The sequence below is a fragment of the Aquarana catesbeiana genome, linkage group LG11 (assembly GCF_042186555.1).
Source record: "Aquarana catesbeiana isolate 2022-GZ linkage group LG11, ASM4218655v1, whole genome shotgun sequence".
In the NCBI taxonomy this organism is placed as follows: Eukaryota; Metazoa; Chordata; class Amphibia; order Anura; family Ranidae; genus Aquarana; species Aquarana catesbeiana.
Genome location: NC_133334.1, coordinates 154,156,724 through 154,228,812, shown reverse-complemented (window position 1 = coordinate 154,228,812; position 72,089 = coordinate 154,156,724).

Genomic DNA, 72,089 nt, shown 5'->3' with positions numbered 1-72,089 from the left:
TGCCATCCAGTTCTGGGCACCAGTCCTCAGGAAGGATGTACTGGAAATGGAGCAAGCACAAAGAAGGGCAACAAAGCTAAAAAAGGGTCTGGAGGATGTCAGTTATGAGGAAAGGTTGCGAGCACTGAACTTATTCTCTCTGGAGAAGAGACTCTTGAGAGGAAATATGATTTAAATTTACAAATACTGTACTGTGACCCCACAATAGGAATAAAACTTTTTTGCGGAAGGGAATTTAACAAGACACATGGCTAGTCATGTAAATTAGAAGAAAAGAGGTTTAACCTTAAACTATGTAGAGGGTTCTTTACTGTAAGAGCAGCAAGGATGTGGAATTCCCTTCTACAGACAGTGGTATCAGCGGGGGAGCATCGATAGTTTCACAAAGCTATTATGCGATAAGCAATAAGCACCTGAACGACCGCAACATACAGGGATATACAATGTAATACTGATATATAGGGGGTCATTTACTATTGCGCCCAAAAATTCTCCTGCAGTACCAAAAAATAACTCTCAAAAAAGGCCAGAAAGGCTTCAACTCTCAGAAAGTCAGCTCTAATGCAAATGGAAAGCAGCGCTATTGCGGCAATAATGCCTGTCAGATCACATATGCTGGAATAGTGAAAGTCAATGGGGCTCGAACCTGGAAAATCCAAAGTTCTCACTGAAGGCTTATATGCAGGTTCTTTGCCATAAAAAGTGTTTGGAGACCCGGGTCCTGCCCCAGGGGATATGTATTATTGCCAAAAAATGTTTTAAAAACGGATATTTTTTCGGGAGCAGTGATTTTAATAATGCTTTGAGTGAAACAATAAAAATTTATTATTCCTTTAAATTTCGTACCTGGGGGGTGTCTATAGTATGCCTGTAAAGGGGCGTATGTTTCCCGTGTTTAGAACAGTCTGACAGCAAAATGACATTTCAAAGGAAAAAAAGTAATTTAAAACTACTCGCGGCTATTAATGAATTGCCTGTCCGACAATACATATAAAAGTTAATTGATAAAAACGGCATGGGAATTCCCCACAGGGGAACCCCGAACCAAAAAAATGGCGTGGGGTCCCCCTCAAAATCTATACCAGACCCTTATCCGAGCACGCAACCTGGCAGGCCGCAGGGAAAGAGGGGGGGACAAGAGAGTGCCCCCCCTTCCTGAACCGTACCAGGCCACATGCCCTCAACATTGGGAGGGTGCTTTGGGGTAGCCCCCCCAAAACACCTTGTCCCCATGTTGATGGAGACAGGGGGCCTCATCCCCACAACCCTTGCCCGGTGGTTGTGGGGGTCTGAGGGTGGGGGGCTTATCAGAATCTGGAAGCCCCCTTCAACAAGGGGACCCCCAGATCCCCAGATACAAAAGTACCCTTACCATTTCACAAAAAAGTGTCAAAAATGTTAAAAATGACAAGAGACAGTTTTTGACAATTCCTTTATTTAAATGCTTCTTCTTTCTTCTATCTTCTATCTTCTTACTTCTATCTTCTATCTTCCTTTCGGTTTCTTCCTCCATCTTCTTCTTCTGGTTCTTCTGGTTCTTCCTCCGGTGTTCTTGTCCGGCATCTTCCTCCGCTTCTCCTCTTCTGACGTTTCTTAAATAACAGGGGGGCCACCCAGTGATCCCGCCCCCTCTGACGCACGGGGACTTGATGGGGACTTCCCTGTGGCCTTCCCCGTTACGTCAAAGGGGACGGGGTCACCTGTTACGTAACCCCACCCCCCTCTGACGTCAAGGGGAATGCCACAGGGAAGTCCCCGTCAAGTCCCCATGCGTCAAAGGGGGCGGGGTCACCGGGAGGCCCCGCCCCCCATTATTTAAGAACCGTCAGAAGAGGAGAAGCGTCACACAGCGGGAGCCTCCCATCATGCCATCATGTATGCGGAGCGGCCCGAGGAGAAGAAGGGAAGAAGACGGCGCGGAGGAAGATGCCAGACGGAAGAACCAGAAGAAGAAGAAGATGGAGGAAGAAACCGAAGGAAGATAGAAGATAGAAGAAAGAAGAAGCATTTAAATAAAGGAATTGTCAAAAACTGTCTCTTGTCATTTTTAACATTTTTGACAGTTTTTTTGTGAAATGGTAGGGGTACTTTTGTACCCCCTTACCATTTCACACAGGGGGGAGGGCAGGGATTTGGGGGTTCCCTTGTTAAAGGGGGCTTCCAGATTCCGATAAGTCCCTCGCCCGCAGACCCCCACAACCACCGGACAAGGGTTGTGGGGATGAGGCCCTTGTCCCCATCAACATGGGGACAAGGTGTTTTGGGGGGCTACCCCAAAGCACCCTCCCAATGTTGAGGGCATGTGGCCTGGTACGGTTCAGGAAGGGGGGTGCTCTCTGGTCCCCCCTCTTTTCCTGTGGCCTGCCAGGTTGCGTGCTCGGATAAGGGTCTGGTATGGATTTTTGGGGGGACCCCACGCCATTTTTTTTTTTAAATTTTGGCCGGGGTTCCCCTTAATATCCATACCAGACCTGAAGGGCCTGGTATGGAAATTAGGGGGACCCCCACGCCATTTTTTTTTTAAATATTGGTTCGGGGTTCCCCTGTGGGGAATTCCCATGCCTTTTTTTTATCAATGAGCTTTTATGTGTATTATCGGATCGGCAATTCATTAATAGCCGCGAGTACTTTTAAATGACTTTTTTTTCTTTTAAATGTCATTTTGCTGTCAGACTGTTCTAAACACGTTAAACATGTGCCCCTTTACAGGCATATTATAGACACCCCGCAGGTATGAAATTTAAAGGAATATTACACTTTTATTGTTTCACTTTAAGCATTATTAAAATCACTGCTCCTGAAAAAACAGCCATTTTAAAAACTTTTTTGCATTGATACATGTCCCCTGGGGCAGGACCCGGGTCCCCAAACACTTTTTATGACAATAACTTGCATATTAACCTTTAAAATTAGCACTTTTGATTATTCATGTTCGTGTCCCATAGACTTTAATGGCGTTCGCACAAATTTTTTGTCTGTTCGCATGTTCTGCTGCGAACCGAACAGGGGGGATGTTCGGCCCATCCCTAGTTATCATTGAGAATCATGGGGTACAACTTGTCAAGCAACTCAGAGGTCCAAAGTTGCCCAACTGTGAAACAAGTCATATATATTTTAATAGAAAGGAGCTCTCATTTATACTTGCATTTACATCAGCAGAACAAATGCAGGAAGTGATGTGTGCACATGGGCCAGAAGCAAATGTGTGGGGATGCCAAACAAATCAATGAACCCCACCCACACCAAATCTAACTACCACATCCACCCCCGCATTGATTAAGCACAAGTACATATCATACCTTTATCCGGAAAATGAGCAGCACCTCCTCTTTGCTAAAGAGGGACCTAGCCATGTCCACCTAGATAGAGATCCTGACCAGCATAGGAACTTCCGGGTGATTACAATGACTTATTTCTGGGTCAGAAGGAAAAACCACACTCTTTTGATCACTGCTGCGAATATTTGATCGCAACCACTATTAGAATTTTATTATTTTTGTTTATTTGCAGATATGCAGATTTGTATTTCTACTTATGATATTTAAAGGCGTTCGATAAGAAATGGTGTCCCTGGGTTAGCAGCAGATGAATGACAAAAACAAAAGGCCCAGTTTAAACCCTGGTTCACACTGACAGAGGGAGGAAATCGTTCAGCTGAAATCACACCCTTTCATTCCTGCATGTCAGTCCCGACTGCAGGGGGAATTTCAGAGACATCTGTGCAGGTTTCTGCACTGATATCAATACAAATTGCACCCCAAGGTTGCACCAATTAAAACAATGCAATTGTCACCACTTTGACATGTCAAATTGCACCAATGTGAACTAAAGCTGACACATACAACACTGCCTATCCACCAGCTGAATTCATTATTGCAATTCTCCACAGCTGATATATATAAAGATTCCACCTTTGTCATTAACTTGCAGGTGTGCAGAAGCCTAGGTTTACATTGGAGCGATTTGTCATGTGATTTGAGAGATCAAATGGCATGACTATTGGCAGCAATGGCACTATTCCAATCAATGCAACATTTTTTTGTGGCACCGCACCAATTTGCTAAAGTAGTTCCTGCACTACTTTTGCCGACTTCAGGTGCGACTTCAATAGACATTTGTGTATGAAGCCACATGGATGTCTATCAAGTCACACCTGAAATCACGCTGACCTAGCTACTTTGAAATTGTGCTACTTCAAGTGAAGTAGCGCGATTTCAAAGTAGCATCAATGTGAACCAGGGCAAAGAGATTGGTTTTTGGTGCACAAATACATATTGAAATAAAATATAAGAGATATTGCACTTTCCCAAAACCACCACCCACAAAAACTAAAGAGAAAGAAAAGTAGAAGAAAAAAAAAAAAAAAAAAAAAAACACCACAACAAAGCTCAATAATGTACTTTTATTTTACCAGCAGAAAAAAAAATGTACATTCATTTACTAGCTTCCAAAAAATTTGGACAGGATATATGGTGCTACATTTAGCAATGGGATTAAGGGCCCTGCTCATAGGAGCTTACAATCTAAAATTTGACAAAACCTTAGAGTGGACACAGCTTTAATTTCAGTGTATAATGGGCAACACATCACATTTTTATCTGCAAGATTATAGAAAAATACTTAACAGTCATTTTTACAAAGCATTCCCACATAATATTACAAAAGACTTATTCAAAACACCCACCACCAGCCCACAATCCAAACATACATACATTGGTGACCATGTTCTGCTGGAAGCTGCATTTCGATGTACACGATTAAACAAGATCAAAAAGAGTAGGTCAGCAGATGCTTCCAAATGATGTTTGCATGATCAGACAAGAACAATACAACATTGACAGCATGGCCACATAAACACACTTTTGATTGAAAAAATGCACAAGAATTTCATCAAATCTCCCAAAATCATTCCTTCTCACCCACAAATCACAGCAAAAAGCCTGACCTTCTCAGGCCAAACAAACCCCCCTACTGCAGGCCTTTATATAAGAGAGGTTGTATTGTTAGCACACCGAGACACCCAATAGAAGTACACACCCACCAGTATCTTTCAATCTCTCTTCATGTATGTCTAAAGTGATTGCACCTGATGAGCAGGAACACATAATACTATTAGCAACTGTGTTAGCTCTTGGCTATGTGCATCAAATTTCCAACTACAGGACAAAGATCAAAGTCTATTTGCATCCACATAAACAAAGCAACAGTTTTCTAAGCATATGTACCCGTGCAGTGTAAACCCTAAAATTCAAAATGTCCAAGTCCCTGGGCATGATTAGTGCTAATAAACATTAACATCAGTCCCTGGCTGCAATGAGCTTCCAATCTAAAGTCCAAAATTAACTTTCTTACATTAGAACCTATTTCGACAGGAGACAAATAAAATGTCATCATGTCTTTGGATTGTGGTGAGACACCCACACAGGGAGAACATATAAACTTTAACACAAGGATTAGCATGTTGGGGAATTGAACCAACATCCCAGGTGCTGCTAGACAGAACTGCTACCTTCGTAGCCACCAGGCAGCCTCACACATGTCCTCTGCATCTCTGTGATGTGAACCAGCCCTAAGTCCATAGCCATGCTCAGTGTCACAAGCAATATACAATATATTGGCCTAAGTATTGGGACGCCTGCCTTTAAACGCACATGAACTGTAATGGCATCCCAGTATTAGTATTGGGTTCAAAACTCATTTGGCCCACCCTTTGCAGCTATAACAGCTTCAACTCTTCTTGTCCACAAGGTTTAAGAGTGTGTCTATGGGAATGTTTGACCATTCTTCCAAGTGCATTTGTGAGGTCAGGCACTGATGTTGGACGAGAAGGCCTGACCTACAGTCTCCTCTCTAATTCATCCCCAAGGTATTCTGTTGTGTTGAGGTCAGGACTTTGTCCAGGCCAGTCAAGTTCCTCCACCCCAAACTCCCTCATCCATGTCTTTATGGACCTTGCTTTGTGCACTGGTCCAAATGATTTGGTGGAGGGGGGATTGTGATGTGGGGTTGTTTTTCAGGGGTTGGGCTTGGCCTCTTAGTTCCAGTTAAGGGAACTCTTAAGGTGTCAGCATACCAAGACATTTTGGACAATTTCATTCTCCCAACTTTGTAGGAACAGTTTGGGGAAAGCCCCTTCCTGTTCCAACATGACTGCACACCAGTGCACAAAGCAAGGTCCATAAAGACATGGATGAACAAGTTTGGGGTGAAGAAACTTGACTGGCCTGCACCCAATAGAACACCCTTTGGCTGAATTAGATTAGAGACTGCAAGCCAGGACTTCTCATCCAACATCAGTGCCTGGCCTCACAAATGCACTTCTGGAAGAATGATCAAACATTCCCATAGGCACACTAAACTTTGTGGACAGCCGTCCCAGAAGCTGTTTTAGCTGCAAAGGGTGGGCCAAATCAAATTTTAACCCTACGGACTAAGACTGGGCTGCCATTAAAGTTCATGTGTGCGTAAAGGCAGGCGTCACAATACTTTTGGCTAAATAGTGTATCTGGAAAAGGCTTACAATGGTGGTGGAACCCTCCTACACATAAATACTACATTTAGACATAGTTATAGGACCTGGGAGATGAGACAACTTCTCTACATGAAGCAACATGGTTGGGATTTGAACCTAGACCCTCAGATATACTAAGCAGAAGTTCTAACCTCTAAGCCACGTAGCTGCCACGTGCAAGAACCTCCTACACATAACTACACATAAATACACATAAAAACACATAAATACTGCATTTCTATGGACATACAAGTGATGGAATTACATTACTCAAGCGTTATTCTTCTTGATTTATTCTGTGATATTTGGTGTTTTTTTGGGGGGTGAGAGTAGAATATTACCCTCAAATTTTTGGGAATTACATTTTCCTTTCTGATGTTGGTACACATATCACATTTTTTGGGCTCAAATTATGAATATTTGGAAATAATAAAAAGCACAAAAAATTGTGATTCATTTCAAATTTGCATCAGCAATTGTATTGTTTGTGGATTATAAAGACACCTGTGTGAGTTTGGGGTAAAGATTGTTGTGAGATTGAGAGTAACAAGTGAAAGTGACACAGAAAAATATATTTTACCAAAACATCAAAACATTCCACATTCTAGTATTCTTACAATCAAAATATTTTAAGTAGAAGCAACAATGTTGCAAAGGAAAATTTATTTCACAGAAAGATACATTTCATCTCAACATTAAAAGGTTTTTTTTTGTGAAAGATAGAATTGTTCTATTAGAATCAATGGCTGAGCCTTCATTTGGACTAAAATAGAGCAGATTTCCATTAAAAAAAAATGCTCTCTAATTAGCTCTCATTTTGGTATTTACTATAGCGCCGGCTAAAAAAGACACTGGAGTTAAAATGAGAATTATTTTCAGGTCTGAGCATGCTCAGTTGTGTTGGCACCTATTTGTCCGAAACGGGGAATTTTTCACTTCTCAGACTTTTAAAGATATTTCAGTGTAGAAATCACTTTTTCACAAAGTTTAAAAGCAGATCATCTTTAAATAATATACCGCATATTTCAGTACCATTTAGGCAATTATATCATGCTCTAAACATTATTTCCATGTCCACTACTCCAGGTTTTAGCAGAGTAAGGGTTTGGGCACTATTTGGTTTCAGGGAACTATAGTAAATTAGATTTTGGGAATGTTTACTCACCAGCGCTATAGTGAATACCGTTTCACGGTAATTAGCTCTAATTAGCGCCGCAGCTCTATAGTAAATAACCCCCAGTATCACACACATAGGTTGGACTTGATGCATTTGTGTCTTTTTTCAACCTCGCCTAGCATGTAACTATGTAACCCCCATGCTTTCTGCCCCCCGGTGCTCTCCACCCCATCAGTGCTCTCCACCCTGCCAGTGATCTTCACCCCCACCAGTTCTCTTTGCCCCCCCAGTGCTCTCTAGATCGCCCCAGTTCTCTCTCTCAGCCCTCTGCTCTCTGCCCCCAAAGTGCTTTCCCCCGTGCTCTCCACCCCCAGTGCTCTTCACCCCCCAGTGCTCCCCCCTGCTCTCTGCCACTCCTCCACTCTCTGCTTCCCCAGTGCTCTCCACCTAACTCCCATGCTCTCTGGCACCCCTGTGCTCTTTCCAAGACCCCCTCACCCCCCACAGCTCTGCTATCTTCCCCTCTCCTTTCTCCTGCTAACTGTTACAGGGGGATCTGAAATGATTGAGAGCAGCGAAGGAACTGGTATCATGGGCAGCTCAGTCTAAAATGCCTGGGCCTATTTTTTTTTCCAGTCCGAGCCTGCATTCCTCATGTCTCAAGTCCCCCAGCCCCCCTATTAATTTCATTCTCTCCAGTTCAAGGACATCCTTCCTGAGGATTTGTGACCACAACTGATTGCATACCCAAGATGTGGTATGCTTAATAAAAAATGTAAATGTCTTAAAAAATAGCATGTCTTTGGAGTATGGGAGGAAACACAAGCAGGCACAGGGAGAACATGAAAACTCCAGGCAGGTAGCGTTGTGGTTGGGATTTGAATCTGTGACCCTTTTGCTGCTAGGTGAAAGTGCTAACCACTACACCACTTGTCTGCTGAGATCACAAAATGGCAATAGACACCACAATCATCGCCTAAATATGCTGGCATTGGGAAGATTAGCTGAAAAATATATAAAATTTATGGGTAGCCTAAAATCTGAGTTCTGGCCACAATTAAAATATATTATCTGCAGTAATATCTTCCCAGCATACCTGAAAGGAATAGTATTATTTGCATTAGTAGCTATGAAATCACAGATGCCTCCTTGAGAGTACTGATCCACTGCAAGTCAGGTGACTGCTTTTCAAGGTAATTGCATCTGCTTTCCGTAAGCCGACTTTCTGACTGAATTTACCTTTGGTGCTGTTATGTGACATGAAGAGCCAGGTAGGAGCTTAGGAGAGCTTTCCTTGACTCAGTGCTGCCTCTGTATATGAGATCTGAGAGGATTGCATGGGGTACTTCAGGCCAAAAGAAACATGGTAATATGTGTCTGGCAGGGGGTGTGGTCCTAAAACACCCCCCCAACAAGACTGTACTCAGGGTGGACCACCCCATTTGTGCAAGCACATGCAAGCACACTGTGTGTATGTACAGTATGCACTTACACAGGGATGCATGCCTAATCTGAGTCTTGGCACCAGACACTGCCTATTTAAGGAACAGGTACAAACAAGGCCATGGATAAATCCATTGAAAAAAGCAAGCTTTACTTACCACCAGCCCGCAGACAACCAAATAACCTGTCTAACAGTATGCACTAAAAGCAGGGGTTTAGTCTGCACACATTTGCAAATGCATGCGTAAGCCACAGAGCCTTGTCAAGGCACCCCAGTATCTGTGGTACCTAACACTAAAATATAAAAGTGTCCCCACAGTGGAGGCACATGCATTCTGATGGATAGGTGAGAGCAGGTGGACTGAAGGGGGGCCACCCCTTCTTAAAGGTACAGGGGCACACTGAACACCCAGCATGTAGCACAATGGCAGCAAAGGTGTCAGTGCGTTGCCTGACCAAAAAACACGCCAGTGATACAAAAAACACCACTAGCTCACACCTATAGCTGACTATCGCAGTAAGAAGCATTGGAAGGCTAACGACTGCTATTTAAGGAACAGAGCTGAGCAAGAAAGTTGCTGAATGGTCTTAAGCTGAACCTGTTCCTAAAATCTGCTTTCCTGTTGCTGACCCAGTCTGCACTTGGACTTGTCTTCTCTCTGTATTTTATTTATACCTTGGCTAGTTCCTTACCACAACCAGTCTCTACTGTTTCCTAGTTCCTAGTTTGGTCTTGACCTAGTTCCTGACCACAGCTTGTCTCTGCTGATTCCCAGTTTGACCTCAGCTATCTTCTGACCACAGCTTGTCTCTGCTGATTCCCAGTTTGGCTTCAGCTAACTCCTGACTATGGCTTACCTCTGCTGATCTTCTGGTGTCACCATAGCTTGCCTCCTAAGCATAACTCTGCCTGCTACCGTACCTGCTGTCTGTCTCATTGGCCACCAACCACTGCTATTCCAGAGCTTGTTTTCAGTCTAACTGGTCCTCTTCTTCCCAGGGACCTTCCTGTCACACTGCACAAGTACCTCACAGCCAAGCTTACCTCCCAAAGGGAGCTTTCATCAACTGGACTCTTGGAACCCATGCCACTCTGTGCACTCTCACTCCCTGTGCTTCACTCCAAGGGTGCCTGGACCGGATCTGGCCTCCAAACAGGTACAATGCTGAGAAAAAATATTTGTCCTCTTCTGATTTTTTTTTGCATATTTGTCACACTTAAATGATTCAGATCATCAAACACATTTTAATATTACACAAAGATAACCTGAGTAAATACAAAATGCAGTTTTTAAATGATAATTTCATTTATGGAGGGGAAAAAGCTGTCTAAACCTGCATGGCCCTATGTGAAAAAGTAATTGGGCAAATATTCTCTGGACTGATGACACAAAAGTTGAACTTTCTGGAAGGTGCGCATTCCATTATATCTGGCATAAAACTAACACAGCATTTCATAAAAAGAACATCATACCAACAGCCAAACATGGTGGTCAGTAGTGTGATGGTCTGGGGGCTGCTTTGCAGTCTCAGGAGATGGACGACTTGCCATGAATGCTGAGCTCTACCAGAAAATCCTGAAGAAGAATTTGCAGCCATCAGTTTGTGACCTCAAGCTTAATCGCACTTGGGTTATGCAGCAGGAAAATGATCCAAAACACACCAGCAAGTCCACCTCTGAATGGCTCAAAAAAACAAAATTAAGTTTCTGGAGTAGCCTAGTCAAAGTCCGGACTTAAATCCGATTGAGATGCTGTGGCATGACCTTAAACAGGTCGTTCATGCCTAAAATCATCCAATGTGGCTGAATTAAAACAATTCTGCAAATATGAGTGGGCCAAAATAGGTTTAGAGGGCAATTCCTTTTTCCTGCACTTCAGCACTGATGTTTCCTTAGATTTGTTTTAGATTATGTCCTAGAAAGTGGAGAACCTTACACCTGGCTTCAGATCACTTGCCCAGCCACATCTGCCTCATCAAGCGCAGTCTCTTTGAAGGCAGTAAACAGGAAACACATTCCGTGGGGTTGCCCAAGAGCCCAAGATATTGCGGAAACCCTGGAAAATATGGGAAAGTTATGGAGCATGCACCTGTATCGGAGCATGTGGAGTAAAGAGGTGCTCTGCTACAGTCACAAACTGGTGAAATAGCCTAACTTACATTCAAAACCCCTCGCATAAAGCAGTGATAGGCAGGGCCCCACTGGCTTACATTACAGAAATATGTACAAATTACTAGTTAAATATTTTCTAGTATAGGACTTCCCCCTATTGTCCTAGCACTTCTCTATGCATTGTAACACAATTAGCCCTTAGCGTACTGAAGAATAATCTTGTTGTTACAAATTTAACACATGAGAACAGTTTAAATGAATAAAATGATGAGTAACGGCATCGCTGCCACAACCAATTTACTGATGCCACTAAACAACAGTTGCAACCTTCAGTACAAATAAATTCCTAGTGATTTTGCCTTGTCATTTGGCCTGGTCTTGGCTGCATGAAGCCAGCTTGCATTTTAATTTGGCCCTGCAGTTACTTACTTCATTATTGATCAAACATAATGCTGAATCAATGTTCATCTTGTTACTTGGGCCATTTCCGTGTAATACAGTGATAGCAATACCCAGACTTGCTCATTTTCATCCCAAAGTGAAATCACTATAAAATCAATGTTTGCCAATGGTATAAGGTAAGATTCACATAATGATATATATGGTGTATCTTTGCTCCTGTATATATTTATACATGGTTTACATACTTCTGTTAAATCTTCAAGGTATTGGTGAATCAACACTATACCTTCAGGGCAAATCTATTCTATTCTGTAAGTTTCTACAGCAGGAAAGCAAAAAAAAAAAAAAAAATATGCTCTGACATTCATTTTATATCCCAGTGCTTTTAATCAATTAACTATAATCTTCTTTAATGCAGTTCAAATCATTAGGCTGATAATGCAATGTACTTTTAATAGTCAAAAATCACTTGCAATTATAAACATATTGATTTGCAAACCACTATAAATGTCTTTCTGTATATTTACATAGAGCTTGTTAAGGAAAAAATCATTACAGTTTCAGCTTAAACTAACACAATTTGTCAGAGTGCAGGCTATGAGTTTACTGTCCTATGAAATCTATAATGTATATGTTATTGTAATGCTCCAATTTTTGTTTTTATATTTTAATGCACTTACTTGGGTTGTATCTGAAACACATCTCAGTGTAAGAAAATCACCAACATGACTCTCTAGAAAATGAACAGTTACATTATACAAGAAGTGCTCAATCTAGACATGGACAATAAGCCTGCCACTATAATTAAGACGTCAGTCTGTCAAAAAGAGTTAAAAGGAGGTACCTAGAGCTGCCTTTCTGCCCTTTTTTGTTATCTTTCTGAGCTCCCAGGGTCCTCCAAACCCAGGAGCATCCCATGCAAAAAAAAAATAAAAAATTTCAGCCCAGAAAATGAGTGTCCTGGCATTTTTTAGTACAATGCCAGACTCTCTACTAGTAGGACAGGTTTAGAGCCTTCCACTGAGACATTTGGCCTCAGGGCTGATTTATATTTTATATATTTATATTGAATTCCCTGGTTTTAGGGGTTCCTTGACACTCTGAAAAAATACAGGCATTTTGTGTGATATGTTTGTATGTGTGATAGTTTGATGTCTTTAACATGACAGGCTTGCAGGACCTTCACAGATGTGATTCATCCAGATGTGTAAATCATGGGAAAATTTCCAGAAGGTTGTACACTCTTGGTACTTCACTCCCTACAAACTCTCTAAGTTTTATCCCACTCATTCAGCCCTCTGCTGGCGGAATTGCGGAGAACATGGCACATTGTACCACATTCTTTGGTCGTGTAGATCTGTACGATCCTTCTGGAACGAAATCTTCTCTATGATATCAGATATATGCAACCAATGGGTAGACCCCAATACCGAATTAGCCATACTACACCTAAATACCCACGAATTTCCATCCAATTTACGAGTAGTGGTTATTCAACTTTTGTTAGCAGCAAAACTTACAATCACAAGACTATGGAATACATCAGACTCACCCTCTCCTACTGATGCCATCCTCACTCTTAATCATCAGTGTGAAATGGAGAAACTGTTGGCAATTACCGACCTTAAGCTCATGCCATTTAGAACTAAATGGGACATTTGGCTATCCAATTCAAAATGCAAAGTCAAAGTATGATAGCTTGTACAGTATGACCTTACTATAACCCAGTCCATGCACTTTCATAATATCTAACATATGGTGACTATCCTGTTCCACCCTCTTTCTCCCCTTCCTCCCCCCCACCTTCTTTCTTTCTTTCTTTCTTTTCTTTCTTTCTTTCTTTCTTTCTTTCTTTCTTTCTTTCTTTCTTTCTTTCTTTCTTTCTTTCTTTCTTTCTTTCTTTCTTTCTTTCTTTCTTTCTTTCTTTCTTTCTTTCTTTCTTTCTTTCTTTCTTTCTTTCTTTCTCTTTCCCTCATCTCTTCCCTATCCCTTTAAGTGCATCTTACCTACCCACATAAGTGCCCTGTATGATTATTTTAGTATGCTCTCTACCTCCATTTCCAACAGGTGTCTCTTGTTATTCACACTCTTAATATACTTTATTTCTTGTTCCTGTATTACCTTAATTTGTTCTTCATAAAAAGTATCACGCAGATGGAGAGGATTGTTGTCTCCCCCTTCGACACAGTTTGTTACCATATGGGGTGTCTGGGGGGGTTGGACAATACCCTTGCCTGATAAGTAGCAATAATATCTTCCTACCGTTCACTTGTTATTACCATGTTCTGTCACTTGTACTTAATTTTTTTTTTTAATTCCTTTATTTATTTATGGCAAAGTTCCTTGAAAAGTAACAAGTCATGTCATTTTCTTATATATGCGTACAATTGGTCAAACATATTCCATGAGTCAAAAGACATAACCAAACTTACAAAAAACTTTGTTGACATTTTGAGCGTTTCTTTGCCAATACAATATCATTTATATAAATGAAAACTTGTACTTAATTAAGTGATTCTTTTTCCATTGTCAATGTATGACAGATACTGTTTTCATCAGGTACATCCCCCTACGTGAGAGCATGCATGGGCCACGTACATGACTGTGGCCGCGGATCCCGCAGACTCGATGTCCGCCGAGGGGCCCGCAATCTTGTCACGGAGTGGCAGAACGGGGAGATGCCTATCAAACAAGTAAACAAGGCATTTCCCTGTTCTGCCTAGTGACATGACAGAGATCTACTGCTCCCTGTCATCGGGAGCAGTGATCGCTGTCATGTCAGTGGTAGCCCACCCCCCCACAGTTATAATCACTCCCTAGGACACACTTAACCCCTTGATCGCCCCCCTAGTGTTTAACTCCTTCCCTGCCAGTGTCATTTACACAGTAATCAGTGCATTTTTATAGCACTGATCGCTGTATAAATTACAATGGTCCCAAAATAGTGTCAAAAGTGTTCGATCTGTCTGCTATAATGTTGCAATCACAATAAAAATCACAGATCGCCGCCATTACTAATAAAAAAAAATTAATAATAAAAATGGCATAAATCTATCCCCTATTTTGTAGACGCTATAACTTTTGCACAAACCAATCAATATACGCTTATTGTGTTTTTTTTTACCAAAAATATGTAGAAGAATACATATCGGCCTAAATTGAGAAAGAAATTTGTTTTTTTATATATTTTTTGGGGATATGTATTGTAGCAAAAAGTAAAAAATATTGCTTTTAATTTCAAAATTGTCGCTCTTCTTTAGTTTATTGCGCAAAAAATAAAAACCGCATAGGTGATCAAATACCACCAAAAGAAAGCTCTATTTGTGGGAAAAAAAGGATGTCAATTTTGTTTGGGTGCAACATTGCACGACCGCGCAATTGTCAGTAAAAGCGGCGCAGTGCCGTATAGCAAAAAGTGCTCTGGTCAGGAAGGGGGTAAATCCTTCTGGGGCTGAAGTGGTTAAAGTAAAAATGTCACTACTTTAGTTGCTGAACACAAATCAAATGAAAACAAGGAAGATAGTAATGTCTGCAAATACCTAAATATATCTTCTAGAGCAGCCTAAGAACCCCAAATCCTGTGTATCCAAAAATAATTTTCAGTAGAAAGTCAGTGCTTTGATCTACCTTTTTCTTCCTCGTGTGTCTCTCTATTGATCTGTGAAGCTACCCATCACACACTAGACCAAAAGAAAGGCATGGGAGGTAGGAGGGGGCTAGTTAAAGTACCAGTTTCCAAAATGAAATCTGTATTTGCTTGATATATCATGCCAGAAGAACATACTTCTAATCTTAAACTAACCACTGCACCAAATCATCCACTGGGGTGGATTTAGTAAAGTGCGGTTGCACTCATTTTTCCCAGAGCTTAGTAAATGTGGCAAAGCTTTGCTGATTCCCATCATCCAATCATGTGCAAGCAATAATGCTTTTTTTTCCTTGCACTTCATTGAGTATTATTATTTAATTGAAGCTTTACCACACTACATTTACTAAGAAAAATTAAGGCAACAGCACTTGCAGAGTGCAACTGTGCTTGCAAAGTGCACAGTCTATTTGCCTTTAGTAAATCAACCCCATTGTGTTTCTCCAGGCCATTAGCACCATGTGCTAAATAGACTGGCTTTGTGAGGTTACAAGATGATCAACCCTTCTCATATGGGCTACTTAAACTGGAGCACCTCTTCAACTTACTGACACCTATAACATAGATACTGGGAAACACAGGTATGCAACCACTATCCACCAATGTAATTTGCACCATGTAATGTCCATTATTATACTAGGGGTCCTCCTTAAGCCTGGTACACACAAAAAAACTGAGGAGTTCAGGAGGAGCTCACTGTAGTAACTATGCAATGTTAGTACAGTGATCTCTCCACTGAGCTATTATGTCCTGACAGGGGAACTGCCCCCCATCAGAACACAGCAGTCAGTGCACGCAGCTATTGTCTGCCAGCGATGATCAGACACTATTCGGATGCTGGTTTTCCAGCATGTCCGTTCCGCAGAAGATGCTCATTCAGCTGGCTTCTCTCAGACAGGTCGATGTACACACGGGCCGATAGTCGGCCAGTATCTGTTAAAATGGTCAATACCAGACAATATTTGGACTGTGTGTACCAGGTTTATGCTGACGGGGGGGAAAGGGAAGCCATCCCAGCCGGGGGAAGACTATAGCAACCGCTTGCAATAATCAGAAGCAAATCCGGCAGGCTGGTTGTACCCAAGTTGATCGATTGATCAACTTGGTACATTCAGACTGCTCCTTAATGGTTCCTTGGACTGGCCGAGATTCAAACCATGTATGGCTAGTCTAAAGGCCCTGTTACACATCTCTCTTGGCACCTCTCTTCCTGTGGCCTTCAATAACACCTGTATGATAAGTGGATTAGCCTACCTACTTCTGATCTGTATTCCTCTGCTTCAACAATAAATAAAGTCAAACTTGAGTTCTTTTGTCATGAACAGCTGAAAGCTATCTGAAAACTAACATGCAGACAACTGGGTAATTACCTTCTTAATTCTAAACCACTCCCTGACATTGATCTAACTGTAAATAGCAATGCCAATCACACAGTGACAGTGAAGCTGATTGTTGCATCCATCCCTTTGAGGAAAGATAGAAGATAGTGTGATAATTAGTGGTGATAAGGAGGAATTCAGTGTGTGAGCAATGACCCTGTTTAGCAATCAGTTCTGCTTAACTATGGAGACAAGCTTGCACTTTATGCTGGCTTTTCCTTGAGGAAGAATTATCACACATCTGCAGAAACAGTACTAGACACCTAAAGCCTGGTACACACGGGCTGATTATCGGCCAGTATTGGCTGGTTCAACAGAAACCAGCCTACATTGGGCCCATGTGTACAGCAACCTGTCTGACAGAAACCAGAAGAACATCTGACTTCTGTAAAACAGATGTGCTAGAAAATATCTGCCGATCGGCACCCAATCAGCGCATGCAGCCAATGGATGCGAGCGCTGACCGGTGTGTTCTGGGGGGGCAGTCTCCCTGTCAGAACACAATAGCTCAGCGGGGAGATTGCTGTACTAACATTACATAGTTAGTACATAGACATCCTTGCGAGCTCCCCAGTATTTTTGCATTCAGCCGGCTGAGCTGAACAAAAAGAAGCTCATAGTGTGGTGTACCAGGCATAAGGAATTCCCCAGCTATAAAGCTGGCCATACACTAAACAATCTGATTGTACAATCTCTGTGCAGTCTACCTTTAGATTTACCAAAGCTATGGAATATGAGGGCAAACCTAAACAATCCATGAAATAGTGTTCAATATATGTTTGGGAGTCAGATGCTGAAAGTAAAAATTTCTCCTTCAAGTGATGTTCCAATATTCTCCTTAGGATTATGACTGTTGCCAGCTGAGCTGCATATCCAATTAATTTTGAGACAGTAAAGTTTGTCTGGAAACTGGCTACAGATGTCTGCTTTAATAATGTTTTCGAAGGGGCCAATCCAAAAAATATTCTGCTTACTATCAAGTCCTCTCTCACTACCTTGCAACCTACAGTAATTTAGGGTAATACAGATACTATGTACAGTATTATCTAATTATCATGAACATACCAAAAAAATGCCGCCAAGTTCAGAGTAGGAAAATCCAGTTAAGTGCTTGGCCTGGCTTATCTTTAGAACCCCCCAGAATCACCAACATCTAGGAAACAATGCTATGCAAATATAAAATAAAAGTTCTGTTCTCACAAATTCCTATGGGCCAATTGATGTGATAAGTGGCCTCATCGGCAAATAGTAATATTATTGTAAGAGTAAACGTAATAGCCTCACTGGCAAAATATTGTCCTAACTGGCAAATATGACTGCTGTAGACAGACTAGATCTCAATATTTTAGAGCTCAAAATGGTGCTCTAGGTCAGTGTTTCTCAACTACAGTTCTCAAGGCGCCCCAACAGGTCATGTTTTCAGGCTCACTATTATTTTGCACAGGTGATTTGATCAGTTTCACTACCTTAGTAATTACCACGGCCATTTCATCCGAGGGAAATCCTGAAAACATGACCTGTTGGGGCGCCTTGAGGACTGGAGTTGAGAAACACTGCTCTAGGTTTAGGGGAATCCAGGTGCTCTTAAGATAATTAGAGTATAGCAATACCTAGTAGTTCCTGCTGTATAGAGCTGGGCCATTTAAAAAGATAAGGTATGTCACAGGTATATTCAAGATAGTAGCACATCTATAATACTAACCCTAGTACAAAAATATAAGAAATGTTGGAACCTCAGACCTCAGGAGGTCAAAAACAAACATAAAGACTAAGTAAAATAAAAAATACATAAATAAAATAAAATAAAAAACTTTATGAGGAGCAATGGTTATAGTGGCAAGAAGCGACAAACTATGAGTTTGCAGATACCATCACTTAAGGCAAATTCTTTGGGGTCTGAGAATCACAGTTCTGATGCATTTATGTGTAGATTCACCTGAAAGAATTTTTTAAACCATAACGCACTGCATGGCCTTTTACCTACGACATGGCCTAGAAGGGCAATCAAGATGTCTTTTGGTTAAGACAACCCCCTCACTATAGCAGAAGGGAAACGGCACATAGTGTAAGTGAATATAGTAGGAAAAGCATGGGAAAAGCTGACAAACTGCATATGGAGAAATTATGGTCAGTTAGGAAACTGTACTTTAATTCTGAATGCTAGTTTTTGGGTAATCTATCCCATTGCTACCTTTTTATTGAGGAATTTTTATCATTCATTTATTTTTGTGGTTAACTTGAGGTCAAGTTTAACTACTGTCCTATCCATAGCAAACATAAAGGGGTAGTAAAGTCTAAACATTTTTTACCTTAATGCATTCATTGCATGAAGGTAGAAAAATTTTAGGTGTCAGCATCGCCCCCTCAGCCCCCTTTACTTACCTTAGACCAGATTCGATCCAGCACCGTGCATGTCTGCAGATCTTTTCTCCCCTCATTTCCGGGTCTCGCTGGCTTCTTCTAGTCGTCACACACATAGGTTGGACTTGATGGACTTTCAACCTCACCTACTATGTAACTATGTAACTATGCTGGGGCACCAAGAGCCATTGGCTCCCAGTGCTGTCAATCAAAGCTAGTGATGAGGGAGCAGGGGGCGGGGCTGAGTCCCGCTGCCTGTGTCAATGGACGCAGCAGAGGGACTCGGGTGCGAGCACACACGAGTGCCCCCATGGGAAGTAACTTCCCATGGGGGCACTGGCCAGAGAGGAGACAGGGGACCCGAAAAGCGGAGGTTCACGGCCGCTCTGTGCGATTCCAGAGTAGGTAAGTAAAGGCGTGTTTGCTATTATTTTTATTTTTTTTAATTGCACCTTTGCAACCCCTTTAAAAAAAGGGCTTTAGGTTTAAGGGGTGGTATTTTTGGTTTTTCATTTATTTTTGGGATATATTGTTATTTTTATTTTATGTTGATATGACCTTGTATAGGTTAAACAGTTTATTTTTAAGTGTTATTGGCTATTTTTGTGAGGTTTTTTTTATTTTCATTTTATGTTTATAGGGCTTCTTTCTAAATTTGGGGTGTTCAAAGCGTAGCATGTTCTTGGAGCTGCCTTTTGTTTGTAGAAAAGAAAGAAAAAACTTCAGCGGGCACATAAACCAACTCATAGTATATCACCCCCATATAACTACAGATAAAATAAAAGGTAGGTATATACCAATTAGTCCAGTTACCCTTCAATAAAAACCTTCATCCTAATGTAAAATTTTACACTGCTGTGTCTTCCCTTCTATTGTCTCTTAATTCTTGTAGTAAAACACCTGCCTGTACTCTTTGTCTCATTTTGGCAATTCTCCCTCATTAAAAATGTTCTGCTGCCCAATTTTACACTGCTGTATCATTTGTGGCCTTTTAATTCTTAGTGAGAGCTTGGTAGAACTTGACCACAGGGACAGCCACAGCAAATTACAATCAGAAAGGATAAATCTGTGAAGCCCCTGGCCTTTTATTATTAAAATTCCTTATGTTTTATACCAACATTGGATTTTGGAGGTGCCCCAGGAAAAACCCACACCAATACAATGTTAAAAATTTGGGGGAAATACACTACCCATTACAAATTTGTGACAATAAAGAAAAGAAATAACTTAAACAGCATCCTCACCATAACTATTTTGGACATGTATGATAAATAGGTTGTTTCTAACATGGGGTAATAAATCCGCTCTATAAATGTAATGTCCACCTTTGTTATAAGCATTGTTCCCCAACATGTTTCACGGGAATCAATGACTGCTTCCTTGCGGACCTAGCTCCCGCTCCTATGCTTGACGTGGCCGTGTAGCGTGGAGAGGGAGATGCTGAGACGCCCGGAACGCCTGGAACACAGTGCCGCTGTACGGAGTGTCGGTCCCAGTGTCTGAGCAGTGAGCAGCCTGCACATTCATCTGAAGCTCTCCCGGGTAAGGTACCAGCAGCGTCTATCCCAGTGAGAGAGGGAGGTGCACAAACCAGGGATACAGCGGCCGCTGGTGACATATGCAGTGCTGCTGTACGGAGTGTCGGTCCCAGTGTGTGAGCGGTGAGCACCCTGCACATTTACCTGAGCTCTCCCGGGTAAGATACCAGCAGCGTCTATCCCAGTGAGAGAGGGAGGCGCACATACCCGGGATAGAGTGGCCGCTAGTGACATATGTGTGATCCGTCGGGGTGGAGGTGCTTGTGCCAGCATGACTAGGAAAAGGGGGACGGAGGAGGCGGCAGTGCAGGATGGAGCAGGTGTTCCCGCACAGCGTGGCCCTAAGGAGAAGCCAAATCAAGTGGCTGCTAAACTGGAGAGCTTTGCACACACACCAAATCAGACACCTAAGAAGAGTGGTCAAGCAGAGGGTGCGCAGCACCAGGTGGGCCATCCTGGGAGGAGAAGTCAAGCCTCAGCAGCGGGGGACGTGATATCCACACCGTCAGACATAGTAGCAAGTGGGGCCCTGGAGGGGGAACCTGGCTGAAGTAAAGAGTCAGAGGAAAGAAGTCATGTGCCAGTACCAGCAGCAGAGAAGGAGCCATCTTTGAAAGATATCCTCCTGGCAGTCAACAACTGTAAGTCATAAATATCTGATTTATCTGACCAGCTTAAAGGCATTAGAGATGAATTACTCACTTTAAAACATGAAGTACAAGTGGTTTGTACTCTCAGACAACTGTCCTTGAGGGAAGACTCAGTCAGTTGGAGGATGATGTGTTTCCATTGAGACAAGAAGTATCACTTATGAGGGACCAACTAAAATTATGTATGCAGAAAATGGACAGTATGGAAAATAAGTTACGTAGAGAGAATTTAAGGGTCCTGGGTCTCCCCGAGGGATGTGAAGGAAATAATCCTATAGAATTTATGGAAGGCTGGCTAAAGGAGAAATTTGGTAAAGATTCGTTTTCAGGCCTTTTTGCGATTGAGCACGCGCACAGAGTTGCCTCAAGGACCCCGTCTTCAGGGGGACATCTAAGACCCCTTATTTTTAAACTCCTGCATTTCAGAGATAAAGTTACTATCCTCCAGAAAGCAAGAGAGACGAAGAATATACAGCATAATGGTGCAAGGATATCAATATATCCAATATATTTGTCTCTGAGCTACAGAGACAAAGAGCTAAGTTTGCAGAGTGTAAACGGAGGCTACAACAGTTTAGAATTAATTATGCATTACTTTATCCTGCATGCCTACGAATATCAGCTCTGGGGGAAGTTAGGTTTTTTTAATGCCCCTACAGAAGTAACAGCATGGCTAGAGAAGAACGAAGGAAGATTACAGCGGGGGAGGGGGGGGAATCTGAGGAGACCAGTAGTTTACAGTGACTTTCTCAATCTAAGGTCTCTATTCCTCTCCAGGACTTATGATGGGTTATATATATGTAAATAGGGGGGCGGGGGGAGTTTATATTTATATATTTATATATTTATATTCACATTGATTATGCTGGGGATAGCTCCCCTCTTATTAGGTTCGGGTAGCTCTGAAATTTCACTTTAGGGGGTTATGACGGTCACAACAGAAGCCATTAGGGTTGGGCCCTAAATTGGGCAAAGGGGTAATGAATAATCGGATGGGGGGGGAGTTGGGGAGTGGGGGGGGGGTGTGGGGAGGGGATTGGAGTGAATGTGTGGTTGTGTGGGTGCACAAGAGGGAAAAGAAGTGGTATGGTTTGATAAGGGAGATTTTGTGTTTGTTCAGACAGGAGTAATAAAGGTCATTATATTTTAGGCACAAGAGAATGTGGGACAGGTTAAAGGATATCCTGAGAGGAGAAAGGGAACAGGGACTGAAGAATGATGGGTACTAAAGGTGGTAGTAGTAAATCCCCAGATTTAATAAAACAAGTTAAAATATGCTCATGGAATGTGCAGGGGGGTAAAAGATAGGTCCAAAAGACAGGCAATTTTTTCTATGGCTGATAAAGGGAGAGTTAAAATACTCTGTCTGCAGGAGACACACCTGGTGAAGGATACAATCAGGGCCCTGGAACATAGGAATTATCAGGTGCAGTATCACTCCACCTATTCTTCCTATTCAAGAGGTGTGAGCATACTGATAAGTTCGGGTTTAGTCTTCTCCTGCAGCCAGAGTAAGGTAGATGAAAATGGACGGTATATTTTTCTCTTGTGTACAATTGAAAGCAGAGTATGTGTATTGACCAATGTTTACATCCCTCCTTCATTTAGTATGGAAATCTTGGATGACTAGATTTATGGCAGATCTCCCAGGGGTGCCGGTTATAGTGGTTGGAGATTTTAATATGACTATGAACAACTGTATAGATAGGTTTCCACCGAAAATCATTAGCGATGGGGCACCTAATGGTCCACTCTTACAATATTGTGAGGAGATAGGGTTGCTGGATATCTGGAGGAGGAGGCATCCTGGGGTGAAACAGTATTTGTGTCACTCCAGGACATATGCCACTTTGTCTAGAATCAACCTTGTGCTGGGAAATGGGGAAGCACTGAATGTAGTGGAGGAGATAGTTTATGAGCCGAGAGGGATTTCGGACCACTCACTAGTGTTTTTTTTGATAAAGGTGGGGATGTGTTATAGTAGAGGTGACTGGAAAAGTAAATCCCTTTTGGCTCGAGATTATCGAGGATACTGGTCTGGTGGAATTTATAAATTTAAATCTAGGAACAGCCCCATTAGGGATAATATGGGATTCCCTGAAGGCTTTTCTTCGGGGAGTTCTAATACAAAAAATTTCCCATGCCAAAAAGCAATTACAGGTTAAAGAGATAAAAGCAAAAGAGAGGGTGAGAAGTGCTGAAGTGCAATATGTGGAGGTGCCAACCCTAGCTAGTTATGAAACCTGGGTAGAGAGGCAAGATATCTATAGGAGAGTGGCCTTAGAGAAAATGGAAAGGAAAAAATCATTTCAGAGACAGAGTTTTTTTGGAGAAGGTGAGCAAGTTGGGAAAACTTTGTCTCTGATTGTTAAGGCAAATGGCCCCTCAGCCACCATACCAGCAATTGAGGGTAAGGAAGGAACAATTAAAAAAGCTACCCCGGAAATACTAGAAGAATTTAAAAATTCTTTTGAAAACTTATATAGTACAGCACAAACAAATGTAGAAGGAGAAATGTGGGATTTTTTGGGGAAATTAAAAATAACCCCCTTATCAAAAGAAGATAGAGAAGTGTTGGAAGCCCCATTGACACTGGAAGAGTTGCAAAGGGTAGTAGTAGACATGGCAAATCAGAAAGCACTGGGTCCTGATGGTCTACCCATAGAAATATTTAAAAAGTATGGGGAAGTTTTACTTCCTAAAATGTTGGAGGTGTTTAACGGAGCTGTGGAGGATAGGAAACTACCTATATCTATGACAGAAGCCATAATAATTGTTTTGCTGAAAGAGGGGAAAAACCCGCTTGATGTGACTTCGTACAGGCCTATATCGCTGTTATGTTCGGATGTGAAGATCTTGGCAAAAGCTTTGGCAACAAGGCTGAATAAAATAATTTCTAAAGTAATACATTCAGACCAAACCGGGTTCATACCGGATAGATCTACAAGCACGAACATAAGGCAAGTGTACCTAAATATGCAATTGCCAATAGAGAATAGTGTCAAGAGAGCCGTCCTTTCATTAGACGCAGCTTAAGCCTTTGATTGTCTGGAGTGGCATTATATGTGGAAAGTATTAGCCGAATTTCAATTTGGCCCTAACTTTGTCCACTGGCTCAGTCTACTACATGACAGTCCAAGGGCCAAGGTTAGGGTTAATGGTGAATGCTCGGAGTGGTTTCAATTGAGGAGGGGAACGAGATAGGGGTGCCCTTTGTCACCCCTGCTCTTTGCCCTGGCAATGGAGCCATTGGCTATCGCTTTGAGATCTGCCCAAGAGATACAGAGTTTTAAAAGAAGGAGGGGTGAGGAGAAAGTCGCTATGTATGCGGATGATATTTTGTTGTTCTTGGGGGATACACAGGCTTCCCTGAAGGTAGCTATGGGTATACTTAAGGAATTCGGTTATTTCTCTGGGCTAACAATTAATTGGGAAAAATCTGTAATTTTGCCAATAGATCCTCTCATAGAGCCACGCCCACAAAAAATATCCCAAATTAAAGTAGTAAGTCAAATGAAATATTTGGGTATTACTATAACAAGAGATCCAGGGCAGTACATAACTGGAAATGTGGTTCCACTTATAAAAAAATTAAAACAGAAAAGCCGGGTGTGGGGTCGTTTGCCATTAAGATGGTTTGCTTGCCACAAATATTATATGTAATACATAACTCTCCAGTGTGAATTCCTAAGCACTAGTTTAAAAAAATGGACAGTTTGTATAGAGAGTTAATTTGGAAAAATGGGGTGGCAAGGATCAGCTTGCAGGCATTGCGGTGGCTGGGGGAGATGGGAGGTATGGGAGTGCCGGATCCAAGGTGCTATTTCCTGGCGTCCCAAATGCAGTATGTGGGAGGCAGTAATAGGAAAAAAAAAGAAGAGAGGGCGCACCGACCTAGCACATTACCACTGATAGCATTTATTAAAACTGTAAAATAGCAAGTTTATACTCACAAACGAGCTTAAAATACAGGCATGGACATAGACTGCTGGTGTGCAGAAACAGACATCAGGATAAAAATGGGACCGGACATCAGGTGGATGCGGCAATGGCTAACGCGTTTCGGGGGCGAGCCCCTTTCCTCAGAGCTTAGGCTCCACCTGATGTCCAGTCCCATTTTTATCCTGATGTCTGTTTCTGCACACCTGCAGTCTATGTCCATGCCTGTATTTCAAGCTCGTTTGTGAGTATATACTTGCTATTTTACAGTTTTAATAAACGCTATCAGTGGTAATGCACTAGGTGGGTGCGCCCTCTCTTCTTTTTTGTTCCTTTTGTAGTTTTTGAATGCCCAACATTCTGAAGAGGGCTGCAAGACGGCAGATACCATTGAAGCATATTGGCCTTATCACACACTGAGCATCTAGACACTTGAGCGCAGGAGAGAGTTTTTCTCTTTTGGTGGAGGCAGCAATAGGCCAGGTGATAGGGGAACAGGGTGTAATTTATTGCTGAAAGATACTAGCCATGACACAATAGTAGAGGCGATGGAGGCAGACTCCTTTGGTAGCAAGTGCCCTACCACTCAGATGATGGTCAAAAGTTGGGTGTCAGTCAAGAATATATACTGGCTTCTCAGAGTTTTTCCCCATTATGGGATAATAAAAACTTAAATGAACTTAAAATAATGGGGATAATAGAAGAATGGGATCTGCAGGGTATTCATTGTCTGGCACAGCTATATAAGGCTGGGAGGTTAAAGTCATTCCAGGAGTTAGTGGAAGAATATGTGATTCCTAATCGATCATTTTACAGGTACATGCAAATCAGGCATGCCTTAGAAGCACAATTCAGTGGGAAGGAACCAGTGTGGTGTGAAATGTCCTCTTTGAGGAAGTTGGTTAATGCTAGCTCTACAAAAGGATTAATTTCTGAATTGTATGGGAGTTTGAATGTGAAGGGTCAGGAAGGAATGGTGGAAAATAAAAATAGGATTAAATGATAGGGCCATAGGACAATGTTGGGCCATTGTCGGATAGTCAGTGGGAGCATGTTCTGGCACTGGGGCCCAGGATCTCCCTCTCTCCTTCACAGATAGTCTCTCATCTGTATTTAATATACAGGTCATATTATACACCACTGAAGTTGTTTAGGTTTGGAAAGAAGCTGGATGCTATATGTCAAAGGTGCAGGGAAGGGAGAGGGGACTTGGTACACATGTTCTGGTGATGCCCCAAGCTGCAGAGGTACTGGAAGGGTATTATGGATAAAATAAACTCTGTGTTTGGGACATCGCTGGGCACAGAGGCCAGGACCTGTCTAATGGGCCTGGTGGAGGAAAAAGGGATATTAAGGGACACACAGACTGCAATAATTAGGTGTTTGTTTCAAGGAAAAAACTCATTGCACGGAAATGGCAGACAAAAGATCCCCGACGGTAGCAGAATGGGTGAAAGAAGTAAGGGAGGTGATTAGTAAGGAGAAGTATATTTATAAGAAGAGGGGTAACTACATAAAAATTTGAAAAAATATGGAAGCTATGGATGACTTCAGAGGATGCTAGAATGGAAGTTGGGTAGGATGTTAGTGGCAGTGTGAGGGTTGGGTGGTGTGTGTGTGTGGGAGCAAGAGGAGTGCGGGGAGGAAGGGAGGGAGGGGGTGAAGTGTGGTGATAAATGGGGGGGAAGGAAAAAAAAGGGGAAAAATTAGAATATTTATGATTATTGATGTTTTGGCCTTGTGTATAAATGGTGAAAATACAATGACTTGATGGATGATGGCATTTTGTTAATGAAGCTTTTTCAATAAAAAGAAGGAAGTAAAAAAAATTACTGCTTCCTCAACAGGAAGGTAGGTGGGCAAACCATTTTTTGTTTTTTTTATTGAAATATAGTCACTCTGCACTGGGCATAATCCCACGTGGCAAGGCCAAGTCCCCCTGGTGAGGCAGCCAAGGCACTGAGATGGTATCCCCCATGTGGAAATTCTGGGAGCTTACAGGGACCCAGAAAATGAGTGGCCCAAACAGCAGGAGGAGTAAAAAGAGAAATACACCATCCATTGTGTCATGGTATTTGTGGGGACCTCCAAATAGCACAAGGAGCGAATACTGTAGTGTTAGCCAACATACAAAGGCTCAAAACAGAAGATTTGCCTTCAAGATGTAAATAAGTGTCCCCCACCAGTGCAGGCTCCCCTGCCACAGCAAATTATTGGCCAATTTATTTCTGTTAGTCAAAGGGGGCCTGCTACTGTTTGATGAAAAAGCATGCGTTGCTGCTAAAGCTACCTAAAAAACAGCCTTTTTTTCAAACTGGAATTAATTTGATTGGATTGCTGGGGCTGTATATCAGCCAAGCTTGTTCCACAGCCAGATATGCGCTGCCAGTGTACACTGTCAGTGAGATTGTCCATTGTACTGTTCTGTAACATAAAATACAGGTTTAGGGTATTTCCCAAATAGATTTGGGTAAACAGTTTTAACCAAGCAAAAGTTTGGCCCGAACATAGCCTGTTCGCCCGTTCAACGAACACCCGATTTAGCAGGGCACTCGGCTGGACGTTTGTCTGTCGAGTGCCCCACAATGCACTGCGAGATGCACAGTGCATTCTGGGGCTCTAATCGGATGAAGCAATGCACCTGACTGCTGGGGCACAGATCACAGTCAGAGCCATCATTAGACAAAGTTGTGATGACTTTGCCAATCATGGCTCAGTGCTCATAGTCCCACTCCACACTATATATAGTTACATAGTTACATAGTAGGTGAGGTTGAAAAAAGACACAAGTCCATCAAGTCCAACCTATGTGTGTGATTATGTGTCAGTATTACATTACATATCCCTGTATATTGCGGTCATTCAGGTGATTATCTAATAGTTTCTTGAAGCTATCAATGCTCCCCGCTGAGACCACCGCCTGTGGAAGGGAATTCCACATCCTTGCCGCTCTTACAGTAAAGAACCCTCTACGTAGTTTAAGGTTAAACCTCTTTTCTTCTAATTGTAATGAGTGGCCACGAGTCTTATTAAACTCTCTTCTGCAAAAAAGTTTTATCCCTATTGTGGGGTCACCAGTACAGTATTTGTAAATTGAAATCATATCCCCTCTCAAGCGTCTCTTCTCCAGAGAGAATAAGTTCAGTGCTCGCAACCTTTCCTCATAACTAAGATCCTCCAGACCCTTTATTAGCTTTGTTGCCCTTCTTTGTACTCGCTCCATTTCCAGTACATCCCTCGTGAGGACTGGTGCCCAGAACTGGACAGCATACTCCAGGTGCGGGCGGACCAGAGTCTTGTAGAGCGGGAGAATTATCCCAAAGGAACCTTTTGCAGTGTGTTGTCGGCATGGAGATAGATAGAGCAGGGCTCAGTTTGCTACTAGCGAATTTGTGTGTTATTGTGACTCTGAGTGTAGAGTGTTAGTGCAGTGTTAGTGTAGTGTGAGTATAGTTTGAGTATAGTGTAGTGTCAGTGCAGTGTGTTAGTGTAGTGCAGTGTTTAACACAGCATTACATAACATTTAGTGCTGTATACAGTGCTGTATACCCCTTTTCTTTTTTTTTTTTTGGTTGCTGTGTTTTATTTGTTTGTTTGTTTTTTTTTGTCCCGTGCCAGCCTCCTTTTTTAAAATTGTCAGCTGCATTTTTTCCGACTGCAACGCTGTTGTTCCCCCTTTTTTATTTGTTTATTTATTTATTTATTTATAGTTTTTACATTTCTGTTAGCAGCAGTCCTCAATTTAAAGTGCACCAAGCACCACTTTTCACTGACTAAAGTGCATCCAATTACACATTTCCCAGTATCTATTAAATTTGGGTAATAAGCCCCCCCATCATGTCTGGGAGGCCAACAAAGAGAGGAAGACATTCCCATGCCACTATGAGGGACCAGCAGCATCTGTGTCTGCAGGCAAAGGTGGATGTGGTCTGTCCTCAGGCAGGGCACGTTTTTCTCTGTTTAGTGATGTTGCCCGTGCTATACAGCCACAGAATTCAGAGGAGGTGGTGGACTGGCTTACTAAACCATCCTTCTCATTCTCTATCACCCAAGCTGACACTAGTTTGTAGTCCACCGCAGCTGCCAGAGCAGCCTATTCTGCCTCCTTGTCCACTCCTGCCATAGCCACATCATCATGCATGGAGGAATCCACTTTACAGGCAGACTAAGGGGACCCCCAGGCACTATATTTAAAGGAATTTTTCATTTTTATTGTTTTTATTGTTTTACTTTAAGCATCATTAAAATCACTGCTCATTTAAATATTATCTTTGAAAAAAAAAATTGCATTGATACATGGGGCAGGGCAGTACCCAGGCCCCCATACCCTTTTTATGGCCAATAACTTGCATATAAACCTTCAAAATGGGCACTTTTGATTTTTCAAGTTCAGATCCCATATACTTTAATAAGTTTCGGAGTTTGGGTCCGAATTTTTGCAATGTTTAAGAGTTCTGGCACGAACCAAACTGGGGGGGGTTTCGGCCCAACTGTATTCCCAAACATTATTTTTCAATGTTGCCCTGAAAGCCTTATAAAAAGATGCTCCCGCACTGTATTCTATTTTTCTAAATGTTTTTTGCACTGTTACATGTCCCATATGGCAATGCCCAGATCCCCATGCATTTTTTGCACAGTAGTTTGCCTACTAGCACAAAAAATGTCCAGTATGTATCAACAGGATTCACACCCCCTTCAACATCAATGGGATATATATGTAGGAAGGCCAGTATGGTGGCCTGAATTTATGTGAGGAGCCCGGGGGGTATTTAACCAGCCCGCTCGCCTGTGGTCTTTGTCGGTTTCCTGTGCGCGGTACATTACATCACTAGGCCGACTCTTCCAACTCGTTGGCGTTCGTGAAATTGCGCGTTCGAAATTTCAGCAGCTTTCGGTTCCCGTTCGCAGTTTCTGAGAGGCTTCCGTTCCCGTTCGTAGTTTTTGTACAAACGTGTCTGGCTCGGCGGTTGCAGGTAGGGTTTCACTGACATTTTATCATATCATGTATCACCATTTGTTAGATACCGTGTCGCTCAAACCCCGATACGGAACTTACGAGTCATTAGTTAAGAAACCCTGCACATAGCCATAGCACTCAGCCACCGATTAGTGCCTCTATCATTTATAATACATTTTTCATTCATTTTATGTACCTCACTCTGATTCGAATCCAGTTGCGTCCGCTTTGCACCTGTTTGTCCAGCTGTGTCTCACTTGTTCTTGTCTCATGTTTTATACCATGCTCCACAGTCTTGTTCGTTATCAGTCACAAATACGGAACACAGATTCATGCCTCTGTCATGGCTTATCATTTCAATCATTTCACTCATTTCACTAATTTCACCGTCATGTACCGCGCTCCGATTCGAATCTAGTCGCATCTGTGATGTGTGCCCCAGTTGTTATTTGGCCTCATTTCAGTACATGCTCCAGAGTCCAGTCGTTGTCAGTCGCAGTTTGCGGCTCAACGATTCGTGCTTCTGTCATGGGAAATCATTTCACTGTCACGTGTCACATTCCGATTCGAATCCAGTCGCATCCATGATGCACCGATTCGTTCTGGCATGCCCCAGTTATTTTTCGACCTCATTTCAGTACATGCTCCAGAGTCCGGTTCGTTGTCAGTCGCAGTTTACGGCTCACCGATTCGTGCCTCTGTCATGGGAAATCATTTCACTGTCACGCATCACGTTCCAATTCGAATTCAGTCGCATCCGTGATGCAACGATTCGTTCCGGCGTGTCCCAGGTATTTCGGCCACATTTCAGTACATGCTCCAGAGTCCGGTCGTTGTCAGTCGCAGTTGCGGCATGACCGATTTGTGCCTCTGTCATGGCACGTGCCTCTACCATGACAAATCATTTCATTCATTTCATCATTTCACTCATTTCACTGTCACGTACTGCGCCACGATTCAAATCCAGTAGCATCCCTGATGCACCGATTCGTCCCGGCGCGCCCCAGTTGTCTTGGCCTCATTTCATTCTTTGCTCCACAGTCCGACTCGTCGTTTGTCGCAGTCGAAAAAAAATGAAAAATAAATAAATAAATAAAAGTTAAAAATAAATAAATAAATAAAATGTTTTCGGCCTCATCTAGCACCTGCACCAGAGCTTGGTTCGCTGTCAGTCGCAATCGATTCGTGCCTCTGTCAGGGCAAACATTTCATTCATTTCACTGTTGCATACCGCACTCCGATTCAAATCCAGTCGCATCCGTGATGCACCGATTTGTTCCGGTGTGCATTAGTGTTTTTCCTTTTGCCTCATTTCAGTACATGCTCCAGAGTCCGGTTCGCTGTCAGTCGCAGCTGCGGCATGACCGATTCGTGCCTCTGTCATGGCGAAACATTTTTCATTCATTTCACTCTAAGGCAAATATTTCATTCATTTCGTTGTCACATGCCGCGCCCTGACTCGAGTCCAGGGCATCCGTCAGGCATCGATTCATCCCGGCAGGCCCCAGTTGGCTTGGCCTCATTGGCGCAGTCACGACACACCGATTCGTGCCTCTATCATGGCATAGACATTTCACTCATTTTATTTAATTTCATGCATCTGTCGCTTAAACACATTACAAGTCACTTTTCAAGTCAGGTAGTCAAACCCTTCACCAGTTGTCATCTGTCATTTCCTCCAGGTCAGTCAAAGTTCAAAAAAAAAAAAAAAGCCACACCCCTTCTTCCTTCGAAGTTCAGTCATGGTCCCAATTCATTTGTTAAAACCTTCGCCTCACTACTATCCCCCCTTATAGACGCACAATCCGATTTATGTTGGTTTCATTTCATATACTTTACAAACCGATTCGTATCAGGATTCATTGTATACAACATACAAAAGATTCGTATCGGTTTAATTTCATACGCGCTACAGTTTCGATTCAAATCTAGTCGCGTCGGTGGCACAGCGATTCATATCGGATCCAGATTCATACTCTCCACAGTCTGATTTTATATTGGATTAATTTTCATACACTCTACAATCGGTTCTTATCAGAATGATTTCATATGACCAGGGCCGTCTTTAGCGCAGGGCAAACGGGGCAGCTGCCCAGGGCCCTGTCATTGCTTAGGGCCCAAAGCAGAGCTGCCCGTTACCTCTGCGCGCTGCCCGCAAATCGGCGCTGAATTATGTGTTGACAGCCGCAGCGGCGCGCACGGCGCCCATACTGCCAGTGCCTTTTTTTTTTCATTTGAGGAGCGGGCCGTTTGTGGGCGGGGCCTTGAGCTCCACTGACGCTCTGGCCCCGCCCCTTGCTATGAGTGCAGACAGTGCTGTGTTAGCACTGACTCGGAGAAGCGGAGGAGGAGTGAGACAGGGCCCTGGGCAGCGCGGAGTGGAGAGTGCCTGGTGAAGTGAAAAAACTAAGGAGCAGTGTGGAGAATTTAGCTGAGCTTTCCACGACCAGGTAAGGTCTTTTCTCCTCCCCTGGCTCATGCTCCCCCTATCCCCATGCCATGTCTTGTGTAATAAAAGAAAGTTAAAAAAAACTTAGCAATTCTGTAGTCCACTGTCCAGGCTGAGTGAGGCCTCAGAGGAGAGCACACAGCATGATTTACAGGAACATGGCATACTGTATTTAGGCTGCTTTCACACTGAAAGCACCCGGGCATTGGTGGTAAAACGCCACTGTTTTTAGTGGCGCTTTACCGTCGTTTTTGCTGCGCTTTTCGGCCTCTAGCGGGGCACTTTAAACCCCTGCTAGCAGCCGAAAAAGGGTTAAAAGCGCCTGCAAAGCACCGCTACGGCGGTGCTTTGCCGGCGGTTCAGCGGCGCTGTCCATTGATTTCAATGGGCAGGGGCGCTTTAGGAGCGGTGAGTTCGCCGCTCCTAATGCGCTCCAAAGAAGCTGCTGGCAGGACTTTTTCTGACGCCCTGCCAGCGCACCGCTCCAGTGTGAAAGCCCTTGGGGCTTTCACACTGGAGTGAATGGAGCCGCTGTTTCAGGGCACTTTGCAGGCACTATTTTTAGCGCTATAGCGCCTGCAAAGCGCCTCAGTGTGAACTGCTTGATGGGCTTATTTTGGGCCTAGCTGGTTCACATGTATGTGTTTTGGTGGCCCACATTTGTGCAGGCACAGTGCCCAATCATTTGAATGGACTGCCATGTCTGCATTTCCTGCAAAAAAAAAGGTGCATGCAGCATTTAATAGGGCTGCACACACCTATGCCCATCAAGCAATGAAATACAGCACTGTCTGTTCATTATACTTTTGCTCCATGTGACTTACCTGCAGTTCCTGCTCTGGCAAACTTGCTGCATTTTTAGATGTTTAGGCCACGCTTTTAAAGACACAGTACGTTTGTGTGCGCAGGAACTGCAGGTAAGTCGCATGGTGCAAAAGCCGAATGAATTTCAAGGCCACTGCATTTTTAAAATGCTGCATGCAACTTTTTTTTCTGCAGGAAACGCAGGCATGGCAACCCATTCAATTGAATAGGCTGCTGTGCCTGCGCAAATGCGGGCCGCCAAAACACATACATGTGAATGTGTGATGTGACAATGGCTGCAATGTAATTGGGGTGCTGTGATGTGTAAAGGGGCACTATGACATGAACAGGCATGTACTGGCCATCGGGACTACCGGGAGTTTCCCGGCGGGCCGATGGCTCAGTGGGCCGGTTCCAGCGGCCGCCTAATTTGCCTTTTGCATCGTTTCCCAGTTGTTCTGCGGTGAGGTCCGCCGCGATGTACCCCAATGTACCCTGATGTGCCCCATGTGCTTTGATGTGCCCCATGTGCTTTGATGTGCCCCAATGTACCCTGATGTGCCCCATGCCCTGATGTGCTTTGTGCCCCGTGCCCTGATGTGCTGTGCCCCAATGTCGTGTGCCCTGATGTACTGTGACCTGTGCCCTGATGTGCTGTGCCCTGATGTGCTGTGCCCTGATGTGCTGTGTCCTGATGTGCCCTGATGTGCTGTGCCCTGATGTGCTGTGTCCTGATGTGCTGTGCCCTGATGTGTCCTGATGTGCTGTGCCCTGATGTGCTGTGTCCTGATGTGCTATACCCTGTACCCTAATGTGCTGTGCCCTGATGTGCTATACCCTGTACCCTGATGTGCTATACCCTGTACCCTGATGTGCTGTGTCCTGATGTGCTATACACTGTACCCTGATGTGCTGTATCCTGATGTGCTATACCCTGTACCCTGATGTGCTGGGCTCTGTACCCTGATGTGCTGTACCCTGTGCCCTGATGTGCTGTGCCCTGATGTGCTGTGCTCTGTACCCTGATGTGCTGTGTCCTGATGTGTTGTACCCTGATGTGCTGTGTCCTGATGTGCTATACCCTGTACCCTGATGTGCAGTGTCCTGATGTGCTATACCCTCTACCCTGATGTGCTGTGCCCTGATGTGCTGTGCTCTGATGTGCTGTGCCCTGATGTGCTGTGTCCTGATGTGCTGTGTCATGATGTGCCCTGATGTGCTGTGCCCTGATGTGCTATACCCTGTACCCTGATGTGCTGTGTTCTGATGTGCTATACCCTGTACCCTGATGTGCTGTGTTCTGATGTGCTATACCCTGTACCCTGATGTGCGGTGTCCTGATGTGCTATACCCTCTACCCTGATGTGCTGGGCTCTGTACCCTGATGTGCTGTACCCTGATGTGCTGTGTCCTGATTTGCCCTGATGTGCTGTGTCCTGATGGGCTATACCCTGTACCCTGATGTGCTGGGCTCTGTACCCTGATGTGCTGTGTCCTGATGTGCTATACCCTGTACCCCGATGTGCTGGGCTCTGTACCCTGATGTGCTGTGTCCTGATGTGCTGTGTCCTGATGTGCTATACCCTGTACCCCGATGTGCTGGGCTCTGTACCCTGATGTGCTGTGTCCTGATGTGCTGTGTCCTGATGTGCTGTGTCCTGATGTGCTATACCTTGTACCCTGATGTGCTGGGCTCTGTACCCTGATGTGCTGTGACCTGATGTGCTATACCCTGTACCCTGATGTGCTGGGCTCTGTACCCTGATGTGCTGTGTCCTGATGTGCTGTGTCCTGATGTGCTATACCCTGTACCCTGATGTGCTGTGTCCTGATGTGCTATACCCTGTACCCTGATGTGCTGGGCTCTGTACCCTGATGTGCTGTGTCCTGATGTGCTGTGTCCTGATGTGCTATACCCTGTACCCTGATGTGCTGTGACCTGATGTGCTATACCCTGTACCCTGATGTGCTGTGTCCTGATGTGCTATACCCTCTACCCTGATGTGCTGGGCTCTGTACCCTGATGTGCTGTACCCTGTGCCCTGATGTGCTGTGACCTGATGTGCTATACCCTGTACCCTGATGTGCTGTGTCCTGATGTGCTGTGTCATGATGTGCTGTGTCATGATGTTCTGTGTCCTGTCCCCTGATGTGTTATGCCCTGGGTCGGTCTGGATGAAGTCCAGGGCCACATTTTTGTCCCAGTCCAGCCCTGGACATGAAGGGGACTCTAATGTAACAGGGGCGCTGTGATGTGTAAAGGGGCACTATAATGTGGAAAGGTCTGCAATGCAATGGGGGCTGTGATATGAGGAGGCTGCAATGTAATGGGCGCTGTGATATGACGAGGCTGTAATGTTTTTTAAAGATAAATCTATGTTTGTGTCTGTTTTTTGAGATGTTGGGGTGAAAAGCAAAATTGAATTGGGGGGCCCAAAAAAAATGTTTGCCCGGGGTCCAAACCATATTAAAGACGGCCCTGCATATGACCGATTCGTATTGGATTCATTTCATACACTGTACAACCGATTCATATCGGACTAAATTTCATACACACAAAAAAAAAAAAAAAAATTTTTTTTACACATTCAAGCACAACGTCTTGCAATCATGGCAAGCAGGCATCGAATCACAACATCTTGCAATCATTGCAAGCACGCATCCAAGCACAACTTCCCGCAATCGTTGCAAGCATGCGTCCAAGCACAGCTTCCCGCAATCGTTGCAAGCACGCGTCCAAGCATAAACTTCTTGCATTTGTTGCAAGCACACGTCGAAACATAACTTCTTGCAATCATTGCAAGCACACATCCAAGCACAACTTCTTCCAATCGTTGCAAGTACGCACCCAAACATAACTTCTTGCAATCGTTGCAAGCGCACATCCAAGCACAACTTCTTGCAATCGTTGCAAGTACGCACCCAAACATAACTTCTTGCAATCGTTGCAAGCACACCCAAGCACAATTTCTTGCAATCATTGCAAACACGCATCCAATCATAAACTTCTTGCAAACATTGCAGGCATGCATTCAAGCATAACTTCTTGCAGTCGTTGCAAGTACACATCCAATTATAACTTCTTGCAATCGTTGCAAGCACACATCCAAGTATAACTCTTGCAATCTTTGCAAGCACATGCAGTAATATGAACTTCTCACAGTCACCACAAACACATTCCCAGCGACATAAACTCCCTTGCAATCATTGCAAGCACACATTTAAGCACAACTCTTACAATCATTACAGACACGCATCAGCATAACTTCTTGCAAACATTGCAAGCATGCATCCAAGCATAACTTCTTACAATCATTGCAAGCATGCATCCAGTCACAACTTCTTGCAATTGTTGCAAGCACACATCTAAGCATAACTTCTTGCAATCGTTGCAAGCACGCATTCAAACATAACTTCTTGCAATCATTGCAAACACGCATCCAAGCATAACTCCTTGCAGTCCGGGCAAGCACATGCAGTAATAAGGATTTCTCACAGTCACTGCAAATACATCTCCATTGACACAAACTCCCTTGCAATCGTTGCAAGCACGTATTTAAGCACAACTCTTGCAATCATTGCAGGCCTCACATCTTAGCATGACTTCTTGCAATCAGTACAAACATATTCCCAGTGGCACACAATCATTCTTCAGTGGCACTTAATCAGCCAGTTGTCTCCAGTGGCATCTTCATACGAGCCACTCGTCATTTTCTGTATCATTTCTCACTTAGGTCAGTTGAGTTCAGGTTCCATCCCGCACCAGGTATCGTATTGCCACACACAGCTGGCTCCTTCTCATAACACTATTAGGCTATACCTAGCCAGCATCCAGCATTTCCTGTCCTTACAGGACCCCAGAGAGCCGTCTGTGTTTACGGCCCATACAGTAGGATCCCTTCTACGTGGCATCCAGAAGCATCAGCCTATAGCTAACGGCAACGCTTGCCCATCACAACTGCCATCTTTAGGGACATGTCACAAACCTCACACATTCTCCAGTCTAGTCATCCAAGCAGCCATCTACCTGGCCCTCTGTGGTTTACTACGGCCTAACAAATTCACTTTTACTGGCACTGGCACTGGCAGCCAGGTACTATGTAGATACCACTTGACTCGCTGATAAAACCATTACGTCCTTCAGCTTGCGGTCTCCAAACTCAACAATCTGGAACCGAGGTCTACAATAACCTCTTCCGAACTAACAACTCCACGCAGGCCAGCCTCCCCCTTGACAAGCTGACCCGCATCAGGCCAGTTCCCCAAGACTTCACCCATACACGGGTGTGTACTAAGAAGCAGCTTCAGCATTTCCTGGGAATGCTCAATTTTGCAATACAGGTCATTTCCCCAGGATTGATCTTCTGTGTCTTCCTCTCCCACACACAGGACCCCTTGCAGATCCTTAATTTAGATGCTGCGGCGGTAGCGGACCTATCAATGCCGGAAGGTTCCGTACTACGTGGATCGGTATATCAATGTTTATACCATCTATTTCGCCCTTATCACCCCAGGTAGTGACAGATGCCACAGCCTCCACAGGCATCGCTGCAATTTTTGGCCACCATTGGTTTACAAGAACATGGCCTCCAGAGACACTCCTAAACCCTGTGTTTACACGGACTTCCTCCCTCTGCAAGCTATACCCGGTCATGGCAGCCGCTCAACTCTAGGGTCATATCTGGACAGGACAGGCCGTGGCTTTCGCCACTGACAACCGGTCCGTGGCGATCTTCTTGATGAAGCCAGGTCTGCATCGCTCTGTTATGTCCTTCCTGCGCAGGCTGGTGCAATTATCTTGGCAACACCAGTTTAATGTCCACTGTACGTTCATTCCAGGCTGCCAAATTCGGGGACATGTTCACTCTCTTTACTAGTTTGCCATTTGGCCTTCTCCCCAGTTTGCTCATACAAGCAGCCATTTACTTGGCCTACTACTGGTTCTGGCGGCCCAGCGAGTCACCTGCAGCAATCCCGCAGACCAAGTTCTGTGTAGTTGGCTGTGTAGTTGACCTCAATCCAATTGAACACTTTTGGAATGAATTAGAGCGGAGACTGCGAACCATGTTCTCTCCTTAACATCAGTGCCTGTCCTCACAAATGCGTTTCTGGAAGAATGGTCAAACATTCCAATAGACACACTCCTAAACCTTGTGGACAGCCTTCCCAGAAGAGCTGAAGCTGTTATAGCACCAAACAGTGGGCCAACTCGATATTGAACCCTACGGACTAAGACCGGGATGCCATTCATGTTGATATGCGTGTAAAGGCAGGTGTCCCAATACTTTTGACAATATAGTGTATATATGCATATATATAGTTACATAGTTACATAGTAGGTGAGGTTGAAAAAAGACACAAATCCAGCAAGTCCAACCTATGTGTGTGATTATACGTCAGTATTACATTGTATATCCCTGTATGTTGCGGACGTTCAGGTGCTTATCTAATACTTTTTTGAAACTATTGATGCCCCCGCTGAGAACACCGCCTGTGGAAAGGGAATTCCACATCCTTGCCTCTCTTACAGTAAAGAACCCTCAACATAGTTTAAGGTTAAACCTCTTTCCTTCTAATTTTAATGAGTGGCCACGTGTCTTGTTAAATTTCCTTACGCAAAAAAGGTTTATCCCTATCGTGAGGTCACCTGTATGGTATTTGTAAATTGAAATCATATCTCCTCTCAAGCGTCTCTTCTCCAGTGAGAATAATTTCAGTGCTCGCAACCTTTCTTCATAACTAATGTCCTCCAAACCCTTTATTAGCCTTGTTGCCCTTCTTTGTACTCGCTCCATTTCCAGTACATCCTTCCTGAGGACTGGTGCCCAGAACTGGTTAGCATACTCCAGGTGCGGACCAGAGTCTTGTAGAGTGGGAGAATTATCGCTTTATCCCTGAAGTTAATCCCTTTTTTAATGCATGCCAATATTCTTTTGTTCGCTTTGTTAGCGCCAGCTTGGAATTGTATGCCATTGTTAAACCTATAATCTACTAGGACCCCCAGGTCCTTTTCCATCCTAGATTCCCCCGGAGGTTCTCCCCCTAGTATATAGATTCATACTTTTGCCACCCAAATGCATTGTTTTACATTTTTCTACATTAAACCTCATTTGCCAGGTAGTTGCCCACCCCATTAATTTGTTCAAATCTTCTTGCAAGGTTTCCACATCCTGCAGAAAAGTTATTGCTCTGCTTAGCTTAGTATTGTCCGCAAATACAGAGATTGAACTGTTTACCCCATCCTTCAGGTCGTTTATCAACAAAAATAAATAGGATTGGTCCCAGCACAGAACCCTGTGGGACCCCACTACCCACCCCTGAGTATTCTGCATAAAATAAATACCTTCAATGATAGGCAGCACAATCTAGGTGACAAGGAACGGGAGGCACTAAAATCATTAACCTCCCATTCCTCAATCAGGATTAAACCTTCCGACAAGGAGGAAAATATCATTATTATGAACAATGAGCATTATGAAGAGATCTGCAAAATAATTCTATCCAACAAGCTATGGTACTGTAAAATTTCTTCCATCAGGAATTTTACAAATTAGTTGATGAATCACATGCTGCCAACATACTCTCCAAATCAGAATGGGACTATGTAAGAACTGCACTACCCCGCACCCTAACTTTTTACACTTTGCCTAAACTGCATAAGAACATACACCGGCCTTCGGGCAGGCCCATCATATCTGGTAACGGTACGCTGACGGAAAACCTTAGCCAGTTCGTAGACGGTCACCTACTCCCACATGTGTTAAATTTACCAAGCTATGTAAAAGATACCATGCATCTATTACAAATTATTGATGGCCTATGCATCCCACCAGCATCAATCCTTGTGGCATTGGACATTGAGGCTCTATACAGCTTAATACGACAAGGGGCTGACATGCATTAAGCATGTCATCTCACAAAATAGTCGTTTTGAGAAAAGAAGAATCTATTTTTTATAGATGCTTTGGACTTCATACTTCATCATAATCACTTCACTTCAGTGCACATTTCCTCAAGGGAAAACGGGGTAGCGATGTGGACGTCTTGTGCCCCGTCCTATGCCAAACTTTACCGGGGGGGGATGGAAGCAGATGCTCACTCAATCTGAGCACATGCGTCCATATATTGAAAATGTAATCATATGGTATCTCTACATTGATGATATTTTATTTGTGTGGGATGGACCCTCTGACGAACTACAAGGTTTTCTCTGTTAATTGAATACTAATATATTCAATTTGACCTTCACCATGTCTTATGGCCATAGCTCCATCACCTTTTTGGATGTAACAATCCACAAGGATCAAGATGGTTTGCTAACCAGCCCCCTTTACCAGAAACCCACAGCTGGGAACTCTATACTGCATGCAAGTAGCTTCCACCCCAAACCTTTAATCTCCTTGATTCCCTACAGTCAATACCTAGGGGTCAGAAGAAATTGCTCTAATGACAAAGCTTTCTTTTATTTTGTTTGTACATACATGTGGGTTTTTTTTATATTTCACCTGTAAAATATATATGCATCCAATTTTGACTTTTAAAGTTATATTCTCAATTTTAACTTTTCTAATAAAATTACGAATATAGTTTCAAATACATCTTAAATATCAAGGAGTTTCTGCCTTTCAAAGTCCCATAGAGGAAATTGTTCTATTTTATTGCAAGTATTCACCATTTATCACCACCCTCTGAACATGCCCTTGTAGCCTGGTTTCAATCCATGTACTCACTCTATGGTCCATGCCAACTGACCTTATTTTGTACAGTAAACGTTTATGGGGAACTGTGTCAAATGCTTTTGCAAAATCCAGATATGCCACGTCTACGGGCCTTCCTTTATCTAGATGGCAACTCACCTCCTCATAGAAGGTTAATAGATTGGTTTTGAAAGAAAAATTCTTCATGAATCCATGCTGATTACTGCTACTGATAACGTTTTCATTACTAAAATCTTGTATATAGTCCCTTATCATCCCCTCCAAGAACTTGCATATGATTGATGTTAGGCCAACTGGTCTGTATTTCCCAGGGATGTATTTTGGGCCCTTTTTAAATATTGGTGCTACATTGGCTTTTCTCCAATCCGCTGGTACCATTTTAGTCAGTAGACTGTCAGTAAAAATTAGGAACAATGGTCTGGCAATTACTTGACTGAGTTCCCTAAGTACCCTCAGTGCAAGCCATCCGGTCCGGGTGATTTATTAATGTTAAGTTTCCCAAGTCTAATTCTAATTTTTTCCTCTGTTAACCATGTGGGTTTCTTCCTGTGATGTGTCATGAGGATAAACACTGCAGTTTTGGTTACTGAAGACCCTCGATTCCCTCCTGAAGACTGAGGAGAAGAATAAATTCAATACCTTCGCCATCTCCCCATCCTTTGTAACCAGATATCCTTCCTCATTCTTTATAGGGTCAATATGGTATGTCCTCCCTTTTTTACTGTTTACATACCTAAAGAATTTCTTGGGATTTTTTTTTGCTCTCCTCCGCTGTGTCTTTCGTGTTCTATCTTAGCCGCCCTAATTGCACCCTTACATTTCTTGTTGCATTCTTTATAAAGTTTGAATGCTGAAGATGATCCCTCAACCTAGTATTTTTTGAAGGCCTTCTCCTTTGCTTTATATGCAATTTTACATTGGAGTTAAGCCATCCAGGACTTTTGTTCGCTCTTTTAAATGTATTACCCAATGGGATGCACTGTCTAATGTCCTTATTCAATATGCTCTTATAATTTCTATATGTTTTTATTACAAAGAACATTTGTCACATAATGAAAATGAAACACTATTTAGTATACTATGTATTTAGATCCAAATTACATGCTAAGCAAGCAACGCCCAAAAATCAATACTATGGGTTTCATTTACCAAAGGAAAAGGAAAACAGTAGGTATAAAAAGCGATGGCAGGCTTGGAATGCAAGTCTGCATGTATGCCTAGATATGTATGTACATCTAGCAGAAAAGAAATCCCAAAGAGTGAATCACATATTTTACTTTGATGTTCATGGCATACAGTGCAGTCCCAGTTTGTTTGTGCTGCACATCCAAATAACATTTTAGTCCCTTGCTTCAATACGGTGAAATAAGTGGAGCGAGTGTCAACATTGTAATAAGACAAGCACAAAGATTGTTTTAAGTAAATGAAATCATCACATAAAAATCAAGCAGTATTTCAAAAAAAAAAAAAAAAAAACTATGCTATTCTGTTCAGGAAAATAAAGTTAGCATGTGCAAGGGTAGTTATCTTTCTAATCCATTTAGTGTTTGCACACAAAGATACAATAACATGTAGTAAAATACTTTTGAAGTTCATTAAAGCCCCGTACACACGAGCAGAATGTCGGGAGACATTTGCCAGTTAAAAAAACGTCCGACATTCTGCCATGTGTATGTTGGTCTGGCTGGCTTCTGCCGGACGTGCATGCTGGAAAACCAGGAGCTGACCAACTCTAAATCAGCGCTCTCAGCCAATGGCAGAGAGCGCTGATCGGAGTGTTCTAGCGGGGGACTGTCCCCCCCGGTCAGAACACAACAGCTTGGCGGGGGAGATGGCTGAGCTAATCTCGCAAGGTTAGTACAGTATCTCTGACTGAAAAACTGTAGTGTGTACCTGGCTTGAATGTGGTTTTATTCCTAAATGGTATGGTGCATTTTAAAATGATAACAACGGTCATATAAAGACAAACTTAAAAAAAAATGTACAGTTTTATTTTAAGCTTAACACCACTGAGTTGGGGTTAAAAAATTTACAAAAAAATACACTTTTGAATAACTTTATTAATTGTGCTGTGGCCTATGTGCACATATATCCTAGAAGCCTTAGTAAATTAGGCTTTAAATTTAAACTTCAAAAACCACTATACACTACTCAATTCCCACAGTAAGAGATTATCACCCATAATAAGACCCAAAAATAGTAAAAGCGAGAACAATTCACAGCAAACATATTAAAACCAGGCAGATTTCATTTTACTTATTTCATTTTGTTCAATATATATAATTGTTTACAGGCAGAATTTTACTCCACTCAGTCCACTAAATGAGTGGATTCTCTATTATTTGCTCATCTCTATACTTCATTCCTGTTTATTGGCTGCAGCAGGAGGCAGCCAAGCTGTTTCATTAGTCAAAGGGGATGCCAGGGATCATGGGAAGATCCACCAATGTGACAACACACATGCTTAAAAATCACTGTGTGAATCCCTGGATCACTCCCTGACAAGTAGCGTTGCAAGATTGACCATGAGTTCTGTTTTATGGAGGAAGTCCAAATTCTTACTGTCTAATACAGGCATTCTGAATTTTTATAACAGACCCGCCCCCCTGAATTACTCAGCATTTCTGTTAAACCCCTTGTCCAGACTATTGAAATCATTATCATTACCAAGCCTATTAGATACCACTATGGCTTTAAAAGATGGAGATAGCTGGGTTTTACTTTATGGATAGCTAGGAACAGACAAGCTGAAAGAAACTATACATCTTCTCTTATATGTATTTATATAAAAATGGCAAATGCACATGCTAGCTACAACTAGTGAGATTTTTGTTGTTTTGGGCAATCAGAATATAAGATTGAGGTATGGATAGTCACAATGTTATTACCTGTAAGGAAGATCAGATTCTGAGCAACAGAAAGAAACCAATGTACACATTATGCTGCCCACACCACTATGCATAAGGGAAATGTCGGAAGTGCATTAGTGTGCATGTTGGACACTGATTTTGAGGCCTAGTCAGTGGTGTCCTGTCTCTAATCCATGTGGGGGCCGGACGCATGGATTCCAATGGAGGTTTTTTTTTGCATATGCTTAGTGCCTGAGGCTATAATTGGTTTAAAAAAAGGGTGGGCTCGGGGCACAGAGCACTGCACCCCGAGCCCACCCACTTGTGTGACAATAGCGTATTCATTTTCACTATTGTCTTCCTGATTCTCCTTCTGGCCAATCAGGAAGGAGCACTTGAGACCCAATAGGCCAGGGAGACTTAGGACTCCCAATCGTGTCTCAGGACACACTGGCCAATCGTGTCTCAGGACACACTTCCTGTTCAGCCTGGAGGAGAACGGATAGAGAATGGCCCGGCTCTTCATTCTCCCTGCCTCCTATGTTAAGGTTAGTCTCCGCCGTTGCCTTCTCATCTGTCTAAAGCCCGGGGGTCATTGGTGTGCCTGCCTATAAAAACTGAAGCTCTGCAGAAGGAAGTTGCTAATTAGTCCTTATTTACCTAAGACCTATTGATTCTGCCACCATGTATGACCTGGCTTGCCTTCTGGACTCTGCTACTGCCTTGTAGCCTGTTTGCCTGGCTGGTACTGACCTTGGCATGTTTCTCTGTCCTCCTAATCTGGTAATAAGCTGTTCCTGTTCCTGGTCCCTGCCCAGTGGTCTTCACCCCCTAGTTCTATTCATCTGGCAGTCTGCAAACTCTGGCACACATGCCAGTCTGTGCTCTCACACCCTTTGTCACCACCTGCAGGAGTTGCAAGAGGAGCCCCCTCATCTTTTCAGCCTTTGGCAAGTACACAGATATTATCATGTCAGGTTTGGGTTTATTTCTCCACTTTGATTTCAATTTCAGTAATGCATAGAATACTGTTGTAGTGTTTAATATTATTCAGGGATCCAGTCCCATGTCCCAACCTTTGGTTCCCGTACCCTCAAGGGATATGTATATCTATAGTTAATAACTAAGTATAATATAAAGCATAAAATGAAACCTGGCTTCTGCACAAATGTTTTTGTTTAGTCAATATGATCTATTTATGCCATAACTAACCATCAACAGTTTTACCTTTGTATTTTCTCAGTTCTTTTGTCAGTCACCAAGCATAACTCTGGACTAATGATAACTATGTCCTAGAAACATAAATTGGGTTCTCTCACTTTTCTACACATAATCATGCTACTCTCTATGAATAATCTGTTTAATGAGGCGATTAATAGTCTCTCTATTGCTAACCAAATGAGCCATTTCCTGCCTAGGTTAGTTGTAGATGTGAGGAAATAGTTTAGTTATTTGATATGCATAGAATTTATTCTGATTCTGTTTACATTAACTAACAAAAACATCCCTGGAGTATTTATTTACCATGGGGTGTGGAGGTGACGGTTAGGGCTTGTCCATGCAATCGAATTGTCAAGCTAAATTCTAAACATAACCTGAGTACTAGTAAAACAGGGCAGCTTAGAGATTCATTAAGCTCTAGAGTACACTACAAAAAGGTATTTACTTAATTCCAACCCAACAGATGAGAACCAGCATTTAAATGGACCTGGTATAGAGATTGCTTTATTTAACTACAAAGGGTAGGATTTTAGTTTTTTTGACTGTGGACCGTAACAATGTTAGTAATTACCGTAAATATCCATACCAAAGAAATAAAAAGTATATCGTATGTTACGTGGCTTGTCAGGAACTTTGTGTGGTTGTCCAGTAAAAAGATTGTTTTTTTTTTTTCTTAAATCTAAGGCAATTATTTATTAGCTTTTAAATATATTAGATAATAAGTTTTGCTTAGTAAAGTTGCCCTTTATAGTCCCCACCCGCTCAGTGTAAGCACCAACATAAACTACTTATCCTCAACCCTACTCTGCAGGTCTTCAATGTGCAGTCTTGCCTAGCACACAGCCTTTGCTCATTAATAGTCCTGGTTAGGTCATGTGTTCATTGCACATGTGTGCTGCTCAACCCATTCATTCCTATGGATGGGTTTAAACAGACAGGGTGCACCCTCTGTCTGTTTATGTCTTTGTATCAGTTGATTCTTCTTAGGATCATTTATGTAGAGCTGCAGCCAGTGTTTAGTGAAACATCAGATGTCCTCCAAGAGACTACTTAAGGACTTCTTTTTTCGATGCTGGACTTCTTTAGTTTATTCATCAATTTTCCAGGTCATTTTATGTATTTATTTTTTAATATGGCTATGGTAGTTGGTTCATAGATTGTGCTACATACATACCGTTTTCAATTCCAATAGATGGGGCCTTACACATGTAGGACATGAGTTTCATTCAGTGCTGACCTTGAGTATCTGCATGCACTGACAGATGTATGGGTCAAAATAGAGCTTACCTTAAATTGTAAAGAAGTTAGGACAGAATAGGAAAATCACCAAGAATTGATGCATACTAACTAAAAATAATTATACCCAATAAACAGTGCTGCCCTACTAAAATGATATATCTCAAACAATGATACTCATGCTAAAATGAATCACATTCAAATCACATAGTAGGTGAGGTAAAAAAAAAAACACAAGTCAATCAAGTCCAACCTATGTGTGTGATTATATGTCAGTATTACATTGTATATCCCTGTATGTTGTGGTCACTCAGGTGCTTATCTAAAGGTTTCTTGAAACTATCAATGCCCCCCGATGAAACCACCACCTGTTGAAGGGAATTCCACATCCTTGCCGCTCTTACAGTAAAGAACCCTCTACATAGTTTAAGGTTAAACCTCTTTTCTTCTAATTTTAATGAGTGGCCACGAAAACGTTTTATCCCTATTGTGGGGTTACTAGTAGGGATGGGCGAACGGTTCGGCCTGAGCATAAGTTCTGTCCGAACTTTGGTTGTTCAGACGTTCGGTGAACAGCCAAACAAACGGGTCGCTTGACCGTTTGTTCGGCCCCCTGAACAGACCACAATGCATTGTGGCATTGAACAGTGCATTGCAAGCCCTGATTGGCTGAAGCAGTGAAAGCTTCAGCCAATCAGGGCACAGAGCACTGTCAGAGTCATGATTGGACTCTGTCATCATGACTTTATCCAATCATGGCTCATTCCCGCCCCACAGTATAAAAGTATTCTTTCAATGGCAGCCATTTTCAGTGTGATTTTGGTGTGGAGAGAGATAGAACAGGGCTCTGTTCAGTGCTATTAGTTAGTGTTCTATACTGTGCTATTTTGCTTCAATTGTCAGTGTAGAATATTAGTTTAGTGTCAGTCTAGGGATAGTGTGAGTGTAGTGAGGAGGACATCATTCAGCTTTTCATAGTGTGCAGCTAGAGTAGGGACAGCTCAGATAGTTTCAGTGTAGTATAGTGAGATCGTGTCAGTAATCTTGACATTAGTATATAGCTAGAGTAGGGACAGTTCAGATAGCTTCAGTGTAGTGGCGGTTGAACACCATCTATTTGATTGCGTTACTGTCAGTTTAACGCCCAGGGCTGTCTTTAATATGGTTTGGACCCTGGGCAAACATTTTTTTTGGGCCCCCCCTCCCCCCAATGCAGTTTTGCTCTTCACCCCAACATCTCAAAAACCAGACACACACATAAATTATCTAAAAAAAACTTTGCATACCCAATTCACAGCAGTCTCACGGTGTCCTCAGTTCCCTTTCATGTCACAGCACTCCATTACATTGCACCCTCTTCACATCACAGCGCCCCATTACATTGCAGACATTTCCACATTATAGTTCCCCTTATCACATCACAGCGCACCCTTCATTTCATAGTGCCCCTTTACACATCACAGCACCCCAATTACATTACAGCCATTGTCACATCACATATTCACATGTAGGTGTTTTGGCGGCCCACATTTGCGCAGGCACAGCAGCCGATTCATTTGGGCTGCTATGCCTTCGTTTCCTGCAGAAAAAAAGGTGCATGCAGCATTTTAAAAATGCAGTGGCCTTGAAATCCATTCTGCTTTTGCACCATGCGACTTACCTGTAGTTCCTGCACACACAAATGCACTGTGTTTTTAAAAGTGTGGCCTAAACATCTAAAAACGCAGCAAGTTTGCCGGTGCAGGAACGGCAGGTAAATCACATGGTGCAAAAGCAGAATGGACAGACAGTGCTGTACTTCACTGCTTGATGGGCATAGGTGTGCGCAGCCTATTACATGATGCATGCACATTTGTTTTTGCAGGAAACGCAGGCATGGCAACCCATTCAAATGAATAGGCTGCTGTGCCTGCACAAATGTGGGCCGCCAAAACACACACATGTGATCCAGCCAGACCCAAAATAAGCCCATCAAGCAGTTAAATACACTAATGCTATCTATGTGCTGTAATGCTGTGTGCTCTGTAATAAAAAATACAGCCACAGCCTCACTCAGCCTCAATGGCGGCTGGTGCTCAAAATTTTTTCTTGGGGGGGGGGGGGGGGGGCGCAAAATTTCTTTGAAAAAAAATCATCAATTGCAGCCACTGTGCCATCAAATGCTGCCACTGTGCCCATCAATCGCTTCCACTGTGCTCAACGCTTCCAGTGTGCCATCAAAGGCTGCCACTGTGCCCATTAAATGCTGCCACTGTGCCCATCAAACGCTGCCACAGTGCCATCAATTGCAGCCACTATGCCAAACGCTGCCACTGTGCCCATTAAATGCTACCACTGTGCCATCAAATGCTGCCACTGTGCCCATTAAACGCTGCCACTGTGCCATCTAATGCAGCCACTGTGCCCATTAAACGGTGCCACTGTGCCATCGAATGCTGCCACTGTGTCCATTAAATGCTACCACTGTGCCATCAAACGCTGCCACTGTGCCCATTAAACGCTGCCACTGTGCCATCGAACACTGCCACTGTGCCCATTAAACGCTGCCACTGTGCCATCGAACGCTGCCACTGTGCCCATTAAACAATGCCACTGTGCCATCGAATGCTGCCACTTTGCCCATCAAACACAGCCACTGTGCCCATCAAAAGCAGCCACTATGCCCATCAAACGCTGCCACTGTGCCCATCAAACGTTGCCACTGTGCCATCAATTGCAGCCACTATGCCAAACGCTGCCACTATGCCAAACACTGCCAGTGTGCCCATTAAACGCTGCCACTGTGCCATCAAACGCTGCCACTGTGCCGTCAAACGCTGCCACTGTGCCCATTAAATTCTGCCACTGTGCCATAAAACGCTGCCACTGTGCCCATCATATGCTGCCAGTGTGCCCATTAAATTTAAAAAATTTCTAGTCTGTTCCAATTCTACACATGGGGTGCGGCGTGGGAGTCAGGGAAGGAGAAAAAAAAACCTACCTTGTCCTCCTGTCCAGCTCAGCTCCGAATCCGCGCCGCGGTCTGACTCCTCCTACCGAGGCATCTGCGCTCCTCCGAGTCTGATCAGGTTCACGTACACAGACTTGCTTGCAGGCAGCATAGCAAGGGGTGGGGCCAGAGTGTCAGTGGAGCTCAAGGCCCCGCCCACCCACAGCCCGCTCCTTGACACTGGAACTGCTGCACTGTGTGTGCGTGCTGCTGAGCAGCTGATGCCGGCTGATGTCTGTCTGTGACAGACAGACTGTGTGGGATCTTCAGCGCCGATTTGCGGGCACCGCATGGGCTTAGGGGGCAACTCTGCTTTGGGCCCCAAACAGTGAAAGGGCCCTGGGCAGCTGCCCCGTTTGCCCTGCGGTAAAGATGGCCCTGTTAACGCCATATCGTATTATGTGCGTTACTGCCAGTTTAACGCCATATAGTTTTGCGTGCATTACTGCCAGTTTAACGCCATATTGTATTGTGTGCGTTACTGCCAGTTTAACGCCATATAGTTTTGCATGCGTTACTGCCAGTTTAATGCCATATTGTTTTGCCAGCGTTACTACCAGTTTAACACCATATAGTTTTGCATGCATTACTGCCTGTTTAACGTCATATAGTTTTGCGTGCGTTACTGCCAGTTTAACGCTATATTGTTTTGCGTGCGTTACTGGCAGTTTAACACCATATCGCTTTGTGTGCATTACTGCCTGTTTAACGCCTTATAGTTTTGCGTGTGTTACTGCCAGTTTAACACCATAGTTCAGTAGATTATATTGTATCCGTGGATTGTGTCTGTGTAGTGTGAGTACTCAAATTATAGGGGACCAAACACCTCTTTACATTGATTAAAGTGCATCTATGTACAGATTTCAACTTCTCCTTTACATTTGCTTATAAGCACCGCCCCCTCCCTCCCAATAATATCTGGGAGAACAACAAGGAGAGGCAGACATTCCCTTGGCACTGTAAGGGGGCCAGCAACAAATGTGTCCACAGGCAAAGGTGGATGTGGTGGTCAGTCCTCAGGCAGGGCATCATTTCCTCTATTTAGTGCAGATGAGGTGGTGGACTGGCTTACTAAACCTTCCTCATCCTCCTCATCCTCTGTCACACAAGCAGATACAAGTGTGCAGTCCCCTGCAGTTGCCAGAATGGATAAACCTGCCTCCTTGTCCACATCTATTCCTGCCATAGCCTTAACATCAGCCATTGAGGAGTCAGCTGAGTTATTTGACCACAGCATCAGCCACTTGCTCCTTGATGATGCCCAGCCATTACTGGATTCAGATGCTGGTTCTGAGGTTGAGGATGACAGGAACATGAGCCTAGAGAGAGGGAGGAACACTGGAGGACAAATTGGCATTCATGTTCCCCAAGACGCAGCGTATTGCCAAGTTGTCTCCAGTGGTAACGATGAAGATGGAGGAGATGGAGATGATGATGATGATGAGGTCACTGATGTGACTTGGGTGCCAGATAGAGCAGAGGAGGAAACTGAAGGTGAGGCGGCACAACCCCAAAGAAGGTCGTCATCAAGAAAGAGTAGAAAGCAGCCACCCTATTCCATTACATTCTGCAGCTGTTATCTCCCGGCCCACTCCCCACAGCTCAGCTGTCTGGGCCTTTTTCTGCACATCTGCAGCAGATTGCACTGTTGCTATCTGCAAACTGTGTCACAGGCACATCAAACGTGGCAAAAACACCAACCATTTGGGTACCACATGCCTAACAAGGCATTTAATGTCCAACCACTCAGCCCATTGACAAGAGCACCTAAAAGCCACACAAAAGGGGCACAAATCTGTCCCTCCTCCTCCTTACCCACTTCAGTCTGCCCCTGCAGACAGGGATGATGGTTTAGCACAGGGTGTCCAAGGTCCTAGCAGCTCATCTACCAGCAGCACACCACCAGCTGTAGACTGTACCTGGCAAATTTCTCTGCCCCATCTTCTGCAGCGGAAAAAAAAAATACAGTCCCTGCCACACACATTCTTGCTTACATCAAGATTATGGAAAGATTATGCGATTGTGGGAAGGCGCCACCGACACCCAAAGACCAATTTTAATGCACCCATTACTTCTATCCAAAGTCAAAGTGAAACCAAAATGTATCCAAAAAATCTCTAATCTTGTTCCCAGTGCACTACATTGTGGCCTCATCATACACACTGGCTCCCCAGCTGTCGCTGAGCAAAATAAAGGCAGCTTACAGGAAAAATGTAATTTTTTTGGCTTTATAAATTCAATTATTGCTGCAGCAGATTCTAGACATGGTACAGATCTGCCACTTTACAGTTGGACTAAGGGGACCCCCCTGGCACTATATTGGAAGGAATTTTTCATTTTTAGGCTTTCACTTTAGAAATCAAAAAATCACTGCTCATTTAAAAATGGCGCTTTTCACAAACTTTTTTTTTATTGATCCATGTCTCCCAGGGCAGGACCCGGACCGCTATAACCATTGTATGCCTAATTACTTGCATTTAAGCCTTCAAAATGGGCACTTTTGATATTTGACATTCGGGTCCCAGTGATTTTAATGGGGTTCGTTATTCGAGTCCGAACGTTCGCGGTGTTCGGAAGTTCTGGTCCGAACCGAACAGGGGTCCGTTCGGCCCATACCTAGTTACCAGTACGGTATTTGTAAATTGAAATCATATCCCCTCTCAAGCATCTCTTCTCCAGAGAGAATAAGTTCAGTGCTCGCAAACTTTCCTCATAACTAATATCCTCCAGACCCTTTATTAGCTTTGTTGCCCTTCTTTGTACTTGCTCCATTTCCAGTACATCCTTCCTGAGGACTGGAGCCCAGAACTGGACAGAATACTCTAGGTGCGGCCGGACCAGAGTCTTGTAGAGCGGGAGAATTATCGTTTTATCTCTGGAACTAATCCCCTTTTTAATGCATGTCAATATTCTGTTTGCTTTGCATTGCTGAGCCTATCATTTACTAGGACTCCCAGGTCCTTTTCCTTCCTTGATTCCCCCAGAGGTTCTCCCCCCAGTGTATAGATTGCATTTATATTTTTGCCACCCAAATGCATTATTTTACATTTTTCTACATTGAATCTCATTTGCCATGTAGTTGCCCACCCCATTAATTTGTTCAGATCTTTTTGCAAGGTTTCCACATCCAAATGACCAAAAAAAAAAACATTTAACAATAAAGTGAGAAGTTCATGATTCTAATATGAGTTCATGATATATAATAATAAGTGACTAATTGTAGTATATCCTCAAAAAACGGTTCACCAAAAACGTGCAAACAATGATTCCAAAAGTGCTCATGCTTGCCTCCACCAGTGTCACAGGCTGCTCACCTCACAATTTGACCCCTGTTTTACCAGCGGGTCAAATTCAGCTTCCCCTCTGGGGATGAAAAATATCTCTGGCGCTTTAAATCCTCCGTCTCTCACACTCCCTTCAATAGGCTCAGGAAAACCCCAATATCTCTCACCCAATGGCAGATATGTATGGAAAGAGAATTGCAGAATCTAGACACTAGACAATCTAAAAACATTTATTTCCCAGATAAGGACTATATAAAACACTCACAAGTGTGGCACTTCAACCAGTGTTAGCTGACCAAGCATAAGATTAATGGTTGTACAAGATGGCCATGATATGATGTCAGCACTTCCACCCCTATAAGTGTTACATCAGGACGTAGACTTCTTCAGTAGGGGTGGAGCTAAAACATCACTGCATCTATATCATGTGACAGGGATGAAAGGGAGTACATAAGCAGCGCAGTGAAGTTTTAGCTCCACCCCTACTGAAAAAGTCTACGGTCTAACGTAACGCGCTGCCATGTTTTATCGATTCCTTATCTGGGAAATAAATGTTTTTAACAGAGAGCACTAGATTCTGCAATTCTCGTTCCATATATATTTACCATTGGGTGAGAGATATTGGGGTTTTCCTGAGCTTATTGAAGGGAGTGTGAGAGACGGAGGATTTAAAGCGCCAGCACCACGCCAGAGATATTTGTCATCCCCAGAGGGGAAAAACTGCTGAATTTGAACAGCTGGTAAAACGGGAGTCAAATTGTGAGGTGAGCCGCCTATGACATTGCTGGAGGTGAGCGTGAGCACTTTTGGAGTCATGGGTTGCACATTTTTGGTGAACCGTTTTTTGAAGATTTACTACAATCAGTCACTTATTATTATATTTCATGCACTATTAGACTCATGAACTTCTCACTTTATTGTTAAATTTTTTTTTTTTGGTCATTCATTTAAGCACATAAGTATCATTGTTTGAGATATGTGTTCAAAAAGACCTCTCGTGCTACTTGAAGGCAGTAAACTAAACCAATAAAAAAGTACAAGTAAAGTGCAGCAAAATATTTAAGTGTATCACATAGCCCTAAACAATAAAAGTAGGTAAAGTGATTTCGCGCAAATTATAAAGGAGTGTTCTGAATAAATCGTCCCAAATGGGATATATAAATAAATACAAACGTGTATTAAAACATCTAACTGAAGTGACAATGTATAATATACAAAATTACACGTATAGATCATATATTTCATAATCATGCCGTGTATATTTCAAATGTGTCCTTATATAAACTCCTGTGAAAAAAGATGTGCAACACCTTGTGGGGGGGGAAAACAAAAATCAAAAATAAATAAATATTTATTTTAATATTTAGAAAATATAATAGAAAAATAATAAAAAATAATATAAGTGTCAATAAATGTCCAAGACCTCCTAAGGTGAATAAGAAAGTGATAAAATTCTGTTGCTGTTAGGATTGATGCAGATGATTATCCATAAATGATCCTGCTGTGGCTTCTTAAATATTCAAGTCTCCCAGAACTCTCGCCTCAATGCTATAGATAGCAGGCAATCACCATTTGGGATCTCCGCTGGCCTCCCTGGGTAGTAGATGTAGCAGTGCTCCTCCTAAGGGCGCAGCGATACGGTCCCAGATCACAGTGGTATGGGGGGATGCCTCAGTGTGAGATAGGGGACAAGAAAGGAGAAGCCTCCAATAGTGTAATATGTCAGGGCTAAAAACGTCTTTATTAAAACATAGTAAAGTGGACTCTTACACAGTACCAATAAAAATAGCACAGGGAACAAATTTGGCGTTGTTCCTCGCCTTCTCACGTTACTTCCGGTTGTGGCTATCTCAGCCAATCCCTACGTGGATGAAGTTGCGAGAAGCAACGTAACACGTAGGGATTGGCCGGGATAGCCGCAACCGGAAGTAACATGAGAAGACGAGGAACAACGTCAAATTTGTTTCCTGTGCTATTTTTATTGTTATGCCCCATACACACGGTCGGATTTTCCGACGGAAAATGTGTGATAGGACCTTGTTGTCAGAAATTCCGACCGTGTGTAGGCTCCATCACACATTTTCCATCGGATTTTCTGACACACAAAGTTTGAGAGCAGGCTATAATAAAATTTTCCGACAACAAAATCCGTTGTCGGAATTTCCGATCGTGTGTATGCAAATCTGATGCACAAAGTGCCACTCATGCTCATAATAAATAAAGAGATGAAAGCTATTGGCTACTGCCCCGATTATAGTCCCAATGTACGTGTTTTACGTCACCGCGTTCAGAGCGATCGGATTTTCCAACAACTTTGTATGACCGTGTTTATACAAGACAAGTTTGAGCCAACATCCATCGGAAAAAATCCTAGGATTTTGTTGTCGGAATGTCCGATCAATGTCCGACCGTGTGTACGGGGCATAACTGTGTAAGAGTCCACTTTACTATGTTTTAATGAAAACGTTTTTTGGCCTGACATATTACACTATTGGAGGCTTCTCCTTTCTTGTCCCCTATCTCACACTGAGGCACCCCCATACCACTGCGATCTGGGACCGTATTGCTGCGCCCTTAGGAGGAGCACTGCTACATCTACTACCCAGGGAGGCCAGTGAAGATCCCAAATGGTGATTGCCTGCTATCTATAGCATTGAGGGGAGAGTTCTGGGAGACTTTGATATTTAAGAAGCCACAGCAGGATCATTTATGGATAATCATCTCCATCAATCCTAACAGCAACAGAATTTTATCACTTTTTTATTCACCTTAGGAGGTCTTGGACATGTATTGACACATATTATTTTTTATTATTTTTCTATTATATTTTCTTATTTTGTTTGGATTTTTGACATTTTGAATATTTATTTATTTTTGATTTTTGTACCCCCCCACAAGTAGTTGCACACCTTTTTTCACAGGAGTTTATATAAGGACACATTTGAAATATACACGGCATGATTGAGGATTATGAAAAATATTATCTATACATGTAATTTTGTATATTATACATTGTCACTTCAGTTAGATGTTTTAATACACGTTTGTATTTATTTATATATCCCATTTGGGACGATTTATTCAGAACACTCCATTATAATTTGCGCAAAATCACTTTACCTACTTTTATTGTTTGAGATATAACAATCAGTAGCGCAGCACTGTTTATTGGGTTTAATTATTGATCTTGAGTGAAGTGAGAGCACTTTTAGTGATAGCGGCTACTACGTTTTCTGTTTGATTTGCTGAATTTTACACGAGGATTGTGCTGAATGATTTTAGATCACTAACTAAAGATTGAAAAAGTCATTGAAAATTTTTCTATTAGCCTACTTCAGGCAAATTGAAAAAACTTTTTTTGGTCAATGTATTGCATATATTTACTGAAAGAATAATAATGGTGGAGGAGGTTTTTAGGGTTAGCATAAAGTCATCATGTTTTCACTGTCCAACTACAGAAAGTACTGTAGTCTTAAAGTGAAGTTATACCCAAAAAGGGAAGCTCCGCTTGTTTGCACCCTCCCACCCTTAACTGCCACATTTGGTACTTTTTTTGGGGGGTACCTGTCAAAATCAGATACCCGCTCCCTCTTCCAGCTCAGATTACTGCAGCAAACCAAGCCGGGAATTCAGCCTCCTCTCCTTCCCCTGCAGTCTTCTGGGACACATCACAGGTCCCAGAAGACTACAGGACCATTCACAAGGCGCAGTGTGACTCACACATGCACAGTAGGAAACAGACTGCATACGAAGCCGATTGAAGAATTGGCTCGGGTGAGGACATTGCGGGATCCCCGGGCAGGTAAGTGTCCTTATAATAAAAGTCAGCAGCTACAGTATTTGTAGCTGCTGACTTTAAAAATGTTTTAAGGAGCCTGGAGTGCCTCTTTAAGCCTGATAACATAGGTAAATTTTTTTTTGTTCAAACCAGCAGACTGAATGAAAAAAATGAGTAGTGAGGAGCTTGCTGTATTAACTATGTAATGTTAGTACAGGGATCTCCCCGCTGAGCTATTGTTTTCTGACAGGGGAATGGATTTTGCAAAAGCATTTGACACAGTTCGCCATAAACGTTTACTGTACAAAATAAGGTCCGTTGGCTTGGACCATAGGGTGAGTACATGGATTGAAAACTGGCTACAAGAGCGAGTTCAGAGGGTGGTGATAAATGGGGAGTACTCGGAATGGTCAGAGGTGGGTAGTGGGGTCTCCCAGGGTTCTGTGCTGGGACCAGTCCTATTTAATTTGTTCATAAACGACCTGGAGGATGGGGTAAACAGTTCAATCTCTGTATTTGCGGACGATACTAAGCTAAGCAGGGCAATAACTTCTCTGCAGGATGTGGAAACCTTGCAAAAAGATCTGAACAAATTAATGGGGTGGGCATCTACATGGTACATGAGGTTTAATGTAGAAAAATTTAGTAATTTAGTTTAAAATTTGGGTGTCAAAAATATAAATGCAATCTATACACTGGGCGGAGAACCTCTGGGGGAATCTAGGATGGAAAAGGACCTGGGAGTCCTAGTAGATGATAGGCTCAGCAATGGCATACAATGCCAAGCTGCTGCTAACAAAGCAAATAGAATATTGGCATGCATTAAAAGGGGTATCAACTCCAGAGATAAAACAATAATTCTTCCGCTCTACAAGACTCTGGTCCAGCCGCACCTAGAGTATGCTGTCCAGTTCTGGGCACCAGTCCTCAGGAAGGATGTACTGGAAATAGAGCGAGTACAAAGAAGGGCAACAAGGCTAATAAAGGGTCTGGAGGATATTAGTTATGAGGAAAGGTTGCGGGCACTGAACTTATTCTCTCTGGAGAAGAGACGCTTGAGAGGGGATATGATTTCAATTTTATAAGTACTGTATTGGTGACCCCACAATAGGGATAAAACTTTTTCGCGGAAGGGAGTTTAACAAGACACATGGGCACTCATTAAAATTAGAAGAAAAGAGGTTTAACCTTAAACTATGTAGAGGGTTCTTTACTGTAAGAGCGGCAAGGTTGTGGAATTCCCTTCCACAGATGGTGGTCTCAGCGGGGAGCATCAATAGTTTCAAATAACTATTAGATAAGCACCTGAACGACCACAAATATACCAGGGGCTTATCCTTCTGGATAACTGGGGACGAAACAACGCCACCTAAAGTCTGTCTGTGACAGGACCTCAAGACTTCAAAAAGTGACCCGCCTGGCCACAATAAAGGCACAATCTCTCCCTCTTCCCAAAGGTTCTCTCATCCACAGAGAGACATGTGAAGCCCAAGTGCATGGGTTCATCTTCACTAACCGACTCGGTACCAGGAGGCATGGGAGGTGAGGGAGGCATGAATGGGACTGCAAAGCTTGGAGGCAAATGTACAGGAGGCTTCCACAAGCGTCCCTTAAAAGAGAGTCTTTCTCTGAGTCTGGAGTCAATGAGGATGGCAAATGTGATTAACTTCTCCAGCTCAGTGGGTATATCTCGGGCTGCCATCTCATCCTTGATGGAATCCAAGAGACCATGAGAAAAAGCAGCCATGAGGGCCTCATTGTTCCAAGCAACTTCTGCTACCAGAGTACGTAATTCAATGGAGTAGTCGGCAACAGGTCTCGTACTCTGTTTGATAGACATGAGGCACTTGGCAGCAGAAGCAGAGCGTGCGGGAATGTTAAATAGCCTTTTAACCACTTGCCACCCACCATATAGCAGAATGACAGCGGCAAAGTGGTTTCAAAATCCTGACTGGACGTCATATGACGTCTGCAGGATATTGAGCCGCTGCGCGCCCCTGGGGGCGCGCATTGCGGCGATCATTGTTGCGGGGTTTCAGTCTGACACCCCGCAGCACTGATCTAGGTATAGAGTCTCTGACGGAAACTCTTTACCACGTGATCAGCCGTGTCCAATCACGGCTGATCACGATGTAAATAGGAAGAGCCGGTGATCGGCTTTTCCTCACTCGCGTCTGACAGACGCAAATAGAGGAGAGCCGATCGGCTGCTCTCCTGACGGGGGGGGTCTGTGCTGATTGTTTATCAGCACAGCCCCCCCTCGGATCCTACCCAGGACCACCAGGGAAGCTGCCCAGGACCACCAGGTAAGCCGCCCAGGACCACCAGGGAAACCAGTCACACTGGACCACCAGGTATGCCCCTAGACCCCCAGGGACATACTAATCAGTGCAAAGGCAGCTGCCAATCAATGCTCAGGCAGCTGCCAATCAGTGCCCACTCCAATGCCTACCACCAGGGATGCCTATCAGTGCGGCGTATCAGTGCCAATCAGTGCCATGTATCAGTGCCCATCAGTGCCGCCTATCAGTGCCCATCAGTGCCGCCTATCAGTGCCGCCTATCAGTGCCCAGCCGTGCCACCCATAAGAACCCATCTTTACACCCTTTCAGTGCCCATCAGTGTCACCCATCAGTGCCCACCAGTGCCACCCAGTGCCACCCATGAGTGCCCATCAGTGCGCCTATGAATGCCCATCAGTGCTGCATATCAGTGCCACCCATCAGTGCTGCCTACCAGTGCCCATCAGTGCCGCATATCAGTGCCCATCGTCAGTGCCCGTCAGTGCCCACTCATTGGTGCCACCTCATTGCTGTCGCCTTATCAGTGCCTGTCAGTGCCGCCTTATCAGTGCCCATCAGTGAAAGAGAAAACTTACTTATTTACAAAATTTTTAAACAGAAACAAAAGCAAAACTTTTATTTTTTTGAAAATTTTCAGTCTTTTTTTATTTGTTTCGCAAAAAATAAAAAATGCAGAGGTGATCAAATACCACCAAAAGAAAGCTCTATTTGTGGGAACAAAATGATAAAAATTTAGTTTGGGTACAGCGTAGCATGACCGCGCAATTGTCATTCAAACTGCGACAGCACTGAAAGCTGAAAATTGGTCTGGGCAGGAAGGTGTCTAAGTGCCCTGTATTGAAGTGGTTAAAGGAGGCCACAAATTCAGGGTAACTCAAGACAACAGGTTTTCGCGTCTCCCATAGAGGGTTTGCCCAGGCCAAGGCTCTCTCAGAAAGCAAAGATATCAAGAAACTTTGCTTCTGTCCGTGGGAAACGCCTGGCGCAGCATCTCAAAGTATATCTCAACCTGGTTGAGAAACACTCTGCGGTGAACTGGATCACCTAAAACGCTGGGGAAGTGGAGCGGAACCAGACATACCTCTTATAGAGGTAACACTCGAGGCGGGTGCCTGCACAGAGACTGGTGCAGCAGCAGGGGCGGCCTGCAACTCAGGTTGTACCAGAGGAGCCACAGTGGGAGATTCTAGGTGAGCCATGAGACTCAGGAGCGTTTGTAGCGCCATGGCAAACTGATCCATGCGGTGATCTTGCACATACAATCTGGAAAAAATATTACCAACAAGTGGATTGACTGTATCTTCTGAATTCATGGCCTTCTCCTACCGTCAGAAACCATGAAATCAGACCGAGACAGTTCAATCACACTTGTTTAATGATAAAAGTAAATAGAACAAATGTAGTCAAAACATAGCCAGAGTTCAGGAACCAGAACGGATAGTCAGACAAGCCAAACGTCAGAGAGTCAGAGATGAGCGTAGTAAAACAGCAAGCAGGATCTGGAGCCAGAAGGGATGTCAGCCAAGCAAGTCTTTTAACAGGAATGCAGGAGAGCTTCTCTGTGATGTTGACTAAGGTGAAGGCAGAGATCCTCTGGGCTGGACAGCTTAAGTAGGCAGGACTGACGAGCAGGATATCATCAACCGCTGAGTACCTGTGGAGAGATAGGAGCTGGCAATTAGCCGACAGCTGAGCGGCCAGCTCAAAGAAGGAAGGGCTGAGCCCAGCCCTGACAGTCCCCCACATGGCTTCTCACAAACTGCAAACAGGACTGCTTATGGCTTTTGTTCAACAATGGCTTTCTTCTTGCCACATTTGCATAAAGGCCAGATTTGTGAAGTGCACGACTAATGCCCCGTACACACGGTCGGATTTTCCGATGGAAAATGTCCGATCGGAGCGTGTTGTCGGAAATTCCGACCGTGTGTGGGCTCCATCGGACATTTTCCATCGGATTTTCCGACACACAAAGTTTGAGAGCAGGAGATAAAATTTTCCGACAACAAAATCCGTTGTCGGAAATTCCTATTGTGTGTACACAATTCCAACAGACAAAGTGCCACGCATGCTCAGAATAAATAAAGAGATGAAAGCTATTGGCCACTGCCCCATTTATAGTCCCGACGTACGTGTTTTACGTCACCGCGTTCAGAACGATCGGATTTTCCGACAACTGTGTGTGACCGTGTGTATGCAAGACAAGTTTGAGCCAACATCCGTCGGAAAAAATCCTAGGATTTTGTTGTCGGAATGTTCGAACAAAGTCCGACCGTGTGTACGCCCTATAATAGTTGCCCGACCTGTCAGTATTGGTGGATGGTCGTGTCTTGGTAGGTTTACAGTTTTGCTATACTCTTTCCATTTTCGGATGATGCTCTGTGAGATGTTCAAAGCTTGGGATATTGTTATATAACCTAACCCTGCTTTAAACTTATCCACAACTTTATCCCTGACCTATCTGGTGTGTTCATTGGCCTTCATGATGCTATTTGTTCACTAAGGTTCTCTAACAAACCTCTGAAGGCTTCACAGAACAGCTGTATTTTGACTTTTGAAGGCAATTGGTTCCATTAGATTTTAGTTAGGGGTAGCAGAGTAAAGGGGGCTGAATACAAATGCATGCCACACTTTTCAGATATTTATTTGTAAAAAAATTTGAAAACCATTTATCAATTGACTTCTACTTCACAATTATGTGTCACTTTGTATTGGTCTATCACATAAAATCCCAATAAAATACATTTTCATTTTTGGTTATAACATGGCAAAATGTGGAAAATTTCAAGGGGTATGGATACTTTTTCAAGGCACTGTAAATGCTCTATCAGCACTCAATTACAAGAAACCTTCTAAACTTCTAACCCAGTGGTACACTACACCTACAAAAATTAAAAATTGGTATTCACTGGCATCAGATTTATGCTGGAGATGTCAGCAAAGACCATAGCTCCTTATACCATGTTTGGTGGACTTGCCTGATTATTGGACCATTTTGGAGCTGTGTGAAAGAATTGATCCCCATAACAATAATTCTAAAACAAATATAGATATTACACCAGAATGCTGTTTGTTACATATTTATGACATACCACTACATCACAATAAATATAATTAACTATTCACCTTCTTAGTTTGGCCAAAACATTGAGTCCTTTACATTGGAAATTGAGTTCAATCCCCTCAGTAAAAGATTTGTTGTACAAAACTGATTCTATAATTGTCATGGAAGAAACTAGAGCCTTGTCTTCAGATAAATGATTTCAGTTTTGCAAACTTTGTCTAACATGGTACCTATTGAAGGATTCAACCAGTTATTAGCACTTATTCAAAAGTAACAGCTACATTGTATATCTATAGTTTTGTTTTGGTAATGCTACCATGTTTTCCTATCTTTATTTAATTTCCCTACTGGCTATTTTTTTTCTTACGCTTATCCTACTATTTTTTCGATTACTTTATTTAGTAAAACATAATCCTTCAGATCTGATGGTCTGGCCTACATACACAATTAAAGATGAGAATACAGTACCAACGTTAGGTATACAAGCTCTTTATTGTGGTGATTGTATATGATAAACAAGGTCGGTCGTACAGATTATGTGTTTTTGTTATCATTACATAAATGCATTCAACAGACAGATTTATGACTTGAATTTCTGTTATTATATTGTATTATATGGTAACATAAAATATTGATATGTAATCTTTTATTTAATATTGACATTTTCTGTATTGATTTAAAATCTATTATTTGAACATGTTTTACTTCTGTTGTAAATTCAATAAATATACACTATATTGTAAAAACTATTGGGACGCCTGCTTTTACATGCACATGAACTTTAATGGCATCCCAGTCTTAGTCCATATGGTTCAATATTGAGTTGGCCCATCCTTTGCAGCTATAACAGCTTCAACTCTTCTGGAAAGGTTTAGGAGTGTTTAGGAGTGTGTCTATGGGAATGTTTGACCATCCTTCATTTGTGAGGTGAGGCAGTGATGTTGGATGAGAAGGCCTGGCTCGCAGTTTCCGCTCTAATTCATCCCAAATGTGTTCTATCAGGTTGAGGTCAGGACTCTGTGCAGGCCAGTCAAGTTTCTCCACCCCAAACTCGCTCATCCATGTATTTATGGACCTTTCTTTGTGCACTGGTGCACAGTCATGTTAGAACAAAGTTTGGAGCATGAAATTGTCCAAAATGTCCTTGTATGCTGACCCTTAAGAGTTCCCTTTACTGAAATTAAGGGTCCAAGCCCAACCCCTGAAAAACAACCCCAGAAAAACAACCCCACACCATAATCCCCCTCCACCAAATGATTGGGACCAATGCACAAAGCAAGGTCCATAAAGACATGGATGAGCGAGTTTGGGGTGGAGGAACTTGACTAGCCCACAATAGAGTCCTGACCTCAACCCGATAGAACACCTTTGGGATGAATTAGAGCAGAGACTGTGAGCCAGGCCTTACCATCCTCATCAGTGCCTGACCTCACAAATGCGCTTCTGGAAGAATGGTCAAACATTCCCATAGACATACTCCTAAACCTTGTGATCAGCCTTCCCAGAAGAGTTGAAGCTGTTATAGCTGCAAAGGGTGAGCCAACTCAATATTGAACCATATGGACTAAGACTGGAATGCCATTAAAGTTCATGTGTGTGTAAAGGCAGACGTCACAATACTTTCGACAGAAGCTGAAAAATAATGCACTGTTCCATAGGTGGCATCACCAAAAAGAAAAATAAATGTTAACCCATGAAATCAGTGTAGACTTATGCCCTGTACACACGGTCGGACATTGATCGGACATTCTGACAACAAAATCCATGGATTTTTTCCGACGGATGTTGGCTCAAACTTGTCTTGCATACACACGGTCACACAAAGTTGTCGGAATTTCCGCACGCCAAGAACGCGGTGACGTACACCACGTACGATGAGACTATAAAAGGGCAGTTCAATACCAAGCGTGGCACCCTTTGGGCTCCTTTTGCTAATCTTGTGTTAGTAAAAGTTTGGTGAGAGACGATTCGCGCTTTTTCAGACTCGTGGTTTTCAGATCGTATTTCTGCTGTTCAGTTTGTCCTTGTGGGTTTGTATCTGGTCTTCAGTGCGTGCAGCGAGTTCCCATTGATTTGTCAGTGTGTTCTTGTCCATTCGTTACTGATTTTCAGGTTGCTCTTCACAGGCCTTGCTGTTCTTCAGTGCGTTCTGTTACTTCATTCTGACCAGCCGACCGTTTTCTAGCCATGTTGTATGTACGTACTCATCGTAGAGTTTGTGCTGTGCGGGGGCTTGGTGTTGGGGTTCTTACTTTGACACAAGCCCAGTCCATGAACAAGGTGAGGAGGAGTTCATGGACCAAGAATTGGTTGCTCCAGCGTGACAAATTCTGTCACATGCCTTTGCTCCGTGAGATTTGTGAGAGTAATCCTAACGATTTCAGGAACTTTCTCAGGATGATGGACCCCGTATTTCACCATTTGTTGGCTTTGCTGACCCCTTATATCAGCAGGCAGGATACCTGCATGAGGCAAGCCATCACTGTGGAGCAGAGGCTAGTCGCCACCCTGCGGTACTTGGTGATGGGGAGAAGCCTGCAGGACCTCAAGTTCTCGACAGGCATCTCCCCCCAGGCTCTGGTGATCATTATCCCAGAGACCTGTTCTGCCATCATCCAGGTCCTGCAGAAGGAGTATATTAAGGTAAGATTTTTATCCTTTAACTCAACATTTTATTGTATTTAATGTTTGTTAATATATTGTATTTCTTTCCTCATTCCCTAATTACCATGATTGTAATATGCTGTGAATGTCCCCTTTGTCCTCATGCATGCTGGATTTTTTTTAAAAACATTTTTTGTCCTTCATACATATTTGCCTTCACTTACCTCCCCATCATGCTCTCCTGGGCCTATATCCACCTCACCTACTCAATTAACAATGTATTTTGTCAGTTCCATAGTAGTGCTTTACCCTAAATACCCCCTAAAAAGTTTAAAATTGTGATTTTTGCTTTAAACTCAGGCAGAGTGCCAGAGGTTTTTTTTGTTTGGGTCCCAAAATCATTTGGAACCCTCCCTCCCCCCAACTGCTAACTCAGCTGATACCAATCCTCTATCTGCTGCCAAACCCATACACACTATACCCACCTCTTTTGTGGTCAGATTTATGGATGAATTCCCCAAAGTATGTAGTGCAAGGGCCTGCCTGAATACTTTCAAATGGTACTGTTTAAAGTTTTTGTATCCTATTATTATCTTGATAGGTAATAGCAGAATGTAAAAATGTGATAAAATGTATACAGTGTGTATTTATATCTTTGTATTATGACACTTCTTACCTGTCCAGTGGGCTGCCAATAGTGTAAGTAAGGAGGGGCTGGCCAAAGTAATACACATTATTTAGGCATTCATCTCTCAATGAAGTGAAGAGGGTTACCTGGCCAAAACATCTCCCCCCCCCTAAAATTTTTTTAAATGGCCCATGAGAGGGTGGGGGGGGGAATCTGATAGGTGGACCTTATACCTTTGTCTTTAAATACTCCATAAAATAATAAATGTTATACTGATGTTGGCCAAGAATGTTTGTGTCTAATCTGCTTTCAATGTTTATGTGCAAAATGATTAATTTATTTTTCTTGTTTGACTCCACAGTTTCCTTCCAACCCACAGGAATGGCAGACTGTGGCCTCCCACTTTGCCCAGCGGTGGGACTTTCCTAACTGTGTCGGGGCAATTAATGGGAAACACATTCACATAGTCCCACCACCCAACTCGGGGTCATACTATTACAACTACAAGGGGTTCAATAGTATTGTGATGTTGGTGGTGGTTTCGGCTACTTACGAGTTCCTGTATGTGGACATGGGGAAGAATGGCCGGATGTCAGATGGTGGAGTCATCACCCACACAGAGTTCTACAGGCATCTCCAGAATGGCAGCTTGGGCTTGCCACCTCCAGAAGACAATGCGGAAGGACTCCCATTCGTCTTCGTTTGCGGATGAAGCGTTTGCGCTGGGGGACCTTCTTATGTGGCCATTCCCTATGAGGACCCTCACCCCTGACCAGAGGGTTTTTAATTACCGGCTGGCCAGAAGAGTGGTGGAGAACACGTTTGGAATAATGGCCAGCCAGTTCCGCCTATTTCTTACACCGATACACATGGCGGAATATAAACTCAATCACATCATCCTGGCTTGCTGTGTTCTCCACAACTTTTTAAGGAGAAATTCTTGGAACTATGCTGGCTCATTTGGGCCTGAGGCCGGAATTCATATTAATGAACCAACCCTGACAGCGCTTGAAGCTGGCCATCCTGGCTTGCCCCCCCAGAGTGCCCGCGAGGTCCGTATAAGATACATGGAATACTTTGCAGATCGGTTGGCCATCGATATGCCAAACAATGTCTGAGACATTTTTTAAATAAAAATATATTTTAAAATGAAAAAATATTTGCTTTGATTTACTGCTTGGCTTTCTTTTAGCTGACCATGACCGAAATTTGGGGAGTCCTGAAAAAGGCATGATTGTGTAAAATTAGAAAGCACTGTGGGTGTTATTTACTAAAGGAAAATACACTTTTCACTACAAGTGCACTTTAGACTGCATTGAAACTGCACTTGTAGTGCAAAGTGGATTTGCCTTTAGTAAATAACCCCCATTGTCACAGAAAACACCAATTTTACTAAAACAAAATGCTTTTCAGCATTGAAAGAAGAAGCCACACATTGTTGATTCTCAATTTTTTTAATCAAAGCACAATCACATGTGCATTTCTAAAAGGTTTTTAGAACAAACCAACATGTTTGTTGTATAACAATTTTTTAGGTCACATTAAAAGTAGAAATTGCCTTTTAAGGTAAAACAGGCATGTTTAAAACCATACAAAAATACACAACTCTGGAACTTACAAAGTTCAACTTTTATAGAAAGTGAAGGCAATATCAGACATGAGTATTTTTAAACTGTGTTTGATATTGCGTTCAGCAGATGGGGTGAAGTCACCCCTGGAAAAGCCACATTTTGAAGATGCACACAAACTGCCGAATGTCAACATGTGCTAGCTGCCATCATGGGGGATCAATGGACGTGTTTTGTGGGTGCAACCCCTTCCTCTCAGTTACTTTATTATTGAGGAAGGGGCTTCACCCCCAAAACGCGTACATTGATCTCCCGTGATGGCAGATAGCACATGTTGACACACTGTGTGCATCTTCAAAATTTGGCTTTTTTATAATATGTCAAAAAATTGTCAGAAAAAAAACATCATAAAGCAGAAATAAGTTAGGGATTTCTAGGGGTTTTAAATTCTCCCTAAAACATCAATGATGTTCTTCATTGTGTTTTGAACATCATTGATGTTTTGCTTGATGTTTTCCAAATCCCTATTGCACCCCATTATCTCCCCGATGAGGATTTGGGCACTTTCACTGGTGAAGTGACATTCCTCTTCCACAACATAACGATCACCTAAAATAAAAAAAAAAAAAAAAAAAAAACAAGAAATAACTGCGCTATACTGTAGATGTAAAAAATGCATAAAAATCAATCAATGCAGAAATAAATATAAAATGGCGCCAAATTGCATCAAATCATAAATGTGCAAAATAATAGTAAAGTCCATGAACTTAGAAATCTAGAAAGTCTTCTATAGAGATGGGAAGAGTCCCCCGATAGCTCTCCATGAAAGCCAGTGTGAAAAGGTAGGAAATAAAAACACCCCTCACAGTGATCCTCCACCGACTAAAATATGCGCTTACCAGATCGCAAGCACAACAAGCATGTATGTGAACCCAGATCCGGGTGTGCGGCTAGCACTGAAGCAATCCTCTAAGCAGTGTATTGGACGATGGACAGATAAGCACGTAGTGGACTGTGTCTCGCTAGTAGTAGGGCATCCCTCTGTACAGCGTGGCTCCAAGCATGTGAAGGGATATTACAACACCCGAATTCAAGGACATAGGGACAAAGGAAAGTTGGCCATAGTGTGAATCCGATAAAAGGATTTATTAAAAATAAGATGGAAAACTTACAGAATAGTAGTATAAAAGAGCAGTTCGCCGGCCGGCAAGCGAGCGCCCATTCTTGGCAAGGTGCGATGACGTCAGAGCGTCGACCTCCCGATGTACGTTTCGTCTATAACTGACGTCGTCTAGGGAACAGGCGACGCTCTGACTCATCGCAATAAATGGACAGGTGAAACCACGCCCCATTGTGACATCTCAGAGGCATATTTATAAAACACACCATGTATTATAAATATGTAGGCATCCATCTCTTAACTGAGCCTGTGGTCGCAGACACTCACCTGTTGTGATGACTATTTCTACAACGTCTCCCTCCTCTTCTGGTTGGATTTGGGGGATTTCCACTTCTTCATGAGGTGGGGGGTCCGTTGTCTCCTCTGATGAGTGGTGCCCTCCGAGTCTTTTCTCCCCTATGTTAAAAAAAATAGGCATACTTAGCACACAGATATTTGATGGCAGAAATAGGAATATGAAACATTGCTTGGAAGTGAGGTACAATTGTCTCTTTTGGCAGAGTTGCAAGATGAAGAAATATTTTTGTCCTTTGTCAAGCTTGAATACTTACCTGTTTTGTGCAAGCTTCACAGATGGAGTCACCCCTATAGTATACACTGGAGCACCTGTGGGGACCCCCTAATTAAAAGGGTGTTCTGGTGTTCCACACTAGTGCTCCAGCGTCCAGATGTGTAAACAGCTGCTGAGTGTCCTCTCCTTGCACAGAATCTAGTTTGCATTTCATTCTAGTTATTAACCCATCTAGACAACAAAATTATTTTAAGAGAAAGAAGCCATAAAAAATGTATTGAACTGAATCTGGACAAAACATGGTGTGTTATTGGCCGAACAAACAATGTTTCCTATGAACGAATAATGTGTCCATGAACAAGGTTGTCATTTTAAACTGTACAACAGTAAAGAAAAGCAAATGGAGCAGCACGAACATAAGAAAAATAAAGAATATGAACACAGGACTACTTACTTTTTTGCAGCACTCTCCTGATTCTTCTATACTGATTGTGCTCCCTTAATTTGAGGTCCGACCACCGCTTCCACAGTTGATCCTCGGATCGACGTACCCCAAAATTACGGTGCAGACTCTTCACAACTTTCTCCATGATCTTGGCCTTTCTGACATTGGGGTCTGGGTAAGGTCCATGCTTCCCGTCATAGTCGGTCCTCTTCAATATGTCGACCATCTCCACCATCTCTACAAAGGACATATTTGATGCCTTAAATCGTCTCCTCCAGGATCGTGACATTTCTGGCTCCGGCCTTTCCTCCTCCTCCTCGTTGCTGCTATTAGCACGCAACTGCTCTGTCTCCACCATGTGCTCTTCCCCACTGCTCTGAACGAGAAGTGGCAGGGAATAGACTAGAAAGAACGTCAGGGGCGGGCAGAGTATCACGCATGTGCAGTTTATATAAAGCGTAACATGCGTGCGTCGTACGTACGATCTGTGAGCGGAGGAAGGAGTATAGGAAGCACCGATCGTGATAACGAAGGTAACATTTAAACTTGGGCCTATACTGCTTATAGATTGAGCCCTATATTGGGACAAGATTAGGAGACTTTAGCCTGACATTAGAGTTTGTCTTGTGTATTGCAGATAAAATGGATGGCTTCAATGACCACAACTTCCTCCCCCTGTTCATAGACAAATACAGAGAGCTGCCCTGTCTGTGACAGATCAAACACCCGCATTATAATCATAAACAAAAGAGGCAGGCAGCCCTGGAGAAACTGCTGGAGTTGGTGAAGCCAGTGGTCCCCACGGCAACCATCCCCTATTTAAAAGCCAAAATTGGTGGCCTAAGGAGCACTTATCTTAGGGAGCGCAAGAAGGTCCAGGATTCCCAGAGATGCGGAGCTGCAGCAGATGACGTTTATGTCCCCAGGCTGTGGTACTATGAGAGACTGCGATTTCTGTCAGACCAGACTAAAGTCAAGGAATCACTCTCAACCCTTCATTCCACCCTATCTTCCACCCCAGCTGAGGCTTCCGATGTCCAACCTGGGACTTCCAGCCAGGAAGAAGTGAAGGAGCCCAGCTTGAGTCAGGTATAGCATTGTTCTACAGATTTCTGGTCAATAAATGAATGATGTTAACCAGATGTTATTATTGATCATGAATTGCTGATTTAATAAAGTGCTTTACATATCAATAGACAGTAGTGGGCAAAAATAATTGGGACAAGAATGAAAAATGCTGGGCTCAGAATGATAGTCTGTTATATTTGTTAACATTCCATTTGCAACAGTCATGAGGTGAAAATTGTGTGTGATTGATGAAGAAAAAACTAAAACTATGTCCCTTTTTGGGGGATGGGCGTGACCGGGGGTTGAGGGGAAGGGGAGGGCGTTGTGAACCTGGACCCAGCTGCTCTTCCCTGCGCCAGCCGCCCGCCGCCACGCTGGAAGCCCAGGATGTCATAGCGGTTTGCCCGCTGCCTTTGTCGGTCGAAAAGCAGGGGAGATAAGGAACGAGCAGCCGGCTCACAGATCGGGCGGACGCCGCCGCCGTTTACTGTTCCAGGAGACGGAAGTCTACACTGCACCGGACCCCCTAGCAGAGCGCTCATGCCGGCCAGCAGTAGGACAAGTCTGCAGACAGGCAGAAACTGCTGATCAGAACAACGGATCGGGAGATAGGTGGAAGGAGGGGTAAATCACCCAGGTACACAGAGCACTGTGTACCTTAAGGTAATCCATTGGTGTCAGTCCTGCAAAACGAAAATCTGGGGAACCCCCCATAGTGACATCTTTTGGTGAGTCCCTGCTATGAGATACAGGAGGGGGCATATTTAAAGGTGGAGTGGACATTGTGATACTTTTCCCAGTATTTTCTTCCCAGGGGTTATTGAGCCCTTTCTGTAGTGGTTTTTCTTTTCTCTGAGACAGCAAACCTACATACTACTATATGCCTCTTAGAGGGAAAAACATTTGGCAGAGACTAAAACAGGTGGTATAACCCTTTTTTTTTTTTCCTCTCTCTCGGAAGTCCCAAGGGGTGAGGGGGGATAAGATGACCAGGAAGAAAGGGTCAGAGGAGGCCACGGCACAGGAAGGAGTTGGGGCCCATAGTTTGAGAGGTCCCAAGGATAAAGTTGCTCAGGGCGCTGCCGCAAAGCTGGAGCGCTTTGCTCATACACCAAATTGCATACCAAAAAAAGGAAACCAGGTGGGGAGTGCACAGGCTCAAGGGGCGCAGAGCAGTAACCCCGGGGGAAGGAAAAGTCAAGGTCCAGCCGAAAACTATGCACCCACAGTAACTGATTCAGCATCACAGACGCATCTGGAAAAGGAGAGCGACCTGAGTAGCCTGGGTAATGTAGAACTAAAAGATAAAGAGCAGGAACCATCTTTGAAGGACATTCTCCTAGCAGTAAATGTGTGTAAGATCACGCTATTGGATCTATCAGATCAACTTAAAGGTATCAGAGTCGACTTGGCCATGTTGAAGAGGGATATGCAGGAGATATGTGCCCGAACCACCGTCTTAGAAGAGAGACTCAGCCAGGTGGAAGATGATGTGAACCCACTGAGGCAGGAGGTTAAGAGGATGAAGGAACAACTAAATACATGCCTTCAGAAAATGGATGATTTCGAGAATAGGGCACGCAGGAAGAATGGGAGGGTCCTAGGCCTCCCTGAAAAGAGTGAGGGCAATAACCCTGTAGAGTTCATGGAGGGGTGGTTTAGAGACATGTTTGGCAAGGACGCTTTCTCCAATATGTTCGCTATTGAACGAGCACACAGAGTTGCCCCTAGGGTCCCACATTCAGGGGGTCAGGCAAGGCCCCTTATAGTCAAATTGCTGTTTTTCAGAGATAAGTTTACTATCCTCCAGAGAGCAAGAGAGATGAAAAATATTATATACAATGGCGCAAGAATATCCTTGTACCCAGATTTTTCCCCTGAATTGCAGAGACAGAGAGCAAGGTTTATAGAGTGTAAACGAAGTTTACAGCAGCGTAGACTCGGCTATGCGCTGCTGTATCCAGCCCGTTTACGGGTAACTGTGGGCGGGGGGGTGAAATTTTTTAATACTCCCGCAGAGGTGTTTTCATGGTTGGAAAAAAACAAGGGAGGGCTACGGCCAGGTGAAGAGCCCCATGGAGAGGGGGGGAGGGAGTAGGAGGTGAGAACTTAGGGATTTTTTTCACCTTTTTTTCTGTCTGGGGAGCAGACACATACTTAGGGAGGGGATTTGTTATTTCCTCCCTTTATGTCTTATTCTTTGTTTTTTATTTTTTTCCTTCCCCTCTCCTCCCCCTCTCCCTTTTCCCCTCATGGTTTGTTTTTTCCACCCCTTTCCTAGGGATATATTTGTTTTAGAGGTGTGGGTGTAGGGAGGTAGCAGCTATAAAAATTGTA